A 71812-nucleotide genomic window follows, 5' to 3' on the forward strand; every position below is an offset into this window, starting at 1 on the left:
TTGTGCAGGACTTTTGCACCTTAATAAGTCTGATGCTAGTTGATATGTGACCGAGAATGGCCGAAGTTTCTGCAATTTTTGCTCTGTCAGCGGTCTGTGCTCCCTTGACTGCACGGGGGTCGTTATTGCTTTTATTGCTTTTATTACTTTAGGTCTTGTTTTACCGCAACTGTTTTGATAGGCTAGGGTTTGTACCTTTGAGTTAGGGGCTACTTTGAATTACATATGTGATTTCTATGCACACTTTGTAGAGGTAGGGGTGCCAAATAGTGGTTCTGGGAGCAGCGCCGACTGATGCCCTACATGTGGGCCTGCTTTCACATGGCCACCAGGGGCCCCTATGTTCTGTTCTGGTGTTTTCCCGCCTCAGGCGAGTCCTTCACAGGCGTTGCTCTGCACATTCTGGTCTCACTGACGATGGGACCGTGGGGGGTCTCGCCTGTCGCGGGTGGACACTGGAGCTTCCTTTGGAGTTTATCACTCTGTTATGTTAACCCTGTTTACCTATCCATGAACCGATTTCTCAATGCGTTTGTGTTTCCATGTCAATTGATGTACTGATGGCTACTGTGAATTGTACTACATTTAATGTGCGGGGTTTCAACACCCCTCAGAAACGTTCGCAAGTGATCCGGCTTCTGAAGAAACGACACACTGATATTTGTTTTTTTCAGGAATTGCATTTTAAATTAGGCCACATTCCTAAACTTTCTCAATCCTATTTTCAGCACTGGTTCATCAGCGCTCATACCAAGGCTTCCAGGGGTGCGGGGATCGCCATATCTAAAGGAACTCCCTTCTCCCTCATTGCTTCTTTAGCGGACCCAGAAGGAAGATACATGTTTGTTAAAGGTAAGCTTGGGACGGTCTTAGTGACACTAGCGAGTTTATATAGTCCTAACAGAGGTCAGGGCCCTTGGCTTACAAAGACCTTGCAGACATTGACTTCGTTTGCAGAGGGCGTGTGGCTGGTAGGGAGTGATCTTAATGTTGCCCTAAATCCCTCGGTTGATGCGTCTGACCATTCCTCACAATTAACTCATGCAGCCCTAAGTAGAATAAATAAGCGCATAGCAGGAGCTCAGTTACTAGACACGTGGAGACTGATTCATCCCACGGACCTGGATTACACATTTTTCTCAGCCCCACATAAGGTCTATAATAGACTAGACTATGTCTTTATCTCCACATCTTATGCAGGGCTAGTGAGTAACTCCACCATTGATCCCATTACTGTGTCTGACCATGCCCCAGTAACGACCTCCGTGGTGTTCTCAGAGCTACCTCAGCGCTCTAGGCAATGGAGACTTAATGAGACTCTACTAGACGACAACGAGGAGGTGAGGATCATTGAGAACAAACTGCAACAGTTTTTTCGAGAGAACATCACGGATGACGTTTCCATTGCAACTGTCTGGGAAACACACAAGGCTGTCATCAGAGGCGAATTGATAGCGCTTGGTAGCAGGAAAAAGAAGGAGAGGTTGGCAACCTTCAATTCTTTGCTTGAAAAAATTTCAACCCTGGAGTCACTGCATAAAAAGTCCAAATCTATTGAGGCCCAAAAGGAACTCAGGCTGACGAGAATAAAGCTGAAAGATCACCTCAATTATCACCACGCTAAGTCCTATCAACGTGCCCAATACCGCTTTTACGCTCACGGAGATAAAGGCACCAGGCTCATGGCCTCGCTTCTTAAGCAGAAGAAAGACGCATCCTTTATTCATGGTATTAGGGATAGTTCGGGTCAGTTGAAACATAAAACCTCAGGACATTGCGATAGAATTTCAGCAATTTTACAGCAGACTATATGGGCTAAAGTGTGCGGATGATGATTCGGAGGGAGAGGTTGCTCAGGCAACAGATGCGTTTCTGGCCGGCCTTACATTACCTACACTTAGGTCTGAGGAGAGAGAACGGCTTCTTACACCGGTGACCAGGGAGGAACTAGATAGCATTTTGGGTTCTATGCCCTTAGGGAAGAGCCCAGGACCAGACGGGTTTTCAGCGGGATATTATAAAAAATTAGCAGCCACTTTACTGCCACATATGACCACTTGGTGTAACGCTTTGCTGGATGGAGCCACCCTACACAAACAATCCCTAGAAGCGACGGTCACAATTCTGCCAAAAGCAGGGAAAGATCCCAATCAATGCGGTAGCTATAGACCGATTTCGCTCCTTAATGTGGATATCAAAATTTGGGCCAAAGTCTTGGCGACACGCCTCGCCACATTGCTGCCAAGGTTGATCCATCCTGACCAGTCTGGGTTTGTGCCTGGGCGTGAAGGCTGTCAAAATTCATGTAGAGTGATCTCAGCAATGCAACTGGCCAAAAGTAGAGGTGTCCCATTGGTGCTACTGGGTGTGGATGCGGAAAAGGCCTTTGACAGGGTGAGCTGGAGCTATATGAGGAAAACATTACATAAATTTGGCATCCCTGAGAAGTTCCAAGATGCCATTATGTCCCTTTATAGCGACCCCAGTGCCTGTATTCGGGTGAATGGAATCTTGTCTCAACCATTCCCAATCACAAACGGAACTCGTCAGGGTTGTCCGTTATCTCCCACTTTATACATCATGGTGATGGAGACGTTATTGCAAGCAATTAGGGAACACCCCGGCATAAAAGGTATTAAGGCTCACGATAATTCATCAGAATTCGTCACAGCCGCATATGCGGACGACCTATTAGTAATGATCACCAACCCTGTCGAGGCCTTTCCGCATCTTCTATCCCTTTTTAAACAATATGGGAGAATCTCTAATTTCAAAGCCAACTACACGAAGTCGGAGGCTATGAATGTCTCGGCTCCGAGAAATGTGGTCTCCAAATTGAAGGAAACAACGCCGTTCATATGGCAGACCTCTCACCTTTCTTACCTGGGGGTCAAACTTCCTGCTGGTCTGGATCAGATTTTTCCTCTAAACTATAGCCCCTTATTGAAAGATATGCAAACACAACTACACTCACTCAAAATCCCCTACGTGTCCTGGATGGGCAGGAAGAATCTTTTAAAAGCTTTCATCATGCCCAGACTCCTGTATGTTCTTCAAATGCTGCCCATTTTTCTCCCCATGTCCTTTTTTGGTAAGGTCAGGAAACTGTTTAGAACATTTTTGTGGGGTGGGAAGGCTGCTAGGATAGCCCACAGCAGGCTGATACAGAGGAGGAACACTGGGGGATTTGGACTGCCAGATGCTCATCTTTACTACCAAGCAATACACTTGAAAAGGTGGATTCAACTACATGCCACTAAATGCCAAGTTTGGGGTAGTGAAATGAAGCTGGCCCAGCTATCACCAGTACAGAGAGCAGGTCTCTGGGGTCTTAATGCTTCCAACTTAAGGACACAGGTGTTACTAGGGGGTACGACTTTGGTGATTCAACAATTAAATAAACTGCACAATCTTCTGAATAACCCCTCCCCTTCCATGCCAGCAGATCTTCTCCCCTTTGCCACACGCCCGAAAGCAAAACAAGTCGCTCCAATTTGGCTTAAATTGCGTAAATTTAAGACAGAGGAATTCCTTAATTTGTCCTCAGGGACTCTGGCTGGGGAACATCCCCTGCATTCTCTAACGCAATCATGCAATTTCCTAGAGCAGATTGAGCTCAACTCTGTCTCCAAACCAATCATAGGGAATAATAGACATAGACCATTGCAGTCATGGTTTGAGAAACTGCTGGTGTCCGAGACTGTTCCTCGCAAGCTGATCTCCTTGTGTTACCTGGCCTTGGTTAGTCCCCGCTCTCCTGGAACGCCGCAATATGCGAGGATCTGGGCCACTGAATTGAATTTAGAATTGAGCGAGACGGATGTGATGCGTATGCACGCACACTCACACGGGTTCTCCAGATGTTCGAGAATTCAGGAACATTCATACAAGGTCCTTACCCAATGGTATCAGACTCCGAAGCAATTATATATTAGAGGTATGAGACAAGATGATAAATGCTGGAGGTGTCTGGAGGGTACTGGTACATTATCTCACATTTTCTGGTTTTGCCCGAAGATTCGCCCTTTCTGGGAGGGGGTTCTGGCCACCATCCAGAGCATAACACGAGTTACAGTTGAGGTACCTCCTTCGCTTATGCTCCTGTGGCTCCCAACTCCCTCTTTCTCGCCCTCCAGAAAATGTCTGACTACACATCTGCTTCAGGCAGCCAGGCTACTCATCCCACAACAGTGGTTATGCACCGAACCCCCTACTGTAGAGGCTTGGCTGAATAAAGTGGATCACATATGCCGTATGGAGGAGCTTGCGAGTTGGGACGACAGGAATCACAATAAATACATGAAAATGTGGACCCCTTGGTTCATATTCAGGGGAGTCGAGTAGCTCATATCTTGTGCACATAGTAGGTTCCGATGCGCTTTCATAGTTCCTTTCTGGCGCCGGCAACATGCTATCTATGTTCTTTTTGTACATTTTCCTTTAGGTGGCGATCAGTCTTACTTTGACATGTATTGCGATAGATAACTCGGTCGAGAAACACTTGATATACTGCATATGTCTAGGTACCATGGATGGGTTTTAGTTCTTGTTTTCCTCCCTATGTTTTCCTCCCTCCCTTTTACCTTTTTTTTCCTCCCCCCTACGCCCTGGACCTAACTTCCCTTTACTTCCCACCCCCCTCTTTCCCTTCACTCTACTGTTCTTAGAGCTAAATATCATTCCGCAACACTATAGGCGTACTGAGCTGTATTTGCCTATTCTTGATGGGCGTAGTTCGTACCTATGAATATGTTGATTTCAATTATTCAATGTCAGGTTAACTTTGGGATACACGCCTTCATGCGGCGTTGCTACTGTCTTATTCTGCTTGTACTGAACATGCTGTACTTTGTTGTATGTAACATTTGTCCAGTTGTGGTATGCCTTGTGGACGCTATTTTCAATAAAAAGAAAATTGTCAAAGAATATAACTACTATAATACTGCTCCTATGTACAAGAATATAACTACTATAATACTGCTCCTATGTACAAGAATATAACTACTATAATACTGCTCCTATGTACAAGAATATAACTACTATAATACTGCTCCTATGTACAAGAATATAACTACTATAATACTGCCTCCTATGTACAAGAATATAACTACTATAATACTGCCTCCTATGTACTAGAATATAACTACTATAATACTGCCTCCTATGTACAAGAATATAACTACTATAATACTGCTCCTATGTACAAGAATATAACTACTATAATACCGCTCCTATGTACAAGAATATATCTACTATAATACCGCTCCTATGTACAAGAATATAACTACTATAATACCGCTCCTATGTACAAGAATATAACTACTATAATACTGCCTCCTATGTACAAGATTATAACTACTATAATACTGCCTCCTATGTACAAGAATATAACTACTATAATACTGCCTCCTATGTACAAGAATATAACTACTATAATACTGCCTCCTATGTACTAGAATATAACTACTATAATACTGCCTCCTATGTACTAGAATATAACTACTATAATACTGCCTCCTATGTACTAGAATATAACTACTATAATACTGCCTCCTATGTACTAGAATATAACTACTATAATACTGCCTCCTATGTACTAGAATATAACTACTATAATACTGCCTCCTATGTACTAGAATATAACTACTATAATACTGCCTCCTATGTACTAGAATATAACTACTATAATACTGCCTCCTATGTACTAGAATATAGCTACTATATAAGACCTCCCAATTAATCAGAGGACTCGACCTACTGGCGGATCAGCCGCTGTCGATGTGCGCCCAACTAGAAGCCACTCTACTTACCTATAGGGAAAAGCTCACCTTATGGAGTGTCCGCACTTGTCTGCCCAACTCTGCTCATATCGCCTATATGTGGAAGGCGGTGATGGTGGAATGGTCTAAACTATTTACTAGCAAAGAACTGAGGTTCCCTCACGCTAACCTTCCATTACCACTTCTACAAGCTTACCTCCACAAAGACTTGCTAGCCCCCTCAGGTATTTGGACCACCCTCCAAGGCCACTCTCTGGGGAGCATTAGAGGCCCGAATGGGGATCTAGACTGGGCTTCTATACTAGACCTGCCTTAAGCAAGGAAGGCCTCGTTTCTTCAGCTTTTAAGTTTCCGCAATGATATCAAGAAATTGAAGCTGCCCCCCCCCTCTCCCAATGACCCTCCGACGTGGCTTGAAGGACGCATAGGTTCTAAATTCCCGGTTCACAAAGCTCTATCCACCATGTATAAGTTGTTGCTCTCTTCCGCACCTCCGACCATGTCACACCTAGCTGCCTGGGAGACAGAACTCTCGGCTGTATTAGCCAACTCCCATGGCTTCTCGCGCTGCATTACAATTCCAAAAAATTCTCACAAGCTTACAACTAGGTGGTAGAAGACACCAGTGTTTCTGCTAAACCCAGGTGTGTCAGAGCTGTGTTGGAGGTGCGGTACAGAGTCAGGTACGTTATCACATATATGGTGGAGCTGTCATAAAATACATCCCTTCTGGTCCCAAATCGAATCCACTATAAACCGGGTTTGTGCTCCAAGGACGCACATTAAGCTGGATCCTAAGCTGCTTTTGCTGTGGTGTCCTAACCAATCTTTTACCCCCTCAAAAGCGAACCTCCCCACGATGCTCATTAAAGCGGCTAGGCTGTTAATTCCCCTGTTGCGGGAATCTGATACCCCGCCATCTCTAGATGCTTGGATAGAGAAGTCTGACCAGTTGTATAGATTGGAAGAATTAGCGGCTTGGGTATCTGGCAGCGGCTTGGGAGATTTGGCAGCCTTGGCAGTTTCGTAACTTTCTCTTATCTCTAAGCGACCTCTAGATACTCCCTTCTGTCTCTCGTCTTCCCTTGTCTGTGTCTGAATGTGTTTTCTATAACATTGTTATATCAGTATGGGCGCATGTTAGTTGATTTGCCCTATTTCACATGGATACAGTGCTGCCCATAATTATTCATACCCCTGGCAAATTTAGACTTAAAGTTACTTTTATTTAACCAGAGGGACGGGGCTTCATTTAGGCAGAGGCCCACCAAGGATTTCCCCGGTGGGCCAGTCCGAGCCTAGTTGTGTTACTTCAGGAAGTAGCATTTATCATGTAGATACTCATGTTTTGTAATGCTCCATATTGCTTCCTTTACTGGCTGGATTAATTTTTCCATCACATTATACACTGCTTGTTACCATGGTTACGACCACCCTGCAAATCCATCAGCGGTGGTCAAGCTTGCACACTATAGGGAAAAAGTGCCAGCTTCTCTGGTGGCCGGGACCATGGGAGCTTTTTCCTATAGTGTGCAAGCACGGCCATCGCTGATGGATTGCAGGGTTGTCATAATTAGAGATGAGCGAATTTCATATTTTGAAATTCATTCACGCTTCGTTTGGTGGTAAAAGCAGAATTGCGTTACGTATTCCGTTACCACGGACCATAACGCAATTCTATGACGGAATGCATAACGGAATGTCTTTAGAGGCATTCCGTTATTCATTCCGTCATAATAGAAGTCTATGGGCTGCAAAAAGGATCCGTCCAGTTTCCGTTATGCAGGGGCGTCCCCTCCTGCCTCTAAACATTCCGTAGTCAGAGCTTTCACTGTGGCAGTAAGAGTTGACCCAAAATTTGGTGAGGATAGACAAAGTACATCTCTTATGTGCAGAAGAGTCAGGTAATGTGGTACTAGAGTCAATAAGAAGTTTGAGTCGTTCCATATTTTTATTGTATATTTAGTTAAGATGCTTGAGGTATGCAACATTGTGTTGGCTTTCGTGTGATCTAAGAAAATCAGGGATCTTAAGGGAATACTCGACATTTCCTCTTCTAATTTCATATCTAGACGCCCTGTTGGAGAGCGGAGCCAGTGCAAGCATCTTGTGCCAATTATCGCCCTATGATAAGTGTATAGGTCAGGAAAACCCAGACCTCCTCTTCTGGAGTGTTGGATCAGATACCTTTGTGGTAGCCTAGACTTCTTCCCATCCCATAAAAAGGATGTAGATCTGCTCTGTAGATGCTTAAAAAAAATGTTTTGGGGATTGGTATCGGTAAGGCCTGCAAATAATATAGAACTTTGGGGAGCAATATGGTTTTAAGAAGAACTCTACGCCCAAACCAAGAGACAAAAGGTATCTCCCAGGAACCCAGCAACGCCTCCAATTTCTCTGGTAGACCTTGAAAGTTTTGCTGAGAATAAGGGCGAGAAATCTGGGGTGATTTCTATTCCTAAGAACACTATTGATTGAGTGGTCCACTGAAAGGGGGTGTTTTTTTGTAGTTTGTCTTGTATCTGCGATGTTAAGGAGACATTAAGAACAAAAGTCTTGGAGAAGTTAACTGAAAAGTTAGAAAGGGAACCAAATACCTGAAGAAGCAACAAGATTGCCGGGAAAGCCGGACGTGGGTTAGCAATAAATAGCAAGACATCGTCTGCGAATGCAGCTAGTTGATGGGTTTCAGAACCAACTTTGACCCCTTTCACCTCCTCTGATTGTCTAACAGCTTGTAGAAGCGTTTCTATAACTAAAACGAAGAGTAACGGGGAGAGCGGGCACGCTAAACGAAGGGGAGAGCTGGCCAGTCGCCAGGACTCGAGCCGTCGGGTTGTTGAACATGGCCATTACTCCGTCTATAAAGGATGTTGGGATGCCAAATTTAGACATGGCCTGAGACATAAATAACCAATCAACTCCATCAAAAGCCTTTTCGGCGTCCACGCTTAATAACGCCAGTGGCATTTTAGAGCTCTTAGCTAATTGAATAAGTTGGATCACTCTTGCGACATTGTCTTTTCCTTCTCCTTTTAATTGTCCCACTTGTTCTGGTAGATATACGTTCAATCGATTAGCTAGCATTTTAGCATATAATGTAGTGTCGTTGTTGAGAAGTGAAATTGATCTGTAGTTTGAACATAAAGAATGATCTTTGTTTGGTTTTGGGATGATAGAGATTTGCGCTGATAGCATGTCTCTGGTGAATGGCTGTTATAAGGGAAAATAATACAATCTATAGAACACTGATCCCAAGCCCGAATTTCTGTGAAGAAGTTCGGGTTTGGGTACCAAACATGCGCGATTTTTCTCACGTGAGTGCAAAACGCATTACAATGTTTTGCACTCGCACGGAAAAATCGTGCGTGTTCCCGCAACGCACCCGCACATTTTCCCGCAACACCCGTGTGAAAGAGGCCTAGGAAAAAAAGGGGATTGTAGTTGATGGATCTGTTCTAGGTGAGGGTAGCGGCAGTTTTTCTAGCCAATTTTGAATCTGTGGAGTTTTATTTTGACATTTGAGAAGGAGTTAAGGGCTCGTGTAGATTATATAATTGACTATAATATTCACAGAATTGCTTTGCAATTAGATCTGTTTTGCGATATTTCTGTGAATTAGAGGATCTAATAAGGGAGATAAAAGAGGCAACTTCCCTCTTTTTTTTTATTTGGGACTAGCTGAAGGACCCGGCTTCGCTCGGGTATATTTAATCAATTTCATTTAATGTTTTTGTCGTTAAAAAATATCAACACTATCTATTAGAACAGTGACATCTACAGCACCCCGCCCCCAAAATGATGACCTCCACAGCCCCCCACCCCTTAACACTGATCCCCCTTCCCCACAGTGCCCTGTCCCTTAAAATTGGACCTCCACAGCAGCCCACCCCCTTAACTTTGACCTTTACAGCAGCCTTCCCCTTTAACAGTGACTTTCACAGCATACCACGCCCTTGACAGTGACCTCCACAGGGGCCCTTCCCCTTAACAGTGGCCTTTACTGGATCGGGGGCGTGTCCTTTTGAACAGCTCACTCTAAGACAGCAGCACTGTACTGTCTGAGTGTAAGCTGCACGGAGAAAATCACCCTCCCTCCCACCTCAGCAGCTGACAGAAGGTCTTTATTGACAAAGTTAACAATACAGCATCAAGGTACTTGTACATTATCGATTACAGAATATTCATCAAAGATTCAAAACATTTATAATCCAAGTTACTTGATTCTGTGAACAAAGAAAAGAAACAAATAACAATAAAACAGTTACTGTCTGAACTATTCTTCTGACTATACTTGAATTGTAGTGACTTAGTGTATATAGGGAAATCTGTTACACCTACTGCACCATGTCCCCTCGAGCTGTTGCGAGTGCCCGTCTTAATCTCGAGGTCGAATACATTGTTTCTGTTGCGCCGCACCATATGCCCCACACTTTATCAAATTTTTGTGGCTTATTGCGGTGTTTATAAACTAATACTATGTAGGGCAGGATCTGATTTATTTGTAATTTCCACATGGTCAGGGTCGGAGTATTAGTACTATACCATCTCAGCGCTATGCACTTACGAGCCATAAACAGAGATTCCCTTAGGAATATTGTCATATATTGATCCCAATTATCATCACTCGATATACCTAACAGACAGGCCTCAGGCGAACATGACACCCGGACCGGCAGTAGTGAGGAAAGAAGATCCGTCACTTCCCTCCAGGATCCGGGCTGCAGCTCCAGATCATATGCCAGAAGTCTGCTTCCAGTTCCCCACACCTCGGGCGTGCGGTGGAGGCTGCTCTGCCCATCCTGTACATCCTAGTTGGTGTTACATATGACTGATGAATAATATAGAGTTTAATTATTTTGTTATTTATTGTGGGTGATACTTGTAAATGTGACTCCAATAAATCCGTTATAGATTCATTTGGAAGTGTGGGTATCTTTCTTTTTCATTTGACAATTACTGGTAGAGGTTTTGCACTAATCTTTGCTTGAACTAAATGTGCGTAAACTGCTGATACTAATCCTTTGGGGCCCTATGTTTTGACAACTCCTATCAGGGCCGGAGCCACGCATAAGCAAAGTACGCCACCGCGTAGAGCGCACTCTTGCTGGGGGTGCCGGCGCCGCTCTTGCCAGGTTTAGCATTAGGACCTTTTTATCCGGCCCGCAGTGCCGCCTCCTAGCTAATTTATTCAGTTCACTTGCTGCTGTGTAATTGCAGAGAAGCGCCGTAATCTCGCACATGCGCTCAGGATGTGCGGACTACTGGCAGAGGCATCGTCGAGCAAAGTGCACATGCGCCATCTTTCAGCACACCTCGCTCGACGATGCCTCTGCCAGTAGTCGACACGGGCAAAGACTACTGTATCCAGTGCGCCTGTGCGAGATTACGGCGCTTCTCTGCAATTACACAGCGGCAAGTGAAGTGAATAAATTAGCTAGGAGGCGGCGCTGGGCGGTGAGGGGATCTGTGAGGGATCTGTAGATGACACTGTTGTGGGGGATCAGTGGATGACACTGTTGTAGGGGGGGATCTGTGGATGACACTGTTGTAGGGGGGGGTCTGTGGATGACACTGTTGTAGGGGGGGTCTGTGGATGACACTGTTGTAGGGGGGGGTCTGTGGATGACACTGTTGTAGGGGGGGGTCTGTGGATGACACTGTTGTAGGGGGGGGGGGTCTGTGGATGACACTGTTGTAGGGGGGATCTGTGGATGACACTGTTGTAGGGGGGGGATCTGTGGATGACACTGTTGTAGGGGGGGATCTGTGGATGACACTGTTGTAGGGGGGGATCTGTGGATGACACTGTTGTAGGGGGGGATCTGTGGATGACACTGTTGTAGGGGGGGATCTGTGGATGACACTGTTGTAGGGGGGGATCTGTGGATGACACTGTTGTAGGGGGATCTGTGGATGACACTGTTGTAGGGGGGATCTGTGGATGAGACTGTTGTAGGGGGGGGATCAGTGGATGACACTGTTGTAGGGGGGGATCTGTGGATGACACTGTTGTAGGGGGGGATCTGTGGATGACACTGTTGTAGGGGGGGTCTGTGGATGACACTGTTGTAGGGGGGATCTGTGGATGACACTGTTGTAGGGGGGATCAGTGGATGACACTGTTGTAGGGGGGATCTGTGGATAACACTGTTGCAGGGGGGATCTGTGGATGACACTGTTGCAGGGGGGATCTGTGGATGACACTGTTGTAGGGGGGATCTGTGGATGACACTGTTGTAGGGGGGATCTGTGGATGACACTGTTGTAGGGGGGATCTGTGGATGACACTGTTGTAGGGGGGATCTGTGGATGACACTGTTGTAGGGGGGATCTGTGGATGACACTGTTGTAGGGGGGGATCAGTGGATGACACTGTTGTAGGGGGGGATCTGTGGATGACACTGTTGTAGGGGGGGATCTGTGGATGACACTGTTGTAGGGGGGATCTGTGGATGACACTGTTGTGGGGATCTGCCCTCAGCATGGTATGTAGCTGGAGGGAGAAAATGTGGCCTTACCACAATGAAGGGTACAGTCTGTATAAATAGGTGGCTGACAAAAAAGAGGCAGGTCAAAGGGCGTGGTCAATAGGCGGAGTCAAGGGGGCTAAGGATACTTGAATACTCTAGGAATTTGCTCTAGACTGCAGCCCTGACTTAAATATCATCTAAAGTTCTGACTCCCGCCGATTTCCATTTATCCGCTCCCATTACTCCCTGCACAGTTGGTATAGTCTAATGATCCCATAAAGGTATGTCAGAGACTACATCCGTAAATTTGGCTAGTGCTTTAGCTTCTCTTCAGTGACAGAAGTTGATTTTTACAATCCCTGTCAGCTGAGGAGTGGGAGGGGGCGTGGCCTAACCGAATAGGGGGCATTTCCTTTTAAACAGCTCACTCTTAGACAGCAGCACTGTACTGTCTGAGTGTAAGCTGCAGAGAGAAAGTCACCCTCCCTCCCCTGCAGCTGACAGAAGTTAGATTTTTACCTTCATTTTTTTTTTAAATCCCCGCCGGCTCAGGAGTTGGAGGGGGCGTGGCCTATCCAGATCAGGGGCGTGGATTAGCAGGACCTAAGGGTGGGCACATTGTGGCAGGGGGCGTGTCTGGGCTCCTTCCTGCAAGAGTGATGGGCACCTTACTGGCTCATTTGCATACCAAATTAACTGGATTTTCAGAGGATAAAAACATCTATTGCTGGAACAAAGGCACATCTTGAAATACGGTACTAAGTGCTATTAGGCCATGGCTTTCCTTCGATAGCGATTATCCTGGTGACAGATTTACCTTTAAAGCTCTCCTACAGCAGTGAAGATAAATAGCTGGGTTGTTATGGAAACCTGGAGTAAAACTGTGTATGTGAAGCCTGGAGGACCTGCAAGCTTCTATTGGCTGATAAGGGTCATGTGACCAAGCTTCTATTGGCTAATGCATTTTTTGAGAATATCTCAGGAACGGTACGTCCTAGAGAGCTGAGACCTGGTCTAAAACCTCCCCGATTTTCGTCATTGTAAATGCGACGGTGCGGATTCCTTTAGCGCACATACACATACACTCAGCTATATATTAGATAGTAGTATTTTTGACGCTTTATTACCGTGAGTGTAATATTTATATTGCGTGGATAAAAACAATTTCGCAGTCTGAGTGTTAAACAAGTTCCTCAGTTCTGATCTCAAGGTGTCCAAACGTGCCAGGGCTTCTGCAGCTACGTTTCTTTTATTTTGCAACTCCTAAGGTTGAGATCTGCGACAGAAGGTCTTGAATTTTTTTTCTGTCTTTGTTTTTTAACATGTGAACCTAAGGGGATAAAATGCCCTCTCATGACAGATTTGTGGGCATCCCGCAACGTTGCTTTTGAGATATCAGTGGATTCATTTAATTGGAAATATTCTTCCATAAGATCAGCTAACCTAGATGTATCAGAGCCAGCGATCAGGGTTTCAGTTAGTCTCCACCTGAACTCTATCTTCTGCATGTTTGGTATTACAATACTAACGAAAACTGGAGCATGATCAGATAGTAATATATTTCTGATTTGTGCTCAAGGGAGTGGGTTGGAAAGAAAATGTAGTCTTATCTTTGGTAGGAGCGATGAGCTACAGGAAGATAGGTGTAATCTTTCTAATTTGAATGCATTACTCTCCATGCAGTCACTAAACCTTGTGTGGCCAATGCATTTTTTATTTTACGTAGGGATGACAAAGACATTGCTGAAGACCCGGTCCAACAATTAAGGCTCGGAAACAAAGCCCCATTAAAGTCACCACCCAACATGACTATGCCTTCTGCGACACTTCCAAACTTGGCGATAACATCACTAAGCCAGTTCGCCAGCGCAGTGTTGGGAGCGTAAACATTTCCAAAAGTGGACAGTTGGGGGTCTACAGTGCCCTTGATAAAGATAAATCTACCTTCCCCGTCAACCATAGTTGAATGATGGACAACTGGGTCCTTCTGTGTATAGCAATACTAACCCCTTTTGATGCAGAGTGAGGTGATGGGCTATGACACCATTGATTGTATAGCAAATGCGACAGTTTAGGCATATGGTTGACTCGGAAGTGAGATTCCTGTATCAAAGCTACATCTACTTTCTTTTTAGGTAAAAAGTGGCAGATTTGGCTCCTTTTCGTTGGAGCGTTAACTCCTCTAACATTAAAAGTACATACCTGCAAATTGGCCATAAAGAAAATTGTGGAAGCGCGTTATTAGCTCATCTAACCCGTTTCCATTCCTGGGACGCAGTCCCTTGGGGTGGGGTAAGGGAAGACTAGGAAAGAGGTAAGGGAAAAAAACATTACAAGAGGTACAACATTCAACAAAGGATGAGAACATTGCAGACCGCCAGCAAATCAGGCTTCAGTACCACTAAAGCCTGGGAGGGCGTCTATACATGGTAGCCCAATTTCCAGAGCGAGCATTCATTTACGGGCTGAGTATATAATATTCTGGGACATAAAGTGCCGTATTTGCCAGATGTAGTAGGTGACGCCACTTGGCAAATAAAAGAAAAAAAAAGACACAAGCAGTTCCCCCTACCGCTCATATTGGCAAAGGGTGAAACAGTGACAAGGAAATTAATTCTTCTATTCAGAACCTTATAAGAGTACAGAGGGTGAAAATGTAGAAGTGGAGGGATGTAAAGAAAAAAGAGATAAGAATAGAAGAGGTACAGTATCATCTAGGGAGAATCTCGAAGGCTGACGGGTAAGGCAGTGGTACTATCCAATGTCTCTCCTATCTCGTTTGGTTGCTTGGTGGCCCGAAATCTTCTTGGATCTCTGTGGTTTGGGTGAGGCTACTTGCCAGGAGTCCAGCGTTGGTGGAGGGGGAAGCCTGGCAACATTTTGCGCAGAGCACCAATCCGGGATATCCAAATGAGAAATGTCCAAGGCCTCGTAGATCTTCTGTAAATCCACATGTGCCCGGATAACATGTTTGGGGTGTTAATCAGGAGACCGAATGGGTGAAGCCATCGATAGGTTATCTGGCGCTTCTGCAGGACATCTAGTGAAGGTTTCATCAGAGGCCTCATAGGTGACAGATCTTGGAAAATAGTGACCGCTGAGCCTTCAGTCTCTAATGCTTTGTCGGAGCGGGCTGCAGCTAGAATTTGTTCTTTTACTAAAAAAGCTAGTTAAGCGACAAATTACCTCTCTAGGAGGTTCTTGAGGTTTTGGTACTGGTCTAAGCGCTCGGTGTATTCTGTCCATCTCAAACACCTCAGGGGATTCGGTGGTAACCAGACGTGAAAAGAACTGCGCAATTGCTGATCTCAGTGCTTCGGACTAACGGTTTCCGGGATTCCTTTAAGGCCTCATGCACACGACCGGGTTTTTTTTGCGGTCCGCAAAAAACTGGTTCCGTAGTTCCGTGTCTGTTTTTTCTTCCGTGGGTCTTCCTTGATTTTTGGAGGATCCACAGACATGAAGGAAAAAGTCGTTTTGGTGTCCGCCTGGCCGTACGGAGCCAAACGGATCCGTCCTGACTTACAATGCAAGTCAATGGGGACGGATCCGTTTGACGTTGACACAGTATGGTGCAATTGCAAACGGATCTGTCCCCCATTGACTTTCAATGTAAAGTCAGGAGTCCCTATTAATATACCATAGGATCGGAGTTTTCTCCAATCCGATGGTATATTTTAACTTGAAGCGTCCCCATCACCATGGGAACGCCTCTATGTTAGAATATACCATCGGATTTGAGTTAGATCGTCAAAACTCAGATCCGACAGTATATTCTAACACAGAGGCGTTTCCATAGTGATGGGGACGTTTCAAGTTAGAATATACTAAGAACTGTGTACATGACTGCCCCCTGCTGCCTGGCAGCCCCTGATCTCTTACAGGGGGCTATGATCCGCACAATTAACCCCTCAGGTGCGGCACAGGGGTTAATTGTGCGTATCATAGCCCCCTGTAAGAGATCAGGTGCTGCCAGGCAGCAGGGGGCAGACCCCCCTCCCTCCCCTGTATTTAACTCATTGGTGGCCAGTGCGGCCCCTCCCCCCTGTATTTAACTCATTGGTGGCCAGTGCGGCCTCCCCCCTCCCTAATTAAAATCCCCCCCCCCCACCACCCATCATTGGTGGCAGCGGAGAGTTCCGATCGGAGTCCCAGTTTAATCGCTGGGGCTCCGATCGGTTACCATGGAAACCAGGACGCTACTGCAGTCCTGGCTTCCATGGTTACTTAGCAATTTTAGATGCTTTTTACTTACCTGCGATGTCTGTGACCGGCCGGGCGCACAAAAAAACAGGGGAGGGAGGGGGGCCGCACTGGCCACCAATGAGTTAAATACAGGGGAGGGAGGGGGGCCGCACTGGCCACCATTGAGTTAAATGCAGGGGGGGGGCCGCACTGGCCACCAATGAATGTAATACAGGGGAGGGAGGGGGTCTGCCCCCTGCTGCCTGGCAGCACCTGATCTCTTACAGGGGCCTATGATACGCACAATTAACCCCTGAGGTGTGGCACCTGAGGGGTTAATTGTGCGTATCATATCCCCCTGTAAGAGATCGGATGCTGCCAGGCAGCAGGGGGCAGTCACACAGTACACAGTTCGTAGTATATTCTAACTAGAAGCATCCCCATCACTATGGGAACGCCTCTGTGTTAGAATATACTGTCGGATCTGAGTTTTCACGAAGTGAAAACTCAGCTCTGAAAAAGCTTTTATGCAGACGGATCTGCGGATCCGTCTGTGTAAAAGTAGCCTACGGCCACGGATCACGGACACGGATGTCGATCTTGTGTGCATCCGTGTTTTTTTACGGTCCCATTGACTTGAATGGGTCCGTGAACCGTTGTCCTTCAAAAAAATAGGACAGGTCATATTTTTTGGACGGACAGGAAACACGGATCACGGACGCGGATGAACGGTGCATTTTCCGAGTTTTCAATGGACCCATTGAAAGTCAATGGGTCCGCAGAAAATCACGGAAAACGGAACAACGGACACGGATGCACACAACGGTCGTGTGCATGAGGCCTAAGCCTAATATTATTCCTTCTTCCTCTTTTGTCCTGGTCTTCACCAGGGTGTAAATATAGTTAAGATGAGCTTGGACGATATCTAAATTGTGGGATACATGCTCACCGAATTCGGTAGTGGTGTTTTGGGCGACTTCCAAGATCTCCACTCTGGAACCCAGTTGTCGCATGTCTTGCTTTATTTCTATGAGGTCTTGACGTATAGGTTCCAGAGCTACATTAAGCAGTTCCTTCATAAATGCTCCGGAGAGTGGTAAATCATCCGGAGAGGCTGCGTCATCTGGATCGCTGTCTCTTTCTGCACCAGAGTCTGCTTCTCCTCCCGCCATGAGGGCTGTGCGTCGAGCAAGCGCCATCTTGGTATCACCTCTCACCTCCGGTTTCTTAACAAATCTGTCCATGTAGCTTTGGCTAAATGGCATCTTTGGTCTGCCTGGAGTTTCTTTACCCTTTTCTCGTGTAAGTTTGCCCATTTTCGCCTAGATAATAGCTTTATTTCGCTCGCTCTAGCTTGGTCTGCAGCGGAGCTCCTTATGCTGCGCACATCCTGCTCGGCTGCTAGACCCACAATACATTGTAGTAAGCGGCTTGTATTATCTTTCTCTACAGGATGAATGCCACTTACTGAAGTGAGGCGACTCCTTTAATGCTAATCGCATTATGGTGCAGTTTACCATATTTTTCACTTTATAAGACGCTCCTGATGTTAAGACACACCCCAGGTTTTAGAGGAGGAAAATAAGAAAAAAAAAGTCATCAGACCTCATATCAGATCCTTGAATTAGACCCCCATAAATATCAGGACTTCACATCAGACCACCATCAGACCTCAGATCAGTTCTCAATGTAAATCAGCCTGGTAAGGAGCCCAAGGGGCTGCACTAATCGTTCTGGAGCCCAGCCATGCTCACCTGTGAAGAAGCCCAGCACCGCCTGTATCCACGAATCTCCTCCTTGCTCACGAAGTCAGATCGCCGTAATCTTGCGGTGCGCGAGCTTGCGCATGCGCAGTTCCTTCCCTGAAGCTAATACCAGCACAGAGAAGAAACACTATGCCGGCACTGCGCATGCGCAAGCTCGCGTATCACAAGATTACGGCGACCTGACTTTGTGAGCAAGGAGGAGATTTGTGGATACAGGCTGTGCTGGACTCCTTCACACGGGGGCATGGCTGGGCTCCAGAATAGTTAGTGCAGCCCCTTGGGCTACTTACCAGGCCAATTTACACATATATATATATATATATATATATATATATATATATATATATAAAATCATTTTTTACACTCAATAAAATCACTCAGATATGGAACAGGTATATTGCGGATATGCTAGCGGCGATCTAGCCGTGCATGTGCGCATCTCTATAGGGTAAAAAGAGGTAACAGAATCCCTTTAAATGGGGCTGAGCTGCGCGCCTCAGCAATGTGATCAATGATCATGACATCATATGGCCTAGGCAAAGCTGCGAGAAGGCTGCGGCGCTACTGCGAGTGCTGGTGCCTTCTCAAACAGCTGTCAGACCCCCACCAATCAGATACTGATGACCTATCCCGAGGTTAAAAATATCTTGGGAAAACCCCTTTAATGCTGCACAAGGGGGTCACATCAGATACTGAAAGCAAAGGTTCACATACTTTTACCACTCAGACATGAGATATTGTATAATTTTCCTTATTAAGTCTAATGTTTTTGACTTATTGTTTGGATATGGTTATCTTTATCTGCTTTTAAGACTTGTGTTAAAAAATCTGATGTAGTTTTAGGTCAAATTTATGCAGAAATATAAAAGAATTCTGAAGGGTTCACAAACTTTCAAGCAGCACTGTATCTGTAGGGCACTGTTATTATGTAAGTATATTATTAGGGGAGCACAGTGGGCACAATATTGGGGGTGGCAGCAGGATAACAATGTAGGGGAACCAGGAGGAGGAGGAGGATGATAGAAAAGTGAGAAACCACAGATGTCTGCGTGGCAAGCTCTACAGAGATGAAACGTGGCTGAAAGAAGTTGTCATGGCGGTCTGCTCCGAATGGAGAAGATAAGGAAAGAGAACGTCTACATCAGGAGGGGACATCAATGGATGTAAGAGGTATGTGGCGCTGTATTCTCCTGTGTGCTTGATGGTGCTAAATGTAATGTTTATCCAAATATGCGGCTGGAGGGTTAGATCAGGGTTGCCAACCAGAATTTTTCTTTTTTCTGGACAAATTATCCCAAAATCACAGACCGCCAACATTTTTTATGGACAAATTGGAAAACCATAATGAATTATAAACATTCTACGTAATACATGTCTACAGCTCAAAATATTGATAGTAACTCATTACCAGCATTTACTGTGAGCTGTAAAACGATGATAATTACCACCAAATTAATCTAATTAATAGACGCATCCAATTTTTTTTTGTGGACACAGGAAAAAAGTTGCCTATTTTTACGGACTGTTGAGAATCTTCTGGACGGTTGGCAACCCTGGGTTGGATTGAGAATACGACACATATGCATTGGAGCGTGGGCTTTTGAGACCCTAAAAACGCCCATGCCTCCTAGTGCTTTATACAGATGCACTGAAATATTTTTCTTATATATATATTTTTTTTTTATTAATTTTATTTTTTACATTGTGTCAAGCTGTAAGGATCCATATTGCATGCGGGTGGAATCACAAAGCAGACGAGTGAAAGAGGCGACAAAATTCTGCTCCTACATCACGACACGCAGAAAAAGAAGGAAAAAAAAATTGTGCTCAGCCGAGGCCGAACTGGAATGCATCGGCAGATAAGGTTAACAGAGAGCTGGCTCTTGATATAATCTTTGGAAGAATAAAGTGCAATCATCTCAAACGTTGTAAACTGGAGAGCGACCGGAGGGCGACGGCGAGAGCGCGGGCACTCACTGACACTGTGTGCTAACTGGACTTCTGTGCTGCTACGGGCCAACAATCCATTGTGTCAACCAATCTAATTACAGGAAAAGATTGTAAACTAAACATTTATAACCAAACTTGTCCAACAATTATAAAAGAAAAGTTTGTCTCGGGCCCCCTTTGGTCCCTACAGGTGAGTATCTTCTTCCATGGTGTCCGTCTCATCCTTGCTTGTCTTGTTAATTAATGTCTCCCAGCCGTCCGCCCGGTGAGAGGTGCCGCCATTAAGGCTTGTTTTCTTTTCTTGCATTTCTGATTGGCCGTCCATCGCCACGTCCAGGGTGGGATTGTCATGACAGCCGTTCTCCACGAAATGCAGCTCCTGATTGCAAAAGAGAACAGAAAATGAATCACTGAGATGAACACACTTTATATGAACTGCCCAGAGAAGTGGGGGGGAAAGGAACGTGACAACAATGACATTTTTTATTTTTTTATTTTTTTCTCCAATGTATTCACTGAAAAAAATAAACTGTCAGATGAAATGCAGAATGTAAAAGTAAATTCCCCATTAAAAGTGCCCTGTCTGACCCAGGAAGAAGTACAGCGGCGTCTTAAAAAGATTAAAATAGACAAATCGCCAGGACCAGATGGCATACACCCCCGTATCCTAAGAGAATTAAGTAATGTCATGGACTCTCTACTGACGGAGTGTTCCACAGGATTGGCGCATAGCAGATGTGGTGCCAATATTCAAAAAGGGTCCAAAAACAGAGCCCGGAAACTATAGGCCGGTAAGTTCAACATCTGTCGTGGGTAAACTGTTAGAATCTCTAAGAAAACCTTCAATCTTGGAGTACCTCAATGAAAATAAGCAAATAACGCCATATCAGCATGGCTTCATGAGGGATCGGTCATGTCAAACTAATTTATTCAGTTTCTATGAGGAGGTAAGTTCTAGACTTGACAGCGGCGAATCAATGGATGTCGTGTATCTGGACTTCTCCAAAGCATTTGACACTGTACCACATAAAAGGTTAGTATATAAGATGAGAATGGTTGGACTGGGAGAAAACGTCTGTAAGTGGGTAAGTAACTGGCTGAGTGATGGAAAACAGAGGGTGGTTATTAACGGTACACACTCAGATTGGGTCACTGTTAGGGATGAGCGAACTCGAACTGTATAGTTCGGGTTCGTACCGAATTTTGGGGTGTCCGTGACACGGACCCGAACCCGGACATTTTCGTAAAAGTCCGGGTTCGGGTTCGGTGTTCGTCGCTTTCTTGGCGCTTTTGTGACGCTTTCTTGGCGCTTTTTGAAAGGCTGCAAAGCAGCCAATCAACAAGCGTCATACTACTTGCCCCAAGAGGCCGTCACAGCCATGCCTACTATTGGCATGGCTGTGATTGGCCAGAGCACCATGTGACCCAGCCTCTATTTAAGCTGGAGTCACATAGCGCCGCCCGTCACTCTGCTCTGATTAGCGTAGGGAGAGGTTGCGGATGCGACAGTAGGGCGAGATTAGGCAGATTAACTCCTCCAAAGGACTTCACTTGATTAATCGATCGATCTGCAGCTGTGCATCATTAAGCTGCTGAAATTCAAATGCTCACTCACTGTTTTTAGGCTGCACAGACCGTTTGTCAGTCACTTTTTTCTGGGGTGATCGGCGGCCATTTTGTGTCTTGTGCGGTGCTGCGACCAAGTGCATCCAAGCTGCGACCAAGTGCATTTAACCCTCAATGGTGTGGTTGTTTTTTGGCTAAAGCCTACATCAGGGTGAAGCTGTCACACCAAGTGCATTTAACCAGCAATAGTCTGTTCATTTTTTGGCCATATACTAAATCAGGGGCAAGCTGCGCCTGTCACCAAGTGCATTTAACCCTCAATGGTGTGGTTGTTTTTTGGCTAAAGCCTACATCAGGGTGAAGCTGTCACACCAAGTGCATTTAACCAGCAATAGTCTGTTCATTTTTTGGCCATATACTAAATCAGGGGCAAGCTGCGCCTGTCACCAAGTGCATTTAACCCTCAATGGTGTGGTTGTTTTTTGGCTAAAGCCTACATCAGGGTGAAGCTGTCACACCAAGTGCATTTAACCAGCAATAGTCTGTTTATTTTTTGGCCATATACTACATCAGGGGCAAGCTGCGCCCGTCACCAAGTGCATTTAACCCTCAGTAGTGTGGTTGGTCAAGCTGTGACACCAAGTGCATTTAACCAGCAATAGTCTGTTCATTTTTTGGCCATATACTAAATCAGGGGCCAGCTGCGCCCGTCACCAAGTGCATTTAACCAGCAATAGTGTGGTTATTTTTTGGCCATATCCCAGTCTAATTCTGTCACTAAATCCATACCGGTCACCCAGCGCCTAAATACTAGGCCTCAAATTTATATCCTGCTAAATCTCTCGTTACCGCTGTACTGTTGTGGCTGGGAAAGTTATTTAGTGTCCGTCAAAGCACATTTTTTGTTCTGGGTTGAAGTACAATTCCCAATTTAGCAATTTCATAATTTAGTGGTTCCTGCTATATCAGAGCTATTTGAAATCTATCCCTAAAAGGGTATATAATATTCAAGGTGCACATTGGGTCATTCAGAATAACTTCACACACACACGCTACTGTGCATTTCCAAGTCTAATTCTGTTAGTAAATCCATACCGGTCACCCAGCGCCTAAATACTAGGCCTCAAATTTATATCCCGCTGAATTTGAATACAATACATTGGGCCAAATAATATTTTTGTTGTTGTGGTGAACCATAACAATGAGAAAAACATCTAGTAAGGGACGCGGACGTGGACATGGTCGTGGTGGTGTTAGTGGACCCTCTGGTGCTGGGAGAGGACGTGGCCGTTCTGCCACATCCACACGTCCTAGTGTACCAACTACCTCAGGTCCCAGTAGCCGCCAGAATTTACAGCGATATATGGTGGGGCCCAATGCCGTTCTAAGGATGGTAAGGCCTGACCAGGTACAGGCATTAGTCAATTGGGTGGCCGACAGTGGATCCAGCACGTTCACATTATCTCCCACCCAGTCTTCTGCAGAAAGCGCACAGATGGCGCCTGAAAACCAACCCCATCAGTCTGTCACATCACCCCCATGCATACCAGGGAAACTGTCTCAGCCTCAAGTTATGCAGCAGTCTCTTATGCTGTTTGAAGACTCCGCTGGCAGGGTTTCCCAAGGGCATCCACCTAGCCCTTCCCCAGCGGTGGAAGACATAGAATGCACTGACGCACAACCACTTATGTTTCCTGATGATGAGGACATGGGAATACCACCTCAGCATGTCTCTGATGATGACGAAACACAGGTGCCAACTGCTGCGTCTTTCTGCAGTGTGCAGACTGAACAGGAGGTCAGGGATCAAGACTGGGTGGAAGACGATGCAGGGGATGATGAGGTCTTAGACCCCACATGGAATGAAGGTCGTGCCACTGACTTTCACAGTTCGGAGGAAGAGGCAGTGGTGAGACCGAGCCAACAGCGTAGCAAAAGAGGGAGCAGTGGGCGAAAGCAGAACACCCGCCGCCAAGAGACTCCGCCTGCTACTGCCCGCCGCCATCTGGGACCGAGCACCCCAAAGGCAGCTTCAAGGAGTTCCCTGGCATGGCACTTCTTCAAACAATGTGCTGACGACAAGACCCGAGTGGTTTGCACGCTGTGCCATCAGAGCCTTAAGCGAGGCATTAACGTTCTGAACCTGAGCACAACCTGCATGACCAGGCACCTGCATGCAAAGCATGAACTGCAGTGGAGTAAACACCTTAAAACCAAGGAAGTCACTCAGGCTCCCCCTGCTACCTCTTCTGCTGCTGCCGCCTCGGCCTATTCTGCTGCTGCCGCCTCGGCCTCTTCCTCCGCCTCTGGAGGAACGTTGGCACCTGCCGCCCAGCAAACAGGGGATGTACCACCAACACCACCACCACCACCTCCGTCACCAAGCGTCTCAACCATGTCACACGCCAGCGTTCAGCTCTCCATCTCACAAACATTTGAGAGAAAGCGTAAATTCCCACCTAGCCACCCTCGATCCCTGGCCCTGAATGCCAGCATTTCTAAACTACTGGCCTATGAAATGCTGTCATTCAGGCTGGTGGACACAGACAGCTTCAAACAGCTCATGTCGCTTGCTGTCCCACAGTATGTTGTTCCCAGCCGCCACTACTTCTCCAAGAGAGCCGTGCCTTCCCTGCACAACCAAGTATCCGATAAAATCAAGTGTGCACTGCGCAACGCCATCTGTGGCAAGGTCCACCTAACCACAGATACGTGGACCAGTAAGCACGGCCAGGGACGCTATATCTCCCTAACTGCACACTGGGTAAATGTAGTGGCAGCTGGGCCCCAGGCGGAGAGCTGTTTGGCGCACGTCCTTCCGCCGCCAAGGATCGCAGGGCAACATTCTTTGCCTCCTGTTGCCGCCTCCTCCTTCTCGGCTTCCTCCTCCTCTTCTTCCACCTGCTCATCCAGTCAGCCACACACCTTCACCACCAACTTCAGCACAGCCCGGGGTAAACGTCAGCAGGCCATTCTGAAACTCATATGTTTGGGGGACAGGCCCCACACCGCACAGGAGTTGTGGCGGGGTATAGAACAACAGACCGACGAGTGGTTGCTGCCGGTGAGCCTCAAGCCCGGCCTGGTGGTGTGCGATAATGGGCGAAATCTCGTTGCAGCTCTGGGACTAGCCAATTTGACGCACATCCCTTGCTTGGCGCATGTGCTGAATTTGGTGGTGCAGAAGTTCATTCACAACTACCCCGACATGTCAGAGCTGCTGCATAAAGTGCGGGCCGTCTGTTCGCGCTTCCGGCGTTCACATCCTGCTGCTGCTCGCCTGTCTGCGCTACAGCGTAACTTCGGCCTTCCCGCTCACCGCCTCATATGCGACGTGCCCACCAGGTGGAACTCCACCTTGCACATGCTGGACAGACTGTGCGAGCAGCAGCAGGCCATAGTGGAGTTTCAGCTGCAGCACGCACGGGTCAGTCGCACTACAGAACAGCACCACTTCACCACCAATGACTGGGCCTCCATGCGAGACCTGTGTGCCCTGTTGCGCTGTTTCGAGTACTCCACCAACATGGCCAGTGGCGATGACGCCGTTATCAGCGTTACAATACCACTTCTATGTCTCCTTGAGAAAACACTTAGGGCGGTGATGCAAGAGGAGGTGGCCCAGGAGGAGGAGGAGGAGGAGGAAGAGGGGTCATTTTTAGCACTTTCAGGCCAGTCTCTTCGAAGTGACTCAGAGGGAGGTTTTTGGCAACAGCAGAGGCCAGGTACAAATGTGGCCAGACAGGGCCCACTACTGGAGGACGAGGAGGACGAGGATGAGGAGGAGGTGGAGGAGGATGAGGATGAAGCATGGTCACAGCGGGGTGGCACCCAACGCAGCTCGGGTCCATCACTGGTGCGTGGCTGGGGGGAAAGGCAGGACGATGACGATACGCCTCCCACAGAGGACAGCTTGTCCTTACCCCTGGGCAGCCTGGCACACATGAGCGACTACATGCTGCAGTGCCTGCGCAACGACAGCAGAGTTGCCCACATTTTAACCTGTGCGGACTACTGGGTTGCCACCCTGCTGGATCCACGCTACAAAGACAATGTGCCCACCTTACTTCCTGCACTGGAGCGTGATAGGAAGATGCGCGAGTACAAGCGCACGTTGGTAGACGCGCTACTGAGAGCATTCCCAAATGTCACAGGGGAACAAGTGGAAGCCCAAGGCCAAGGCAGAGGAGGAGCAAGAGGTCGCCAAGGCAGCTGTGTCAATGCCAGCTCCTTTGAGGGCAGGGTTAGCATGGCAGAGATGTGGAAAACTTTTGTCAACACGCCACAGCTAACTGCACCACCACCCCTCCACGTACTGACTGATGGTTCGGCCCCATTCAACTTCTGGGTCTCTAAATTGTCCACGTGGCCAGAGCTAGCCTTTTATGCCTTGGAGGTGCTGGCCTGCCCGGCGGCCAGCGTTTTGTCTGAACGTGTATTCAGCACGGCAGGGGGCGTCATTACAGACAAACGCAGCCGCCTGTCTACAGCCAATGTGGACAAGCTGACGTTCATAAAAATGAACCAGGCATGGATCCCACAGGACCTGTCCGTCCCTTGTCCAGATTAGACATTAACTACCTCCCCTTAACCATATATTATTGGACTCCAGGGCACTTCCTCATTCAATCCTATTTTTATTTTCATTTTACAATTATATTGCGAGGCTACCCAAAGTTGAATGAACCTCTCCTGTGTCTGGGTACCGGGGCCTAAATATATGCCAATGGACTGTTCCAATGTTGGGTGACGTGAAGCCTGATTCTCTGCTATGACATGCAGACTAATTCTCTGCTGACATGAAGCCAGATTGTCTGTTACGGGACCTCTCTCCTCTGCCTGTGTGCTGGGCCTAAATATATGCCAATGGACTGTTGCAGTGGTGGCTGACGTGAAGCCTCATTCTCTGCTATGACATGCAGACTGATTCTCTGCTGACATGAAGACAGATCCTCTGTTACGGGACCTCTCTCCTCTGCCTGGGTGCTGGGCCTAAATATATGCCAATGGACTGTTGCAGTGGTGGCTGACGTGAAGCCTCATTCTCTGCTATGACATGCAGACTGATTCTCTGCTGACATGAAGCCAGATTCTCTGTTACGGGACCTCTCTCCTCTGCCTGTGTGCTAGGCCTAAATATATGCCAATGGACTGTTGCAGTGGTGGCTGACGTGAAGCCTCATTCTCTGCTATGACATGCAGACTGATTCTCTGCTGACATGAAGCCAGATTCTCTGTTACGGGACCTCTCTCCTCTGCCTGTGTGCTAGGCCTAAATATATGCCAATGGACTGTTGCAGTGGTGGCTGACGTGAAGCCTCATTCTCTGCTATGACATGCAGACTGATTCTCTGCTGACATGAAGCCAGATTCTCTGTTACGGGACCTCTCTCCTCTGCCTGTGTGTGTGCTGGGCCTAAATATATGCCAATGGACTGTTGCAGTGGTGGCTGACGTGAAGCCTCATTCTCTGCTATGACATGCAGACTGATTCTCTGCTGACATGAAGCCAGATTCTCTGTTACGGGACCTCTCTCCTCTGCCTGTGTGTGTGCTGGGCCTAAATATATGCCAATGGACTGTTGCAGTGGTGGCTGACGTGAAGCCTGATTCTCTGCTATGACATGCAGACTGATTCTCTGCTGACATGAAGACAGATTCTCTGTTACGGGACCTCCCTCCTCTGCCTGGGTGTGCGCTGGGCCTAAATATATGCCAATGGACTGTTGCAGTGGTGGCTGACGTGAAGCCTGATTCTCTGCTATGACATGCAGACTAATTCTCTGCTGACATGAAGCCAGATTCTCTGTTACGAGACCTCCCTCCTCTGCCTGGGTGCTGGGCCTAAATATATGCCAATGGACTGTTGCACTGGTGGCTGACGTGAAGCCTGATTCTCTGCTATGACATGCAGACTAATTCTCTGCTGACATGAAGCCAGATTCTCTGTTACGAGACCTCCCTCCTCTGCCTGGGTGCTGGGCCTAAATATATGCCAATGGACTGTTGCACTGGTGGCTGACGTGAAGCCTCATTCTCTGCTATGACATGCAGACTGATTCTCTGCTGACATGAAGACAGATTCTCTGTTACGGGACCTCCCTCCTCTGCCTGGGTGCTGGGCCTAAATATATGCCAATGGACTGTTGCAGTGGTGGCTGACGTGAAGCCTCATTCTCTGCTATGACATGCAGACTAATTCTCTGCTGACATGAAGCCAGATTGTCTGTTACGGGACCTCTCTCCTCTGCCTGGGTGCTGGGCCTAAATTTATGAAAATGGACTCTTACAGTGGTGGGTGACGTGAAGCCAGATTCTCTGCTATGGGACCTCTCTCCAATTGATTTTGGTTAATTTTTATTTATTTAATTTTTATTTTAATTCATTTCCCTATCCACATTTGTTTGCAGGGGATTTACCTACATGTTGCTGCCTTTTGCAGCCCTCTAGCTCTTTCCTGGGCTGTTTTACAGCCTTTTTAGTGCCGAAAAGTTCGGGTCCCCATTGACTTCAATGGGGTTCGGGTTCGGGACGAAGTTCGGGTCGGGTTCGGATCCCGAACCCGAACATTTCCGGGATGTTCGGCCGAACTTCTCGAACCCGAACATCCAGGTGTTCGCTCAACTCTAGTCACTGTCACTAGTGGGGTACCTCAGGGGTCAGTACTGGAGGGGTCACTGTCACTAGTGGGGTACCTCAGGGGTCAGTACTGGGCCCTATTCTCTGCAATATATTTATTAATGATCTTGTAGAAGGTTTGCACAGTAAAATATACGATTTTGCAGCTGACACTAAACTTTGTAAAGTGATTGACACGGAAGAGGACAGTATACTGTGTGTGTGTGTGTGTGTGTGTGTATATATATATATATATATATATATATATATATATATACTACAGAGGACAGTATACTGTATCTATACTACAGGGGGCAGTATACTGTATATATACTACAGAGGACAGTATACTGTATATATAATACAGAGGACAGTATACTGCTACAGATGGATCTGGATAGATTGGAGGCTTGGGCAGAGAAGTGGCAGATGAGGTTTAACACTGACAAATGTAAGGTTATGCACATGGGAAGGAATAATGCAAGTCACCCGTACATACTAAATGCTAAAACACTCGGTAACACTGACATGGAGAAGGACCTAGGAATTTTAGTGAACAACAAACTAAGCTGTAGAAACCAGTGTCAGGCAGCTGCTGCCAAGGCCAATAAGATAATGGGTTGCATCAAAAGGGGCATAGATGGCGGTGATGAGAACATAGTCACTAGTCAGACCACACATAGAGGACTGTGTACAGATCTGGGCTCCTGTGCACAAGGCAGATATAGCAGAGCTGGAGAGGGGTTCAGAGGAGGACAACTAAAGCAATAACTGGAATGGGGGTTATTCAAAATTAGGGTTATTCACTTTAGAAAAAAGACGACTGAGGGGAGATCTAATTACTATGTATAAATATATCAGGGGTCAGTACAGAGATCACTCCCATCATCTATTTGTCCCCAGGACTGTGACACTGACGAGGGGACATCCTCTGCGTCTGGAGGAAAGAAGGTTTGTACACAAACATAGAAGAGGATTCTTTACGGTAAGAGCGGTGAGACTATGGACTCTTTACTGTAAGAGCGGTGAGACTATGGACTCTTTACGGTAAGAGCAGTGAGACTATGGAGCTCTCTGCCGGAGGAGGTGGTGATGGGGAGTACAATAAAGGAATTCAGGAAGTGCCTGGATGTATTTCTGGAGCGTAATAATATTACAGGCTATAGCTACTAGAGAGGGGTCGGGGATCCAGGGAGTTATTCTGATGCCTGATTGGAGTCGGGGGAGGAATTTTTTTCCCCTTAAGTGGGCAAAATTGGCTTCTATCTCAGTTTTTTTTTTTGCCTTCCTCTGGATCAACTGGCAGCACAACAGGCCGAACTGGATGGACAAATGTCTTTTTTTACGGCCTTATAAACTACCGTATGTTACTATGTTAACTTCTCGGAGAATATTTCTGGCCCGCTAACATAGTTGCCAGTTCTGCTAATAGACTCACAAACAAATCACCTGTTACTGCATCAGAATTAAAGGGAATAAGTCACAATCAAGTCAAATATGGTGATACATCCATAGAGCGCCTGCAGACTCCAGGTCAGTAATTTGTATGTCGATACCCGCCCCATCATCCCGCTGTTCACTCGCAAGCCAGCTGTGGGATGCATAGAGTGGACTTCTCCAGGAGTCCCTGCCATTATGTGCGCATGCACAGGAATCCTCTCAGTGCATTCTATGGCTGGATTGTGCTCATAAAGCAGTACAACGAGGGTAGCAAGAAATTATCGATCTGGAATCATTGCCAGGTGTTCTATACATATATTACTATACTTATTAGGGCTTAAACAAGGTAACAGATTACCTTTTAACGACTATAATACTGCTCTAGTACAAGAATATAACTACTATAATACTGCTCCTATGTACAAGAATATAACTACTATAATACTGCTCCTATGTACAAGAATATAACTACTATAATACTACTCCTATGTACAAGAATATAACTACTATAATACTGCTCCTATGTACAAGAATATAACTACTATAATACTGCCTCCTACGTACAAGAATATAACTACTATAATACTGCTCTAGTACAAGAATATAACTACTATAATACTGCTCCTATGTACAAGAATATAACTACTATAATACTGCTCCTATGTACAAGAATATAACTACTATAATACTGCCTCCTATGTACAAGAATATAACTACTATAATACTGCTCCTATGTACAAGAATATAACTACTATAATACTGCTCCTATGTACAAGAATATAACTACTATAATACTGCTCCTATGTACAAGAATATAACTACTATAATACTGCTCCTATGTACAAGAATATAACTACTATAATACTGCTCCTATGTACAAGAATATAACTACTATAATACTGCTCCTATGTACAAGAATATAACTACTATAATACTGCTCCTATGTACAGGAATATAACTACTATAATACTGCTCCTATGTACAAGAATATACCTACTATAATACTGCCCCCTATGTGCAGGAATATAATTACTGTAATACTGCTGTCATGTACAAGAATATATCTACTATTATACTGCTCATATGTACGAGAATACAAGCGCTATAATACTAACCCTTTATTACACTTGTACGAATTTTCTGATATAAGTAATCATTGTGATATAATGTTCTGTGAGTCACTCACCATATTTTTCAGTTTCGGTAGTCGCCTCTGCCAGCATATGTAAATGATTCCCGCAATGATGATCATTACACAGATGGAGCCAATAATGACCAAAACAATGAAGAGTTTTCCGTAATCGCTGCGGGGAGGGCTGGCCCGGGACTGACAGCTGACGGTGCTGGAGTAGCTCTCTATCCCAATCTGTGGGGACGTGATCAAAGGATTGATATTTTCGAAATTCCATGGATTTTCTACCATTTGTGATTTGCCTCCTTAGATCTACTCAATCTAATCTTGTTTTTAGGTGGGGGCGCTGTTGCATTATTGTTTAGGCAAAATATTTGCTTTAGGCCGAGGTTTAAACTAGTACTACACAAAACAAAATAAAGATGCCGCATATAACATATGATTCTGTTCATAATGCTACTAATAAACAATAATCTATAATACAGCATCAGTATTCATCTTTTTTTTTATCAATGGTTTTCAGACACAGGCTCATTTTTATGTGGTTTCCTTTTTTGTGGTGACTTGTGTATAAATCCATATACAGTGAGCTCCCCCTAGTGGTGGCTTCAGGCAGCCAGACTTTTAGTATATGACTAGGTATAAATCCATATACAGTGAGCACCCCCTAGTGGTGACTGCAGGCAACCAGACTTTTATCATATGACTATAAATCCATATACAGTGAGCACCCCCTAGTGGTGACTGCAGGCAACCATACTTTTATCCTAAAGCTATGTATAAATCCATATACAGTGAGCTCCCCCTAGTGGTGACTGCTGGAAGCCAGATTTTTATCATATGGCAATGTATATAGATCCATATACAGTGGTCGCCCTCCAGTGGTGACTGCAGGCAGCCTGACTTTTAACTTTTGACTCTATGTCTATGCTGTGGATCAGAAACAAGTGAACTCTGAGCACTATAAAGATTTATGATCAAATTAATCTTTAGATAAAAATAAGAAATATAATGGGTACAAACTCTGTATATAGGACTAACCTCTGCCAGACTCCTCTTTATGTCTCCAAGTGCCGTGAAGACGTCTTTTACAGGGACCACACCTTTAGAGAGCAGACAACTTTGTTAGCCGGAGGCAGTTTTTGATTCATGTAACAGTTTTCCCCCAGTCGTGTAATGACCTAATACTACTCACAGCTGATGGTTTGTTACAGTTGTATTGAGTCTCGACAAGCCCCAGGCTGGCACAGTTTACCTGCACTGATACATTGTATCAAAATAGGAGAGAGTTTTGTGCTGCTGACAAAATATGTCAAGATTTGATGCAATTGCAACAAACCCTCAGCTGTGAGAAGTATTAGGACTTTACCAGTTTGCAGCCTGGTTCAGTTCACTGCCTGCAAGCAGAGATCTTGATAGTTGTGATAGACCTATAAATTGCAAAGTTGCGGACATGGAGACATGTAGGAGGGCACCCAGCACGTGACAGGACTTTTCCTACACATGGTATTCACAGACCCTTGCTTTGGCGGCTTTATACTCACGCTCCTCGTCTGTTATTGTCATTAGCAGATGGTTATCGTTCTCGTTGGGTTTGCTCAGGAAGATCACCCAGTCCCTCTGAGGCGGGTCCGTTTTCCATGCCAACGCCCCCTCCAGCAGCGACAGCAGATGCTGCCCCCTCTGCCATCGGAACTCTTCCTACGAGGAGCAATAGTGCAGTCAGATGGCGGCATTTGTACCTCAATCCTCGGTTAATGCTTATCAAATCCTCAAGATAATACTAAGAAAACCACAATGGACATGGAGTGGGGAAAGACCGAGGCCGGATGCGTTACCCAACATCTGCCTAAAGGGCTGGGTCATGGGTAAACAAAATGGCCTCCTTAGGGTACATGCTGCATGTGATAACCCGTTCCTGGAGTATAGCGCCCATATGGCCCATATTCTAGAGAGAAGAAGCTAAAGGTGAACTCCCCCTTTAAAGCTGATCGCCTAGGTCGCACCCCTAGTAAAAAGCTGCTTTGGCTGCGGCAGCCATGGGCAGCCTGGCATTCAGATAAATGTCCATCCTTCTAAAATAAGGACGGCTTGAGTCCTCTTGAATTGGAGGCCCTCGTATGGGGCGGCTCTCCGTTTTGGCTCATAGAAGGGGACGCTCCCCGCTATGTCTATATGCCCCAGAAGGGCATATGGACAGGGGTAGTTTTCATGAGACCACCTCTATTACTGAAAGTACCACCAGCCCTTCCAGGATTGGGATTGCCATATCTAAGCACCTCAATGCCAGCAGTGTCCCGATTGGTGTAAAGCTGCCGCCATCACCTCAGAGACCAGCGTAAATGTCATCTATGGAGGGATCAATGAGACTCTGGGTTTGGCAGATGCCAGGACACCACTTTGTGCCCCCGCCCAGACCCAAAATGGCCACAGTAGAGACTGATGGAGGAGGAAGGGTGGTCTACAACTGTTCTTCATGTTTAATAGACTGGCCCTGTTCATCAACACCATATTGATAGGGATGGAGGGGGGTCACATACTTCTGTAAAACCAAGGAATGTGGACAACGTGAAAATGTCGTAGATTCATTATCACTACGTGAAGGCTCAAGTGAGGTCTGGAAGTATTCCCGTACCCAGCAACGCTTTGTGGTCATGAAAGGGTCAATGCCTTACGAAAAAGGTCACCGAGCACGTCTACATTCCTCCCTCCCGCCAGGCAGGCTGTCTAATCCCAGCTGCTGTTGCCATAGTAACGCGGAAACCCTGGAGATGGTTAATAAAGACAGTCGACGGTTGTCATGGCGACGACTAAATCTCAGGGCAGGCTCCGGCCTGCGCTTCCAACAACACAAATTGGAGGCAGAATCTGTCACAAAAATCCAGTCCCCAGCCAGCACAGCTATGGAGGCGACGGATCGCTACACGTCCGTCTGTGTCGTGCGATTATAACTCTGAGGTAAATGCAGCCTCATAGCGCCCAGCAGACAGACGGGCACCAACATGGACACTTGCCCCGACCCCTTCTTTCCATTGTAGTTGGGGTCAGAAGCCATTTTAAGCAACTATGACACTCGGTCACCCTGTCTTTGTAGAAATGCACCGCACCTGCCAGAAACAGGCAAGACCCTAGTGTCCTGTGGATGTCACAGCACGCTGAGAGTTGTAGTCCTGAAAAAGCTAGAAATCTGCAGGCTGGAGGTCCCTTCCCTAAAATGTCTGCTTCCGAAAATCATATTGGGTGGGGCATACGGTAAAAGGGGCGTGGTGGGACAGTCACATTAGTAAAGGGGTTGGGGTTTATTGTAAAAGAGGCACTGTGGGTCCAAAGGGGCGTGGCAGCTCGTGCCGCTACCCTCCAGGATCGCCATTACGAGAAGTTAGCGAGTCCTATACGTTAAAAATTTGATTAGGACACCATTTTGTGGGGATCTGCTGATTTTGGGAGCACTCTACAGAGCCCCCCATACAAGGCAGGCACTAGGACCAATTCAGCTCCATCCGACCAATCTCACGATGGCGGCCATTATACCGCCACACAGGCGGACAACCCGACGGGTACTTACGCAGTCAATATCATCGGACATGTTCAGTATAACGTAGTTTTTTCCAGCCAAACTGATCCAATCCTTGCAGATGACCTGGAAATACACAGAGTATAGGTAATACATACTGGAGATAGGATGACGTAGGGACTGGCCCTTTAACGTGGGTTGTTAGTGGTATTGCAGTTCGGTCCCATTCCTATCAGTGGAGCTGAGCTGCTGTTTCTAGTAGACCGCAGCCATGTTTTTCTAACCACCCCTATTGAAGGAGCCGATAGCCCACCCACACATTGGCTACGATGGCAATTTTATGAAATTATCACTGATTTGGGAAATAATCCTACATAGGAATTAAACCCAGCTGCAAGCCTCACTGGTGGACCTCAGACGAGCATCTGAGATCTATAGAAGACCTGAAGATGACACCAGACTATACATTCAGGTTTTACGACCATCTCAGGACATCTGCACTCACTGCATCCCCCCTCAGTGATTCCAGGGCTCAAGACACATAAGCAAAGTAGGACTGTATTTTCTAATACCTGATGTGACGCCATTGATATCTCACTGGGGACCGCTGCATTGGTCGGATATTCATCTCGTTGGGTGGAGAAGCTTATCTTTCCTTCTTCACTGGTGACAGGCAATGACTGAGTAGATAGGCTTTCATCTTCATGATATCCAGGTCCTGCTAGGGAATGTACTGCAGGAAGGCCCCATGAATCTGCTGGAGGTGCAGGCCTAGAGTCTGATTCTGGATCGTGGTTGACGTGGTGGTTCTTGGACCATGAATGCTTCCTGTTCTTTCTGGGAGTCTTGGTCGTGGTGTGAACAGGAGAAGTGGCTTCCAGTGAAAGTGTCCTCTCCTCAATATTTAGTAATGGCTCTGTCCTGTCAATCTGTGCTGTCGTCTGGATTGTTTGTTCCTCTTCTGGGACCTTGGTGTTTGGAGATGCCAGTTTGGAGGTCTCCTCGATATCTGCGGACCTTAACAGCGTAGCTGTTTCTACTACATGAGGTGAAGGGCTGCTGTCTGTAGTGACTTCTTGGTGGACACCATAGATTTTTGTGGTATTTGATTCATCTGTGAAAGAAAATATCATGTTATCTTCTCTAATGGTTTTTATTCTAACTACTCCAGATACATTCTAGAAGCATGATAAGCTGTCCGTACATATCATAGCTGTTGTGTCATTTGTCTCGCCTATACACATGCATGCTTGATTCAGCTGAGTGTTCAGTGGTTATAGGGCTATAACACATCTCTGGCAGAAGCTTATCTCTCACAGGAACAAAGGATCGGGCATGTAGAAACACCACACACTTGACCCTTCATTTTGCAACAGAGAGAGACAAACTTATTACAGGTATGATGGTGATGACCATTTGTAAACAGGGATTCTGGTATACTCCAGAGCTGCACTCACTATTTTGCTGGTGGAGTCACTGTGTACATATATTACATTACTTATCCTATACTGATCCTGAGTTACATCCTTTATTATACTCCAGAGCTGCACTTACTATTCTGCTGATGGAGTGAGTGTAGATCTGTACTTATCCTGAGTTACATCCTGTATTATACTCCAGAGCTGCACTCACTATTCTGCTGGTGTAGCCACTGTGTACATACATTACTTATCCTGTACTGATCCTGAGTTACATCCTGTATTATACTCCAGAGCTGCACTCACTATTCTGCTGGTGCAGTCACTATGTACATACATTACTTATCCTGTACTGATCCTTAGTTACATCCTGTATTATACTCCAGAGCTGCACTCACTATTCTGCTGGTGCAGTCACTGTGTAGATACATTACTTATCCTGTACTGATCCTGAGTTACATCCTGTATTATACTCCAGAGCTGCACTCACTATTCTACTGGTGGAATCACTGTGTACATACATTACTTATCCTGTACTGATCCTGAGTTACATCCTGTATTATACTCCAGAGCTGCACTCACTATTCTGCTTGTGGAGTCACTGTGTACATACATTACTTATCCTGTATTATACTCCAGAGCTGCACTCACTATTCTGCTTGTGGAGTCACTGTGTACATACATTACTTATCCTGTATTATACTCCAGAGCTGCACTCGCTATTCTGCTGGTGCAGTCAATGTGTACATACATTACATTACTTATCCTGTACTGATCCTGAGTTACATCCTGTATTATACTCCAGAGCTGCACTCACTATTCTGCTGGTGCAGTCACTGTGTACATACATTACTTATCCTGTACGGATCCTGAGTTACATCCTGTATTATACTCCAGAGCAGCACTCACTATTCTGCTGGTGCAGTCACTGTGTACATACATTACTTATCCTGTACTGATCCCGAGTTACATCCTGTATTATACTCCAGAGCTGCACTCGCTATTCTGCTGGTGCAGTCAATGTGTACATACATTACATTACTTATCCTGTACTGATCCTGAGTTACATCCTGTATTATACTCCAGAGCTGCACTCACTAGTCTGCTGGTGCAGTCACTGTGTACATACATTACTTATCCTGTACTGATCCCGAGTTACATCCTGTATTATACTCCAGAGCTGCACTCACTATTCTGCTGTAGGTATGTACACAGTGACTCTACTAGCAGAGCTCTATGTGTGACCACTTTTCCATCAGGAACAGGAATGATGGGGATCTCAGTTGTCTGACACATTACATGGGGGATCTTTATGGATATTATGAGGGGTCGCGCCCACCTGTCTGATCTCTGCTGTTATCGTCGCTGCTCCCATTTGATTTCTTTGCTTCATCGTCCCAGAAATATTTTGGTGACTGAAAGATGGTGATTTCTTCTGTCTCTTGGCTGGAAAAGCCGGACCCCTGCGGTGCATTCAGGAGGGGCTGCTGAAAGTCAGGATCGGGGAAGCCGTCAGTGCCGTGCTCGATGGAGTCCACGCTCTCCAAGTTGGACAATGTTGAGACGTCCAGTAGAGATGTGGAGGAGAGTCCTTCCGAATGTGGGTCCTCACTGTTGACTAAGAGGAAGCAGGAGAACCCTGCGGAGAAGGAGCAAGCGATAATGCACAGCAGTACAACAACCATTTATTGCTGGATTACGACCCCCAGCAAGCTGCGAAACAGACTGATCCCATTGGGAGCCCGAAATGTGTCAGTCTTGTGAAGAATTCTGATGCCATATTTATAGCAAAATGGAAAGGGGTTCCATCCGCCAGGAGCACCCCAGTCCTGAGGCTGCAGTACTGGTTAATGCTGCACACTAGCGCTACAGCTGCATTCACTTGAATGGGGCCACGCTGCAGTTTGTAGCTGGAAAGTCAGGGAAGGGGCTGCAGCACTCCAGGAGTTCTCATTTCCATAGTCATCTGTATCGCCGTCCTCAGGACAGCGATACAGATGGAAGACTGTGGCGGGGCAGGGGAGGGAGAGGCGTGTCCCTTCCCTGTTCCTCTGATAGGCTGCAGGCACTAGGCCGGCAGCCTATTAGAGGCCGGTGCAGGCGGCGCAATGACGTCATCGCGCGCCTGAGCCGTACAGCGCGGGACACAGGTCGGAAGAGGCCTGCATCACATTGCTGACACTGAGGTAAGTATAAGTGTTTATTTTTTTTATATGGGACAATACTTGTCGCACATGATTGGGGGGCATGGAGAGGCACTTCTAACTGGCACATGATTGGGGGGGCATGGAGAGGCACTTCTTACTGTCACATGATTGGGGGGGCATGGAGAGGCACTTCTTACTGTCACATGATTGGGGGGCATCTATAGGGGCACATTATTGGGGGGAATCTATGGGGGCACTTACTGGCACATTATTGGGGGCATCTATGGGGGCACTTACTGGCACATTATTGGGGGGCTTCTATGGGTGCACTTACTGGCACATTATTGGGGGGCATCTATGGTGGCACTTACTGGCACATTATTGGGGGGATCTATGGGGCACTTACTGGCACATTATTGGGGGGCATCTATGGGGGCACTTACTGGCACATTATTGGGGGGCATCTATGGGAGCACTTCCTACTGGCTGATTATTGGGGGCACTTACTGGCACATTATTGGGGGGTCACTTAATGGCACATTATTGGGGGGCATCTATGGGGGCTTCTACTGAGGCCACAAAGAAAGGGTATTTTATATGGGGGGCTCTGCATGGTACTACTATTATCAGGGGGTTTATCTGTTTCTGCAGTATAGTATTGGGGAGCACAGCGGCACAGTATTGGGGGTAGTAGGATGATTTGTCCAGAAGATGGGAGGATGATGGAAAAGTAGTAAACTAAGATTTTTTTTGTCAAACTGCAGAGACGAGAAATGGCTGAAAAATGATGGTTTGGTCTGAAAGGAGAAGATGAGGAAGAAGGAACATCTACATCAAAGGAGACGTCACTGGATGTAAGAGATATGTGTAAACAAACTGAAAAGAAAAGGAAAGTGACCAAACTGAGATCTGTGGAGACTTTAAAGAGGACCTTTCATGGGTGCCAACATTGCACGATAACCATCTGGCCATGTAGAGCGGCGCCCGGGGATCTCACTGCACTTACTATTATCCCTGTGCGCCGCTCCGTTCACCCGCTGTGGCCCCCGGTATATTCCACGCGCTGTATGGTAATTGCTGCTAACTTCGCAACAGGGAGGAGACATCAGCTTCTCTCCTGGGCGTTCCTTCTCCCAGGCTGTAGCGCTGTCCAATCGCAGTGCAGAGCTCACAGCCCGGGAGAAGGAACGCCCAGGAGAGAAGCTGATGTCTCCTCCCTGTTGCGAAGTTAGCAGCAATTACCATACAGCGCGTGGAATATACGGGGGGCCAGAGCGGATGAACGGAGCGGCGCCCAGGGATAATAGTAAGTGCAGTCAGATCCCCGGGCGCCGCTCTACACAGCCTGATAGTTATCTTGCAATATTGGGACCCATTAAATGTCCTCTTTAAACGTGAATAGGGAGGGGGGGGGGGCGCTTTTGTATTGTTCGCCCTGTTGGCAAAATTTCCTAGAAGCTGCCCTGGATATACCCCTTAATAACAGTCCACATAATACCGCCATATTGTGTTTACATAATAGTGCCATACAGTGCTAAAAAAACTGTGCAATAACACAATATGGTTCTAAATATTACAGGACAGGCGCCATAGCATGTCTCGGCCATGATAGGGGCAGAGTGACAGAGTCCCCCAGGGTTATTGCGCCTTTTGCCCTTGATGGCGAGGGTCCGCTTCGGACTGAAGTCCCTTGGGCCCACCAGAGGAAATTATTCTGAGGGGCTGTGTATATAGGACCTAAAGGGCCCTGTTTTATTATGGGTCCATTAATGTCAGAGGTTGGGCTAACCGGAGGATCCTGTAGTAGTCCGGTCCGACCCTGATGGGAGTCATTGGTTACAGACTGGCAAACACTATCGGTGCCCATGAAACGGCATCTTCTCAATTACAGGAGCGGCGTTCCACGCCCTAATGGGAGATGATGCGCGAGTGTCACGTCTGAACATGACTTAATTAATTACGTGATCCTCGGGGGCCTGTCTAGCATGATGAATGTCTAGCAGCCGAGACAGATTCTTAATCTCATTACAGCAAACAGAACTCTCGAAAACAGAAGGACGTGTGCCAAATGTCACCTCCCTAATCAGCCAGAGTGACGCCAGGTCAGCAAGTGTCTAGCCTCCAAGAGCTTGCCATCTAATTAAGGTGCACCACATGGCAGGACCAGTCGGCCCGCACACTCAACCTGTTCTGCAGAGCTCCTTCCTTCGGATACCTAGATTTCATGGGTGGCGGTGGTGGGCATGAGATGCAGCGACTGACAGGCAGGCCTCCTCTGGACGGTACCCAAGGTGCCATTGTGAGACGTGCCCTCCCTTTCGCTGCATGAATTTTTAAAATAGTGTGCATGGTGTCAGACACTGCGACACAAGACTGCAGAAGGAAGCAGAGAAATGAGCAGATCTTACCCAACCAGAGGTGCCAGGCGCGCAGCATCTTCACGTTAGTACGGTATGTACAGCCTTGCAGCAGAGGACATCCCTATCGCCCAGGACTGGATGAAGGGCACCGGAGTGCCAGCTTGCTTCTTTTTTTCCCCCTCTATGCCCGGGTCTCTGCAGGGCAAGATGAAGGAGATCTACAGGTGTCCAAGAAGGACTGCCCCCTTTAAAGTGTCACGTTGCAAATTCCTGTTGAGAGAGAGAACCCTCAAGTTGACCAGGATATTTGGCATTTGCAGGAAAGAACTACAAAATGCAACTCAGCAGTGGGTACCCCCTGCCGTCCAGCACAGAAAATGTGGGCGTCAGAGCAGGGTCAGTAGGATGATGGGGCGAGATCTCAGTATAAGGAGAGCAGGGGTCCAGGAGCAGTGTGATACCATAGGTGGTAGGGGCAAAGCCTAATCTGTACCAATGCCCATGCACAGGGGTGCATATCCTCTGCCCTGCACTGACTGATACATAACCCTCTGAATCCTTGATACATAGTATCCAGATACAGATACATTGTCACTCACCTCCTCCCTGCAGGGCTGGCGCAGTGTCTGTCTGCAGATCTCCTCTCGCCCTCATGGTCCTACTGCCCGCACTCTGCTTGCAGCTCCTCCTACGTCAACCCCTTGCTCAGCCAAGGACACCTCAAGATAATCCCTGAGGATGCCAGTACAGGATGTTACTGCTCCGTGTCCTAGGAAGGGCTGCAAGTGCAATCAGACCACGGCCCCCGCCTCTGTATAGTGTATGTACTCAGTATAGTGGGCTCTATGGGGTGTGTAGAAGGTGGATTATAGCATTGGTGGTGTGCATGGGGGTGCAGGTAGACAGGGCAGACAAAACCTCACTTGTGATGTCACGCCGCTCACCTGACTGAACCTCACTTGTGATGTCACAGCCGCTCACCTGATCACGGCCGCTCACCTGACTGAACCTCACTTGTGATGTCACGCCGCTCACCTGACTGACCCTCACTTGTGATGTCACGCCGCTCACCTGACTGACCCTCACTTGTGATGTCACGCCGCTCACCTGACTGACCCTCACTTGTGATGTCACGCCGCTCACCTGACTGACCCTCACTTGTGATGTCACGGCCGCTCACCTGACTGAACCTCACTTGTGATGTCACGGCCGCTCACCTGACTGAACCTCACTGGTGATGTCACGGCCGCTCACCTGACTGAACCTCACTTGTGATGTCACAGCAGCTCACCTGACTGAACCTCACTTGTGATGTCACGGCCGCTCACCTAACTGAACCTCACTTGTGATGTCACAGCAGCTAACCTGACTGAACCTCACTTGTGATGTCACAGCCGCTCACCTGACTGAAATCAGTTTGTGATGTCACGCCGCTCACCTGACCGAATCTCACTTGTGATGTCACGCCGCTCACCTGACTGAACCTCACTTGTGATGTCACGGCCACTCACCTGACTGAAATCAGTTTGTGATGTCACGGCCGCTCTCCTGACTGAAATCAGTTTGTGATGTCACGCCGCTCACCTGACTGACCCTCACTTGTGATGTCACGCCGCTCACCTGACTGACCCTCACTTGTGATGTCACGCCGCTCACCTGACTGACCCTCACTTGTGATGTCACAGCCGCTCACCTGACTGAACCTCACTTGTGATGTCACAGCCGCTCACCTGACTGAACCTCACTGGTGATGTCACGGCCGCTCACCTGACTGAACCTCACTTGTGATGTCACAGCAGCTCACCTGACTGAACCTCACTTGTGATGTCACGGCCGCTCACCTAACTGAACCTCACTTGTGATGTCACAGCAGCTAACCTGACTGAACCTCACTTGTGATGTCACAGCCGCTCACCTGACTGAAATCAGTTTGTGATGTCACGCCGCTCACCTGACTGAAATCAGTTTGTGATGTCACGCCGCTCACCTGACCGAATCTCACTTGTGATGTCACGCCGCTCACCTGACTGAACCTCACTTGTGATGTCACGGCCACTCACCTGACTGAAATCAGTTTGTGATGTCACGGCCGCTCTCTTGACTGAAATCAGTTTGTGATGTCACGCCGCTCACCTGACTGAAATCAGTTTGTGATGTCACGCCGCTCACCTGACTGAAATCAGTTTGTGATGTCACGCCGCTCACCTGACTGAAATCAGTTTGTGATGTCACGGCCGCTCTCCTGACTGAAATCAGTTTGTGATGTCACGCAGCTCACCTGACTGAAATCAGTTTGTGATGTCACGCCGCTCACCTGACTGAAATCAGTTTGTGATGTCACGCCACTCACCTGACTGAAATCAGTTTGTGATGTCACGGACGCTCACCTGACTAAACCTCACTTGTGATGTCACGGACGCTCACCTGACTGAAATCAGTTTGTGATGTCACAGCCACTCATCTGACTGAATCTCACTTGTGATGTCACCTCAGTGTCGGTTGAGAATGACAAGTGCATTGTGTGCCCATAGACTATATGGCGACACACTGTACTGTGGTTTAGACCTTGGGGATAATTTCTTGCAGGATAATATAGCTGATCAGGACAGTGGAATAGGTTTTTAAGGTGACAACCACTTTTGAGAAATTCAGATATGTGCTCCAATTAGTTGTCCCCCCCCCCCCCCCCAACCCCCCAACCCGCATTACTCAGAGTTTTATGAATCAGCAGTTTTTTGGAAGACCTCATCTACTTCATCGCCCATATGAAATCCTAACTGCAGCTGCGCCACCTGCTGGCTGCTTTATGGTACTACATCACTGCTCTGTGGTCTGCAGCTGGAGGCTTTCAGAAAATACAAGTCAGGGAAGATCTAGAGTAAACTAGAAGCAACAATCATTGCAGGTGGCATCACACAGGACATGCTGCTGCTACAGAATGACAGTTTATCATGCCCATGGTTTCGCAGCTGAGGGTTTGCTACACTTATCTCTAGCAATCCCTTCTCATATTCAAATCCTCACTCGCTGATGCAAAACAGGCCTACTTCTCATCTCTCATATCTTCCCTGTCACACAGCCCTAAACAACTTTTTAGCACTTTTAACTCCCTTCTCCGCCCCCCAGCGCCCCCACCCTCTCCTCTCTTCTCAGCTGAGGACTTTGCCAAATATTTCAAACAAAAGATAGTCCACATCAGAGAAAGCTTTACCACACAGTCCCCACAGACCCTCTACACATCTGCTCGGTCCTCTCCCCCTAAAACCCGCTTCTCCACCATTACAGAAGAAAAACTCTCCACTCTACTCTCCAGATCACATCTCACCACCTGTGCACTTGACCCGATCCCATCCCACCTCATCCCTAACCTCACCACAGTGTTTATCCCAGCCCTAACTCATCTCTTCAATCTATCACTAAACTCTGGTGTCTTCCCCTCTGCTTTTAAACATGCTACCATTACACCCATCCTCAAAAAGCCTTCACTTGACCCATCTTCCCTGTCCAGTTATCGCCCCATATCACTTCTTCCGTATGCCTCAAAGCTACTTGAACAACATGTCCATTCTGAACTGTCCTCCCACCTCTCCTCTTGCTCCCTCTTTGACCGCCTACAATCAGGCTTCCGAACCCACCACTCGACCGAGACTGCCCTTACCAAAGTCACCAATGACCTACTGACAGCCAAAACCAAGAAACAATACTCTGTCCTCCTTCTCCTTGACCTGTCCTCTGCCTTCGACACTGTTGACCACACCCTTCTGTTGCAAACTCTCTCATCTCTTGGCATCAGTGACCCGGCCCTCTCCTGGATCACATCATACCTCACAGACCGGACGTTTAGCGTCTCCCACTCCCGCACCACCTCCTCGTCTCATTCCCTCTCTGTTGGTGTCCCGCAAGGCTCTGTCCTAGGACCCCTGCTCTTCTCAATCTACACTTTTGGCCTGGGACAGCTCATAGAGTCCCATGGCTTTCAGTATCACTCCTATGCTGATGACACACAAATCTACCTTTCTGGTCCAGACATCACCACCTTACTATCAAGAATCCCACAATGTCTATCTTCTATATCATCCTTCTTCGCCTCTCGCTTTCTTAAACTTAACATGGATAAGACAGAATTCATAATCTTTCCCCCATCTTGTTCAACCCCCCCAACAGACCTATCTATCACGATCAATGGCTGCACATTATCCCCAGTCAAAAAAGCCCGCTGCCTTGGAGTGACCTTAGATTCTGCCCTTTCCTTCCGACCGCACATCCAAGCCCTTTCCACCACCTGCCGCCTCCAACTCAAAAACATCTCCCACATCCGTGCTTTCCTTAACTTTGAATCTGCAAAAATGCTCGTACATGCCCTCATTATCTCCCGCCTAGACTACTGCAACATTCTCCTCTGTGGCCTTCCATCTAGCACCCTCGCACCCCTCCAATCTATCCTCAACTCCGCTGCCCGACTAATCCACCTCTCACCTTATTACTCCTCTGCCTCTCCCCTCTGCCAATCCCTTCACTGGCTCCCCATTGCCCAACGAATCCACTTCAAAGTACTGACAAACACATACAAGGCTGTCCATAACCTGTCCCCTCCCTACATCTCTGAGCTACTTTCCCGATACATCCCCACGCGCACTCTCCGATCCTCACAAGACCTCCTTCTCTCCTCACCTCTTATCGCCTCTTCCCACAATCGACTCCAAGATTTCTCCCGTGCATCCCCCATACTCTGGAACTCGCTGCCCCAACATATCAGACTCTCACCTACAGTGGAATCCTACAAAAGAAACCTGAAAACCCACCTCTTCAGACAAGCCTACAACCAATGACCCTGCTGCCTCTATACCGCCATGACCAACTCAACCCGCACCTACTGTGTCCTTCTCCCATACCATGTAGATTGTAAGCCCTCACGGGCAGGGCCCTCTCTCCTTCTGTACCAGTTTGTAACTCATCTTGTTTATGATTAGTACAATTGTCTGTTACGTATGTATACCCCTTATCATATGTACAGCGCTATGGAATGAATGGCGCTTAAATAATAATAAATAATAATAATAATAATAATTTAGGCAGTGCTTTAAATGAAACCTTGTGGACGCCACACTGATACATTGTAACAGAGAGATTTGAGCTGATGTGTACTAGACTAGATACAATTGTAGCAAACCCTCTGCTGCAGAAATTAGGTGTGTATCAGCGCTCAGCAAACTAAACTATAAAGTTGTATAATTAAAGGCGTTTTCTCCTGTACAACCAGCGCAACCCCAATGATCAAGAAAATATCATGGAGGGACCACTCCATTCACTGCTAGGGGACGACCCATAGAAGTGAATGGGGCAGTGGTCACGCATGCGCTATAACACTCCATTCCCATAGGGGACTGTAGGACCTCCATCTTTGTGATCAGAGCGGTCGGACCCCCAGGGATCAGACACTGTGTATAGCAGTTGTTTGCAGAGAAACCGCTTTAAAGGGAACCTGTCACCGGGATTTTGTGTATAGAGCTGAGGACATGGGTTGCTAGATGGCCGCTAGCACGTCCGCAATACCCAATCCCCATAGCTCTGTGTGCTTTTATTGTGTAAAAAAACCTATTTGATACATATGCAAATTAACATAAAAGAGTCATATCTTACTTGTGTGACCAGAGAAGAGTCATATTTTCAAGCTTTGACACATCTCAGGTTAATTTGCATATGTATCAAATCGGTTTTTATACACAATAAAAGCACACAGAGCTATGGGGACTGGGTATTGCGGATGTGCTAGTGGCCATCTAGCAGCCCATGTCCTCAGCTCTATACCCAGAATCCCGGGGACAGGTTCCCTTTAAGCTTTCATTACGTTAAACCGCACCACCCCTTTAAGGAGGGCAGTAGTAAATCTGTATTTTTTTTATTTTTTATAATTGTATATTTATTAAATAATATAGAAATGGAAATGCACGTTTACAATAGATTCATGCACAATAGTACAAGGTAAAGGATGAAACATGAAGTACATCACATTCACATTGATTGAGCATTTGTAACACTCAATAATAATCAATGATGAAAAATGAGAAACCGAGCAGAAATATAACAATAAAGTGTAATAAGGGAGACTGTGTCTATCTTTAATCAGTCCAAAGTAGGACTACTTAGCGGAATATCCTAGAACAAGAAGACAACAGGTAGTAGTGAAGGAGTCTTAACCCCTTAAGGACTCGGCCCTATTTCACCTTCTGGACTTGGCCATTTTTTGCAAATCTGACCAGTGTCACTTTAAGTGCTGATAACTATAAAACGCTTTGACGTAAACAGGCCATTCTGATATAGTTTTCTCGTCACATATTGTACTTCATGACACTGGTAAAATGAAGTAAAAAAAAATCATTTTTATTTATAAAAAAAATACCTAATTTACCAATTTTTTTAAAAAAATTGCAAATTTCCAAGTTTCAATTTCTCTAATTCTATAATACATGGTAATACCTCCAAAAAATAGTTATTACTTTACATTCCCCATATGTCTACTTCATGTTTGGATCATTTTAAGAATGATATTTTATTTTTTGGGGATGTTACAATGCTTAGAAGTTTAGAAGCAAATCTTGAAATTTTTCAAAAACCCAATTTTTAGGGACCAGTTCAGGTCTGAAGTCACTTTGCGAGGCTTATATAATAGAAACCACCCAAAAACGACACCCCTCAAGGTATTCAAAACTTATTTTACAAACTTTGTTAACCCTTTAGGTGTTCCACAAGAATAAATGGAAAATAGAGATACAATTTCAAAATTTCCCTTTTTTGGCAGATTTTCCATTTTAATATTTTTTTTACTTTTACAAAGCAAGGGTTAACAGCCAAACAAAACTCAATATTTATGGCCCTGATTCTGTAGTTTACAGAAATACCCCATATGTGGTCGTAAACTGCTGTACGGGCACACGGCAGGGCGCAGAAGGAAAGGAATGCCATACGGTTTTTGGAAGGCAGATTTTGCTGGACAGTTTTTTTTTACACCATGTCCCATTTGAAGCCCCCCTGATGCACCCCTAGAGTAGAAACTCCATAAAAGTGACCCCATCTAAGAAACTACACCCCTCAAGGTTTTAAAAACAGATTTTACAAACGTCCTTAACCCTTTAGGTGTTCCATGAGAGTTATTGGCAAATGGAGATTAAATTTCAGAATTTAAATTTTTGGGCAAATTTTCCATTTTAATCCATTTTTCCCAGTAACAAAGCAAGGGTTGACAGCCAAACAAAACTCAATATTTATTGCCCTGATTCTGTAGTTTACAGAAACACTTCATATGTGATCGTAAACAGCTGTACGGGCACACGGCAGGGCGCAGAAGGAAAGGAATGCCATACGGTTTTTGGAAGGCAGATTTTGCTGGACTGTTTTTTTTTTTTGACACCATGTCCCATTTGAAGCCCCCCTGATCCACCCCTAGAGTAGAAACTCCAAAAAAGTGGCCCCATTTTAGAAACTACGGGATAGAGTGGCAGTTTTGTTGGTACTAGTTTAGGGTACATATGATTTTTGGTTGCTCTATATAGCGGTTACAATAGCTAGTAACAATAGCTGTTTTGGCACTGTTTTTATTTTTTTGTTATTTACAACATTCATCTGACAGGTTAGATCATGTGATATTTTTATAGACCAGGTTGTCATGGATGCGGCGATACCCAATATGTATACTTTTTTTTATTTATGTAGGTTTTACACAATGATTTCATTTTTGAAGCAAAAAAAAATCATGTTTTAGTGTTTCCATAGTCTGAGAGACATAATTTTTTCAGTTTTTGGGCGATTACCTTGGGTAGGGTATGATTTTTGTGGGATGAGATGACGGTTTTATTGGCACTATTTTGGGGTGCGTGACTTTTTGATCGCTTGCTATTACACTTTTTGTTATGTAAGGTGACAAAAAATGGTTTATTTAGCACAGTTTTTATTAAAAATTTTTTACGGTGTTCATCTGAGGGGTTAGGACATGTGATAATTTTATAGAGCCGGTCGATACGGACACGGTGATACCTAATATGTATACTTTTTATTATTTATGTAAGCTTTACACAATAATATCATTTTTGAAACAAAAAAAAATCATGTTTTAGTGTCTCCATATTCTGAGAGCCATAGTTTTTTTCCGTTTTTGGGCGATTATCTTAGGTAGAGGCTCATTTTTTGCTGGATGAGATGACGGTTTGATTGGCACTATTTTGGGGTGCATATGCCTTTTTGATCGCTTGCTGTTGTACTTTTTGTGATGTAAGGTGACAAGAAAATGGTTTATTTAGCAGTTTTTATTTTAGGGGTTAGGTCATGTGATATGTTCATAGAGCCGGTCGATACGGACGCGGCAATACCTAATATGTATACTTCCTCCCCCCCTATTTTTTACCAATTTTTTTTCACTTTATTTGGGGAAAATTACATTTTTGTTAATTTTTACTTGAAACTTTTGATTTTTGGGGGGAAAACTTAATTTTTTTGACTTTTTTTTTCACTTTATTTTTTGTCCCACTTTGAGACTTGAACTTTTGGGGGTCTAATCCTTTACAATGCATTCCAATACTTCTGTATTGTAATGCATTGGCTGTATGAGTAATACTATGTGTATTACTCATACAGCTTCCGGGGCCTGGGCGGCGGTGATCGGAACAACACATGAAGTACCGGTATGTCATGGGTCCTTAAGGACTCGGGAACCATGCAGTACTGATACGTCATGGGTCCCTAAGGGGTTAAAGACCCAAAAGCCCAGAGCTCCTCAGCTAGTAATGCTTTACCTAACAAATAACCAAAAGACAAGACAGATACCATAGACAAAGACACAAGGGGGGGGGGGGGGGGGGACACCTCTTTCTCATGAGGTCGTTAAGGTTGCCTTGTGGCCCAGTAATTATCCCACAGGTCCCATATGGCGTTGAAGAGTACTATTTTGCCCTGAAACATAGCAGTGGAATACTCCATTGTTCGAACCTCCATCACCCTAGCGTACAAATCAGAAACCCGTGGTGGTTCGGGGCTTTTCCAAGCTCGAGAGATTAGACAATGAGCTGCTGTTAGTATTAATAGTAATAACTTGAGTGTTTTTTAACTTGAATGGGGACCACATTAACCACTTTCCGTCCGCCCATAGGATATAAACGTCCTATGGGTGGACCTCTATTTCTGAAAGCACGTTTTTAAAACGTCCTTTCAGAGATCGCAGCTGCGCGCTAATCGTGCAGCTGCTGATCGGGTTGCCCGCTGTCAGTGACAGCAGGGCAACCCAGAGAGAAGGCACGGACAGTGCCCAGGTGTCCCTGCCTTCTGGATCGCTGCATACACAGCGCTCACCGAGCACTGTGTATGCAGAGCAGGAAGCGATATGCGCTTCCTGTTCCGGCCCGGCGGTCATGTGACCGCCGGGACCGGAGAGTGCAGGAGCTGTGTGAGGTCTTTCAGAGACCTCGATCAGCCCTGCACTGAGGCTGTACAGCGCTGTATTGCGCTGTACAGCCTCTCTGGGGGGTGCATTTCTTCTGTAACTGGGGCTACTATGTCAGCCCCAGTTACAGGAGAAATAAACAGTGAAAAAAAAAAATGAAAAAGTGAAGCAAATGTCCCCCAGAGGTCTTGTATGACCTTATGGGGGACAAAAAGTGTAAAAAAAAAGAATAAAGGGTTGAAAAAAAAAAAAAAAAAAAGTTTCACATGTAAAAAAAAAAAAAAAAAAAGTCCCCAAGTAAGGAATAAAAGAAAAATTTTAAAAATAGAAAAAATAAAATAGACATATTTGGTATTGCCGCGTCCGTAAAAACCAGCTCTATAAAAATATCACATGACCTAACCCCTCGGGTGAACACCGTAAAAAAAAAAAAAAATTCAAAACAAGCAATTTTTGTCACCTTGCATCACAAAAGGTGCAACACCAAGTGATCAAAAACGCGTATGTCCCACAAAATGGTACCAATAAAACCGTCACCTCATCCCGTAAAAAATGAGCCCCTACATAAGAAAATCTCTCAAAAAATAAAAAAACTATAGCTCTCAGAACATGGACACATTAAAACATAGAATATTTGAAACAAAAAAATTATTTGTGTAAAACTTTAATAAATGAGAAAAAGTATACATATTAGGTATCACCACGTCCGTAACAATCTGCTCTATAAAAATGTCACTTGACTGAACCCCTCAGGTGAACGCTGTAAAAATAAATAAATAGAAACTGTGCTAAAACAACCAATTTTTTGGTCACCTTGCCCCATAAAGTGTTATAATGAATGATCAAAAAATCACATGTATCCAAAAATAGTACTAATAAAACTGGCACCTTATCCCCTAGTTTCCAAAATGGGGTCACTTCTTGGGAGTTTCTACTGTAAGGATGCATCAGGGGGCTTCAAATGGGACATGGCATCTAAAAACCATGTGGAGTTCCTTTTCTTCTGCGCCCTGCTGTGTGCCCATACAGCAGTTTATGACCACATGTGGGGTGTTTCTGTAAACTGCAGAATCTGGGTAATAAATATTGAGTTTTGTTTGGCTGTTAACCATCGATGTGTTAAAGAAAAAAATGGATTAAAATGTAAAATCTGCCAAAAAAGTGAAATTTTAAAATTTGATCTCCATTTTCCTTTAATTCTTGTGGAACGCATAAAGGGTTAACTAAGTTAGTAAAATCGGTTTTGAATACCTTGAGGGGTGTAGTTTCTACAATGGGGTCATTTATGGGGGTATCCACTATGTAGGCCCCACAAAGTGACTTCAGACCTGAACTGGTCCTTAAAAAGTGGGTTTTGGCAATTTTCTTAAAAATTTGAAGAATTGCTTTTAAACTTCTAAGCCTTCTAACGTCCTAAAAAATAAAATTACATTTCCAAAATGATGCCAACATAAAGTAGACATATGGGGAATGTTAAGTAATAAATATTTTATGAGGTATCACTTTGTTTTAAAAGCAGAGAAATTGAAATTTAGAAAATTGCAAATTTTTCGAATTTTGGAGTAAATTTGGAATTTTTTCATAAATAAAGGTGAAATATTTTGACTCAAATTTATGACTATCATGAAGTACAATGTGTCACGAGAAAACAATCTCTGAATGACTTGGATAAATAAAGGCGTTCCAAAGTTATTACCACATAAAGTGAGATATGTCAGTTTTGCAAAATTAGGCCTGGTCAGGAAGGGGGTAAATGGCCCAGATGGGAAGTGGTTAAGCAGGAAGGACATAGGGTCAGGTCAGATTTCCACTGCAAAAATATCACTCAGGAGGGTGCCCACTCCGGTCCAGTAGGGGCCTATCTTGGGGCAGTCCCAGAAAATATGAGGCAATGTACCCCTATGTAAGCCGCATCTCCAGCAGACTCCCGGGACTACTGGGTTAATTCTATGGAGGCGGTCAGGAGCGTGGTACCAGTACATTAAGATTTTATATTGGTTCTCCTGATGAAGTACCGACAGAGGATTTCGCTGCCCTCCTCCATATAACGTGCCAGAGTGCGTCTGGTAAGGTCATCCCCAGATATTCCTCCCACCGCACCATGTAAGGCTACTTTCACACTTGCGGCAGGACGGATCCGACAGGCTGTTCACCATGTCGGATCCGTCCTGCCGCCGCTCCGTCCCCATTGACTATAATGGGGACGGGGGCAGAGCTCCAGCGCAGCACGGCGATAGCCGTCGGACATGCAGGACTTTGTAGTCCGGCGGCTTTTGCCGTGCTCCGCCCCCATCCCCATTATAGTCAATGGGGACGGAGCGGCGGCACGGCGAAAAAGCGACAGGACGGATCAGACATGGTGAACAGCCTGTCAGATCCGTCCTGCCGCAAGTGTAAAAGTAGCCTAAGAATGCCTTTGAACTCGATCGGGGAAGGGAGTCAGCAATGTGGAAAATATCTCAGAAATTTCGCATGTACCCCTTCCCTGCAAAGGGGTTCAAAGGGAGTCGGGAGGGAAACTGTGATCCCTGAAAAAATGGACTGTACGAAGTGACTAATCTGGATATAAAAGTAATTAATTGGGGGGGGGGGGAGAGATCGTATTTAGTCTGGAGAGTAGAAAACGGCAAAAGGTCCCTAGTGAAGGGGTCCACAATATCTGCAAACCGAAACCAGACTAAGGAAACAGTCGTGGCCAGCAGATGCCGGTCTGACCTGATTTAGCAAATCTCTGTAGTAGTTCACCTCTAATTACCCATCTGCTAACTAGAATCTTTCCAGCTTAAGCTGCGCATCAATCTGCTGCCGAGAGTCAGACGTCAGCTGTCACCATTATTCTCCATGCTACACCCGGCCCTCACATAGGCCTCCCCCATTACTGAGCTCAATGCACCGTCCACAACGGGTATTTATCTGGTCACGTTAAAGGTGTTAAAAATAATTTTTTCATACTTTGTGCTTCTATAATTGTTCCTTTGGTGCAGTTGGAGGTGGGCTTAGACTAGAATTAGTCTCCTTCCTCCTCTGGCAGCTGACACTATGTCCCCTTACTTCCCCTGCAGAAATTTGTATTTTGTTTATGGCTATGCTGTCATGTACTGCAGAGGCTCTGCTCCTCTCAACAGGGGAGAACACTACATCTAGTGGCTGCGCTGCAGTGACCTGACAGTGAGGAGTGACTGAGCATGCACGTCCACCAACACTCAGGGCATTATGTGGACGTGCACATTGCTATACACGGTCAACACCAGGTCACGCCATAATAAGTGAACAGCAGGTGGCAAAATACTATGCAAGTAAATAAGTTGGGCCCGTTTCACAATTGCTCCGGCAGGGGATCTCAAAACCGGAATTTAACTGATTTATGCCATTTAATACATCCGGTTGTATTAAGTCAGGCACGCTCAATCTGCGGCCCTCCAGCTGTTGTAAAACTCCAACTCCCACAAGGCCCTGCTGGAGGCTGTTCGGGCATGCTGGGAGGTGTAGTTTTGCAACATCTGGAGGGCCGAGTTGGAGCATGCCTTTATTAAGTCAAAACTGAACAATCTGGATCTGATATGAAAATCATTGTAATGGCCGACAATTTTTTTTGGGGTGAAAAAATTAATAAAAAATTATATTTACTTACATTGATTTTCATGCCGGATCCAGTTTGCTCTGTTTCACAGACCAGACACTAATCCGCAGCTTGTAGCGGTTTTGTGTCGAGTCAAAAAAACAAAACTGAAAGGAATGGATCCTGATCAGTGCTGTCACCGGGGACAAAACTGATCAGTTTTCTCTGCCGTATATCAACACCAGAAAGCCACAACGCAAGTGTGAAACAGGCCTTACTTCACTGGCTGTTTTTTTTTCCTGACATGTTAATGTAGATCTAGACAATATTTATTGTGAGAAAAGCCTGAGAATACCAGACAAGCACCACACAATGTTTTCTCTTCCCGGTAGCTATGGCATCAGATCAAAGGATCCAATATAAATCGGTGACCAGGGCACAGACCAGACACTGTACCTAAGGGCAGGGGCATGTTGTGTGGTCAGGTCTGTATCAGTGCAGACTGCAGCGCTATGGCAGCTGTTTGTGCTTTGTGGTGTCAGATCTACAACAATCCAAGTCGGGTACGGCCAAACCATAGGAAGGAGTTCCTGTGATGCGGCTGCTGGAACGTGGCCATACTTCTCACGTACACACCAAAGGTGGGTGTACAGACCCCGTATGGCAGCATATACACCCTCCACGGCACACTGCATTAAACCTAGTTCACATTTCCATTAGGCGATCTGTGCTGGACCATCCTGCTGGATCCACAGTGAATAAAAGAACGTCTGGCAGTGATCCAGCCCCTTACTGGCAAAAAAAACATGCAATGGTTTTTTTGGCCGGCGTTAGCGCTGGATCTCCTTTACGGAGATGTGAACGGAGCCTTATCCTCTGTAGATGTTTCTATGAACACTCTAAGAACACATTTTGCTAATGACGTCATATAATTAAGTTTTTGTCTCATTAGAGAATTTAATTTTTTTCCTGCTAAAATAACCATGACGCCAAATAGCAAAGAAACTTCTTATATTTTTCTACAAAATTACACAATGCATCAGTTTCAAATATACAAAAGCACTACAGAGGAAGAGTCTCAGCGCACGCAGCTTGATGTCCAGGAGGCAACGTCTGCAATGGTCAGGGCTGGGCACTAACAAGTGAAGGGAATCAGATGCTGCAGAGTATTGCTCCAGACTCCATACACAAGGTGAACCAGTGATAAGGGAATTCGTTTCTTGCTGCCATAAAGTAACAGGTCCGACCACATTTCAGTCACCTTGATAGAGGACAGCAAAGGCATCGGCTTCACCAGCCGAGTGCTGCCCTCGGTTCATTTGGTTCGACAGCAGATTTTATTACAAGATCTTTTCTCACTTTCCCTCATCGTGTGCTGACAACGGTCAAAGTGTTCATGTGTCCCGCATCACACCCCGCAGAGCATGCGGGCTCAGAACTGCTGGATGAGGAGTTTTTTCTTCAGGTCGTGCGTGAACCGGTTCAACTTGAACAATTCGCTGTCGTAAAATGCTGACAAGTTGTGGATATTAATCTGCCGAGCCTGAAAATAAGAGACTGAGGATTAAACTGGGAAAAAGTCTAATTGGTATTAGCATCGCTTTAGGACTGGTGGAGGGGACACCGTGCTGGTTTTCTGATGTGCCCCTTTCTCTGCACTGCAGCGCTCCAGGCTGCTGTACATTGTCCAGATATCCCCATTATGGGATTCAGGCAGTGACTGGCTTTTTGACGACCCCCTTTAAGCCTTGCATAAGGCCGGTTTTACACAGCAGTTCTATAGCAGTCGATGTTTGTTTCAGCTTTACCATAGGAAAGGGTTCATGCGCTGCAGTCATAATATGGGTGATAGGCCTCATGCACAAACGTGTTTTCTGTTTACATTCCGTATACGGAACCATTCATTTCAATGGGTCCCGCCCAAAAAACGGAATGTACTCCTCATGCATTCCGTTTCAAGATGGAACATGTCCTATTATTGTCCGCATAGTACTGTTCTATCAGGGGCCAGATGTTCAGTTAAAAACAGAAAGCAGACGGTTGTCATCCGTATTTTTGCAGACCGCAAAATACAGAAAAAGCCATACAGTCGTGTGCAAGAGGCCTTATGAGATTGCATACAGTGTGTACAGACCCAGTATGGCTGCGGCACAACCACCCTTCAGCTGCCCCCATTCACTCAGAGCAGTGCCGTGTCCAGTCAGCGCAGCAGCCCCTCCATTCTCAGGACCTGCTTAGCCCACCCTCTGCACAGGGGGCTGCAGCTGGTTCCAGTCAAGTCACCCCTCCTTAATTTGTACCTACAATTAAGGCTACTTAAAGGGGCCCATCTATACTGCCATCAATGGCTCTTGGAAATCACCATCGTTGCCCCATCACATTTCAATGAGCAGCATTCTCCACAAGTCTTGTGTATAACCTTGCCCACACTTGCCTTATCAACCAGGTCTTTCTCAGACACCTCTATTGTGTCCTGCTGCGCACCGTATCTGTTCCTCTGGTAGGTCACCTGTTCGGCCACCAGCTGTTTCAGTATGAAGAGCAGAAGCTCGTTGTTGTCTTTTCTGAATGCCAGGTATCGGGCAAATGTCTGCAAATGCAATGGTCCACATTAGTTACGTATAGACACAATTTTCAGGTAACCAAACCCTTTTCATACAATGGTCAAGTGAAAATACTGGAGACTGCACGATCCATTGTGGCGATGCAGCTTTGCAGTTGATGGGACGTACCTTTCTCATGCTTCTCATAACACTGAATTTCTGTGTGTCAATGAAACTCTCCAGCATCACTCTTATGGCCATATTGACATCGTCTTCAACCACGTAATCCCGCAGATGCATTCGTGCATGCGCCTCTGCCATACGAATCATCGATTCGATGTGTCGTACGGTAATGGGGATGCTGCCTGTTGCCTGCAGGAGGCAGAAAGGTTCAATGGGAGAACTACAGATGACCACATTATATTATAAAACAGCAGTAAACTACAGGAATTTAAGGGATTACAGCGCCACCTTGTGGTGCAAAATTAGGATACAGTCGTGTCACTTCAAGGAGGAGGAAGCTTACCATGGACTCTTTCCTGAGGTCACTGTACATTTTCGCCACTTTATCCTGATCCATCTGGTTCAGTTTCGGGTGGACCTTTTCCTTGGCATACATGATGTATTTCTTCAGCACTTCTTGAGGCAAAGGGTCCACACCGAATGTATTTGGCAGAACGCGTTCTGAATCAGCATTAACAACATCTTTGTTGCTTGGATGATGCTTAATATGGCTGCCAACCACAAACCTTGCCAGCATCTCATCCTAAAAAGAGATAGAAGCCAGATTCTCATTACACAATATATAGGATATACAAAAAGATTAGATTGTGCTAGAAAAGTGAAATAAAAAACTATAAAATGAGAACCAGACTACACTTCTGCTGCATGACCACTAAAGGGGAATATGGTGCCAGCGCTGCTCGCATTCTATTCATTAACTTTGGAGAAAACTATGTACAGAAAGGTGTTTTACCTGCACAGGGTCCACCGTGTCTCTCACCACACAGAGGATGTCAAATCGAGACACAATGGGCTCAGTCAGATCCACATTCTCAGAAAATGTCAATGATGGGTCGTAACGTCCTCCTATGAAAATAGAGTTGAATGAATACGCAACTTCTGAAATCGGAGTACCAAAAAAATAAAAAATAAAATCTGAAGGGTTTTACCAATGGGGTTGGCAGCAGCAATGATGGTGCAGCGAGCCTGCAGAGAGGTGACAATACCGGCCTTGGAGATGGAGATGCTCTGCTGCTCCATGGCTTCATGGATACTTGTTCTGTCTTGGTCATTCATCTGCAAATAAGAATAACATGATGGGAGCTGCCAGAAACAACTAAATTCCAAGAGGAAGGGTCTACAAAGACAAATCTTTTGCACCACAGCTCTAGACTACTTTTGTTGTAATGCCATTTAAAATCGTTTCCCTATTGTATAATGCAATAGAATATTGCTAATATGCCATCACTTTATAAGGGTGCGGGTCAGACCTCTGGAGCAACCCCCACAATCCTGAGAACAAAAGGGCTTCAGCACTGCGTCACCTGCAACGTTCTGCCATGCAAAGTGGTGCCCTGCTTTGTTAGAAACCATAGCATGGACCTACCACCTGCAGTTCTTTGCACAGACAGATGGCCAGGGTACGACAGTACAGGGAACGTTAGAAGTACAGTGCTTGACTAACATCCCCTTAATTCTCAGGATCAATGAGGGTGCCAGAAGTCACACCCCCTATTACTGTAAAATGGCATACTCTAGCAATATTCCATCACTTATCACGGAATACCCCTTTAACTGGAGATAATGCACAGAAGCTACTGACCTTATCGAACTCATCGATCAAGCACACGCCTCTGTCAGCCAAGACCAGCGCTCCTGCTTCCAGCGTCCACTCCTTAGTCACTGGATGGCGCTGGACGTAGGCAGTCAAACCCACAGCGGAAGCTCCCTGGCCAGTTGTGAACACAGCTCTGCTTGAGACTTTCTCCACGTACTTCAGAAACTGGGATTTCGCCGTCCCTGGGTCACCGCATAGCAAGGCATTGATGTCCCCACGGACTTTGTGCTTTCCACCTTAAAAATGAATAAACACTTACGTTATTAGCTGCACAAATCAGACAATTGTAATGCATGTACCACAAGATCATCCTCTCAACTGAGAACACATGGGACGCAAAGTGGCGGCATGGAGAATCTATAATAACCATTAAAAGGAGGCTGTAACTCTGCTAACTTTAGATTTGCCCTAATAAAACATTCTACAACTGGCCTATTCTGAGGGAACACTAAAAAGTAAAATGGAGTGCCAGCAACGGTTACAAATAACCAAACTGACCAAAAAAAAGAAAGTCAAAAAGCAAAACTGTATAAAGTGCTGCACATCGAGTAAAATCAATACATATTTTATTGAGAACCACAAAAGTTAAAATATTGTATGCAATAGAAACCTTGTGCAGGACCAGATATGTCCACACACAAACGTGCACATTAAGTCCTAAATATGGGCAATCAAATATGGCCAGGTATACACCACATATGGTAAACATTAATAAATACAACACGACATCAAATTGCAGTAAAATAGGCAGTAATACCCACAGTGATAAAGGGTATCCTGGCAAAAGTGAGCACATCTACCTGGGAATACCCAGCTTCCTCAGGGATCTCTGATCCCTAAGGAAGCTGGGTAATCCCAGCGATACGCATGGAGTGAGGTAGACGTACTCACTTTTGCCAGGACACCCTTCATCACTGTGGGTATTACTTCTATTTTAGTGCAATTTGATGTTATGTTGTAACTATTAATGTTTTACATATGTGATGCTACCTGGCCATATATTTGACTGTCCATATTTAGGACTTGTGCAAATGTTTGTGCATGGACATATCACATCCTGCACAAGGTTTATATTGTATACAATATTTAAAACTTTTGTGGTTCTCAATATGTATTGATCTTACTTGAGATGTGCAGCTCTTTATCCGGTTATGCTTAGTATTTTTTGATCAGTTTGTGCTGCTCATTCAGGCTTGTTTTCTGCACGCACCTGGGTTCTTCGGTTCTCCTCCAAATAAAGCAAGAGCAAGGCCTCTCTTGATGTCCTCGTGTCCGTAGATAGATGGTGCGATGCTGGCAAAAATCTGCAATAGCCGCAATACAGCTCTTACAGATCGGTTCCTAACAATCCAGTTATTAAGCACAGCTTCATTAACCACTTATTGCCCTCACCCGTTCTCCAATCCGCTCGTCTTTGGAAAGGGCCACAATGGCTTTGACGTCCTCATCTGTCAGTTCTCCCACAGCCACTTTGTCATCTTTCTTTGCGATGTGATTGGCAAGAATAACGGTAGCAAAAACCGGGAAACCATTGGCCACGTTGAGGGATCCATCATAGTTATTGTGATAAATGCCAGTGAGTTCCTATCAGAAAGAACACAAGGTATTAACGAAACTGATCTCAAATTAAGTACCAGCACTTCAAGACACTAACGTCTACAGTTTTACACCTGCAGAGCACTGCAGAACAGCCTCATTCACACGAGGCCGAATGCAGTTTTCTGCACCATGGTAGTCTCAGAGCTGTGTCCTATATTCCTGGGATTGCAGAAGTCTGATGGCATAACCTAGTCATATGCCATGAGAATCCTCCTTTAACTTTAGGCAACACTCACTATTTCATCCCCCGGTTTACAGCTGTCCACCAAATCTGCAAGAAGTATGGCATCTTTGGATCGGGGAAGCCTGCCAGCTGCCACTTTTCCCGGGCTCTCCTGGATGGTGATACGCTGGTAGTTCTGGTATACAGTCTGAAAACAAAAGCACATAAAATTATGTATGAAAGTCACAAATATAAAAGCATAAGAAAGAACCTTCCCTGCAATGCCGAATGTGCACAGCAAGAGCGGAGTATGTATCGTACCTCCTCCATGTTGATTTCAAACGGTCCCAGGGACTGACACTCAGGGCAGGATCCCGGCTTCACCTCCTGGTTCTGAGACTGGAAAAAGGGTCCCAAGATAAAGTTGCACTTATTGCAGTTGTATTTCACCATGCTGAGCTGCGGCAGGACCCCCGTACAGCAGGTCACCACTCCGCTGGTGCGGATCAGCTGATTCAGATGCAGCTGCCTGAACAGAACATAAAACAAGACCTGCAAATCAGATAACTGCACGAGACTCATCCTAAATCCACTAGTAACAGGGACCCGCCGGACTTACCTGAGGGACCGCAGCTCTTCTACCAGAGGGAGGTGGGAGATGCGGACGTGGATTTCATGGGCAATGCGGTCATACTTGGGATACATGACCAGAACGACCTCCTTTGCGGCCTCGTCAAAAACTTTTAACATTTCGGCAGGGGCTTCTGGGAGGAAGTAAGCCAAGACGTGCTCTCGGGCGGCCAGGTCCTCGTAGTTCACCACCAGGCTCTCCTTGTTGTCTAGAGGATAAAGTTAAATAGATCTATAATAGGAATTTCATCTATACCCAGCCTGCAATGTGGAAACACAATTTATTTAAAAAAATATATATTTAAATAAAAAATAAACTGGCCTATTCTCTCATTTTAGGGTGTCAGAGGCCATTATTTCTCCCAACCATGGTATAGTTCATCTAGAGATCACCCCTTACCTTTGCACATGTCGCTGATCTTCTCCTTGAAGACGTTGTGTCCGTGCTCATCGACATGGGTCCTCAAGAAGTTTTTGAACCGATGGTAGATCTCCAGGCGTGTCGCCGCCATCGACACCCACTCCCTCACTGTGTGACCCTTCATATCCTCCAAGTTCTCAATGCTTTCTATCATCTCTTCATCTTCGTCTGCTGCACCTTCCGCAGCACGTTCGGCCAGCCTACGTTTACGTGCGGGGCGATCCTCCTCTTCTTCGTCACTGTCTAGATACAGGATTTAATAAAAGGTTTAGTGACTTCTGTTACGATTGTGTGCACAATACACTGGGGTTACGTACAGAATTCAGGGCTTCCTGGTTTAAAGAGAAATTCCAGCTTGTAGATATTGATGATTACCTATCTGGACAATAGGTCAATGTCAGAGCAGTGGGACCCAACACATGGCACCCTTACCAATCAGCTGTTTTGGGAAATCAGTGACGCTGGAAATAAAAGTGGACGAAGCTGAAAGCCGAAGGGTCCACCCATCGTGCACTGGCCGTACCGGGTTACAGTGCTGCCGTAAACGGCTCCATTCACTGCACTGACAGAGATGGATAGCTCTGGTGCCATTTCTGATGCAGGATGTCAGATTGTCTGCTGATCCTCAGGACAGGCCATCAGCAGAAAAATCCTAGAGTACCCCTTTATGCTGGTTCCCTTTGCACTCACCCCAAAACAGCTGTCTGCAAATGTGGTACTGGCTTGGCTATAATCCAAAGTTATGTCTCAAGACCTGTTTAAGAGGTCAAACTTTGACTTACAGCAGGGATGCTCAACCTGTGGCCCTCCAGCTGTTGTAAAACTACAATTCCCACCATGCCCTGCTGCAGGCGGATAGCTGTAGACTGTCCGGGAAACAGCTGGAGAGCCTCAGGTTGAGCATGCCTGATTTACAGGATAACTACCCGCCTTTTGCTACAGATTGTAAGCTCCTGTGAGCAGGGCACCCATTCCTCGTTTAAATTGTTGACTTGGTTGTTGCCGTGTCATTTACGACTGTATTTGAACCTCCCGATTGTAAAGCGCCATGTTGGCAATTCTATGCCTGTTATTTAGGGACGTTGCATGGTCTATAATACTCCTTGCACATGGAAATAGCGCCATCTCCGGCAGTCCACTGCATTGAATGTGTGTCTGTTGCTCCATTCAAACAGGGGAACACAGTGCCCCGTCATTCCTGCCTATCGGACACTTCTCCTCTGGCGCTCCAGCTGTTCTGAAACTACAATTCCCAGAATCCCCCTTTCACCTCTGTAGGAATTAGAAGAACAGTCAAGTGTGCATGCTGGGAGTTGCAGTTTCACAACAGCGGGAGTGCTGAAGGTTGCTGTTCCCTACTCTATCCTATGGATAGGTGATAAGTTCTTCTAATGAGGCACTACAATAGAAGTGTAAGGCTATATGCACCTGACCGTATAAGTTTTACATTCTGCAAACCGAGGACCTGCAAAATACAGATTCCGACCGTGTGCAAGTCCCCAATATAGAAAAGCCTATTCTTGTCCACAAATCAGACCATACTAGGACAAGTTCTAGAACACGCGGAACGGCCACACGGACGCAATGGCAACTCAACATTTCTTATAGGCACTGATGGGTATGTTTAAAATGGGGGTGCAGGGTCGGCAGGCATAGGTTACAGTAAACCTCCAAGATGGGACCAGTGCCACGACTCACTGGTCTGGCTGCCAGCGTAAATTTTTGGCTAATAGATCAGATCTTCATGGAATTTATTTGGGGTGGGGTCCCTGGAAATAAACTGGAGATTCTTTAGTTGCCTATAAAAGACGAGTGGACTGACAGTCGGAAAGCCACAAGTATTTCCTGGCTGCATAAATGCAGCATTTTAAAGGGGTTGTCCAATTTTTTTTTAACCCCACGTGGGATGAAGCCACTTCAGTCATTATGGGGTTAGAAATGTCAAACTATAAAGTTCATTAAGATCCTCAGCAACGCCCTGAAGAATGATGGACCGGCAACGTCCAAGTATCACATCTAACAAGCTATGACCCTGACAAGGATGCTTCTATTCAGTGACACCAAGCAGAGATCTGAAGAGCGGAGAAATTGGTGCAATGTATAGGTTTTCATTAGTGTTGAGCGAACTTGTGTTTTAAGTTCGGCGTCTAAAGTTCGGGTTATCGAAGAATTGCGTTATGTATTCCGCTACCACGGACCATAACGGAATTTAGAATCCATAAAGCGATTCTTCGATAACCCGAACCTTAGACGCCGAACTTAAAACACAATTTCGCTCAACACTAGTTTTCATCCCATGAGGATTGCACCTACCGTACAGCAGTCCTCTGCGCATGCGCCCCAAGTCCCGGCCAGTCTCCCGGTCTCGCACCCTCATGGCCTGCTCGGCAGCGTCTCTCTGACTGGCGGTCAGCTCCTCCATGTCTTCATCGTCCAAGCCTTCAGCCTCATACGTGTCCAGCTCCGATATCGGGCGGTAATCCCTGAAAACCGCAGAAGACGGCGTTAGATGACTGAACATAACGGATGACCATCTGCCCCGACGCCAATCGGGAGGCCCGTTGTCGGTACCTTTCCATGGCATCTCCAATCAGTTCCTCTCCATCTTCTTCCTCCTCCACCTGAAGACCCTCGTCTCCCAAGAGGCCTTCAGACTCGTCCTCGAAGGGCGGAAGATCCCGGCCCGGACTGGAGGTGAGGGCATCGCCTCGCCGGGAGCCGGTCCTCGGGCTCGTGGCAATGATGAATGATTCTGAGGAATCCTGCAACACAAGGGTTAATGCAATCAGCAACTCCGGCAAACTATCAGAGCATGCTGGGAGTGATAGTCCCACAACATGGCAGACTATAGACCAAGATCTGGGAATATCAAACGCTAGAATAGCAATTCTATAGCACAGGGTGGTAAATCTGACGCACTGGGACATGACACCTTCTATAAAATACAATGGAACAGTCCTATGACAAGAATGATGGGAGTAGTAGTCAATTGCGACTTCTGTTATAAGTCCATATAAGCCTTTTAGGTATCTATATAGCAGCCACAAGGTGTTACTGTATGGAGGGAGATACATACATACTGGCAGAGTGCTCCATAGCTTGTGCCCCTGTCAGTCTCTAGGCCATGCTGGGATTTATAGTCCCACAGCCTGCAATTCACAGCCCTTCCTCCCACAGACCATCTTCACATGGCTATTAGTTACCACAGCCCGGGTATAACCCCCAACATCCCGGGTATAACCCCTCACATCCCCTCTCACCGCCATGACGATACTGCAGTCGGAGTCTCCACACACGCAGCTAGTTCTTTCTCCTTCCCGCGGTTTGGCGCGAAAATACCACGTGATAGACTCAAGCCCGCGAAATCATCTTCGTTTGCATAAACCCCGCCCTCTCCGTTGTTAATATGCAGCAAAACTGTGCGGGCTTCCAGTTGGTCACGGGAGGAGGCGGGGTCAGGCAGCTCATTAATAAGTGAGTGATATTGTAATGAGAGGCTGTAGCCGTTATTATTTTCCGATCTCCAGCCGTGCTGGCACTACAACTCCCAGCATGGCCACACTTCTTAAAAGCAGTGGCACTGGTTTCCAACATGTTCACCTCCAGCTCTGCTGACACTACAACTCCCAACATGCCCAGCATGCTCGAGCTGCCTGTGCTCTTCCTGAGCTGGGGTGACACTACAACTCCCTGCATGCCTGGACTGTGGGGACCAGGTAAGTATGTCTGACTCCCTGGCACAGAGCAGGTAAGTGAGTCTGACTCCGGCAGGGAGCAGGTAAGTGTGTCTGACTCTGGCACGGAGCAGGTAAGTGCGTCTGACTCCGGCAGGGAGCAGGTAAGTGCGTCTGACTCCGGCAGGGAGCAGGTAAGTGCGTCTGACTCCGGCACGGAGCAGGTAAGTGCGTCTGACTCCGGCACGGAGCAGGTAAGTGCGTCTGACTCCGGCAGGGAGCAGGTAAGTGCGTCTGACTCCGGCAGGGGGCAGGTAAGTGCGTCTGACTCCGGCAGGGGGCAGGTAAGTGCGTCTGACTCCGGCAGGGGGCAGGTAAGTGCGTCTGACTCCGGCAGGGGGCAGGTAAGTGCGTCTGACTCCGGCAGGGGGCAGGTAAGTGCGTCTGACTCCGGCAGGGGGCAGGTAAGTGCGTCTCACTTCGGCAGGGGGCAGGTAAGTGCGTCTGACTCCGGCAGGGGGCAGGTAAGTGCGTCTGACTCCGGCAGGGGGCAGGTAAGTGCGTCTGACTCCGGCAGGGGGCAGGTAAGTGCGTCTGACTCCGGCAGGGGGCAGGTAAGTGCGTCTGACTCCGGCAGGGGGCAGGTAAGTGCGTCTGACTCCGGCAGGGGGCAGGTAAGTGCGTCTGACTCCGGCAGGGGGCAGGTAAGTGCGTCTGACTCCGGCAGGGGGCAGGTAAGTGCGTCTGACTCCGGCAGGGGGCAGGTAAGTGCGTCTGACTCCGGCAGGGGGCAGGTAAGTGCGTCTGACTCCGGCAGGGGGCAGGTAAGTGCGTCTGACTCCGGCAGGGGGCAGGTAAGTGCGTCTGACTCCGGCAGGGGGCAGGTAAGTGCGTCTGACTCTGGCAGGGAGCAGGTAAGTGCGTTTAACTCTGGCAGGGAGCAGGTAAGTGAGTCTGACTCTGGCAGGGAGCAGGTAAGTGCGTCTGACTCTGGCAGGGAGCAGGTAAGTGAGTCTGACTCTGGCAGGGAGCAGGTAAGTGCGTCTGACTCTGGCAGGGAGCAGGTAAGTGCGTTTAACTCTGGCAGGGAGCAGGTAAGTGCGTCTGACTCTGGCAGGGAGCAGGTAAGTGCGTTTAACTCTGGCAGGGAGCAGGTAAGTGAGTCTGACTCTGGCAGGGAGCAGGTAAGTGCGTCTGACTCTGGCAGGGAGCAGGTAAGTGCGTTTAACTCTGGCAGGGAGCAGGTAAGTGAGTCTGACTCTGGCAGGGAGCAGGTAAGTGAGTCTGACTCTGGCAGGGAGCAGGTAAGTGAGTCTGACTCTGGCAGGGAGCAGGTAAGTGCGTCTGACTCTGGCAGGGAGCAGGTAAGTGCGTTTAACTCTGGCAGGGAGCAGGTAAGTGAGTCTGACTCCGGCAGGGAGCAGGTAAGTGCGTCTGACTCTGGCAGGGAGCAGGTAAGTGCGTTTAACTCTGGCAGGGAGCAGGTAAGTGCGTCTGACTCTGGCAGGGAGCAGGTAAGTGCGTCTGACATCCACGTACAATCTCTTTTATCTGGGGGCTTATTACCTCACACCCAGAGATTCGTGGACGCGGCGGCTGCTCCTTGCACCGACCACTTCATACAGAGGAGGAACATGGCGGCATGCTCCGCTGATGGATGTCCCGCCGTGGCACCCCATAGACAGGCTTGGATCTGCTGAGGACGCCTGCAGCTTATCTCCCTAAAACAGAAGGACTGGGCATGTTGAACTCCAGGAGAATCTGTGACCCCTGTAATGTCACTTCCTCTGTTGAGGAACAAAAAGGCCATTCAAAAAGGCATTCAAGTTTTTTTTCCGGAGATGATGATTTTTAAGCAAGTGCCCGCGGCCGGCCCGCTGAAACAGACGACTCGTTGCTCCAGTTCTCTGCTCCGCGCTGCCTCCATCTTCCAGTCCCCACGCTGTTTACATCGGGTGGTACATGGACATGGTCACATGCACCGCTCCAGCCAATGACGTGCTGCTTCTGACCCCGTCACCGCTGAAGCCAGTCATTGGCTGGAGCGGTGCATGTGACCATGTCCATGTACCACCCGATGTAAACAGCGTGGGGACTGGAAGATGGAGGCAGCGCGGAGCAGAGAACTGGAGCAACGAGTCGTCTGTTTCAGTGTTTAAAAATCATCATCACCGGAAAAAACTTTTTAAAGGGCATCTGTCAGCAGTTTTGTACCTATGACACTGGCTGACCTGTTACATGTGCGCTTCGCAGCTGAAGAAATCTGTGTTGGTCCCATGTTCATATGTGCCCGCATTGCTGGGAAAAAATGAGGTTTTAATGTATGCAAATGAGGCTCTAGGAGCAACGGGGGCGTTACCATTACACCTAGAGGCTCTGCTCTCTCTGCAACTACCGCACCCTCTGCACTTTGACAGGGCCAAGCAGTGTAAACGTCAAAGTGCAGAGGGTGCAGCAGTTGCAGAGAGAGCAGAGCCTCTAGGTGTAATGGTAACGCCCCCGTTGCTCCTAGAGCCTCATTTGCATACATTAAAACCTCATTTTTTTTCTCAGCAATGCGGGAACATGGGAACATGGGACCAACACAGACGCCTTCAGCTGCCACGTGCACATGTAACAGGCCAGCCGGTGTCATAGGCACAAGACTGCTGACAGATGCCCTTTAAGGGTGGGTTCACACCTAGGTTTTTTTTCTATTGGATATCTGCACTTTTGTGTTTTTTGCACCTGCATCTGTTTGCAGTAAGAGCTCCAGATGTTCGGCTTCTTTCCAGGAACACGTTGTTGTGGAGCTCTTGGTGGAAACCACCATGAAGAAAACACTAGTGGGAGGACACCGGGGGACGCTCTTCATTTATAACGAGGTGCCTGTCATTAATCAGGCTAATCTTCTGGGGGGGATTTCAGTCGTCATTCAGGGTTCGGCTACACGGTGACACAAACCTACGTGCGACTTGTCCGCAGCTCGCTGTCACATGACCATTTCAGAGCTGTCATTTGGCTGCGAAAACACAACCACGTCACGTGTCTCGAGTGACTTCCATTAAAGCCAATGGTAGAAGAGATGACTGAACATGACGGACGACACCATAGGCAAACGAATGTCGCCGAACCCGTCCGCCAGCAGACTGGCGAGGGCCAACACATGCGCCTAAATTTAGGCAGTCAAAAAGTCACAAACGGCTGGGTTTTGCATTGGTTTCTGGCCGAGGGGGTCATAACAATAGTAATTAATGACCCCCACTGTGTGCAAAAACCCCAAAAAAACTTTAAGAAAAACGCGGGTGCCAAAAAAAGCCGCACACGCTTTTTTTCTGGTGTTTTTTTACAGATAAAAAAAAAAAACGCCAGACAAAATTCGTATGAAAACCTGGTGGAGAGGAGTAAAAGAAACGCTTGTGTCGCCCCGTAACCCCACATTCACGCGGCCACGCCGGTGGCGGGCGCTGCTGTTTGTCAGGCTGAGGCTCGCGCTTGCTCAGCTTCAGCGTCACATGACCCTCCTGACAGCTCAGGGCTCCTCCCCACCACTGGCAGTCACGTGTCACGTGCCCGCGCTCAGGCTCTGTGATCCGGAAGCGTCCGAATCCATCGCTCGGCGCTCCTGCAAGATCCCGGACGGATCGCCGAGTTGTCGATCGCGGTGAGACCGGATCAGAGGATTACTGACTACAGGGGGCGGGACGGAGACCTTCCCCCCCCCGCCGTGATCAGCTGTCAGGTTAATGAGAGGTAACTATGGGTAACGCGTGTGTACGGCGGAGGGGGGGGGCGGGGATGTGTAAACAGTGGAGGTCTGTGCACTGTACAGAGGGAGATGGGACCCGAGCGGTAATGCAGGGGGCACTGCTTACACCCGAGCACAGGGGGGGCACAGAGGAGGCCGGTTTGGGGATGAGGAGGGGGCACAGAGGAGCCCGGTTTGGGGATGAGGAGGGGGCACAGAGGAGGCCGGTTTGGGGCTGAGGAGGGGGCACAGAGGAGCCCGGTTTGGGGCTGAGGAGGGGGCACAGAGGAGCCCGGTTTGGGGCTGAGGAGGGGGCACAGAGGAGGCCGGTTTGGGGCTGAGGAGGGGGCACAGAGGAGGCCGGTTTGGGGATGAGGAGGGGGCACAGAGGAGCCCGGTTTGGGGCTGAGGAGGGGGCACAGAGGAGGCCGGTTTGGGGCTGAGGAGGGGGCACAGAGGAGGCCGGTTTGGGGCTGAGGAGGGGGCACAGAGGAGGCCGGTTTGGGGCTGAGGAGGGGGCACAGAGGAGGCCGGTTTGGGGATGAGGAGGTGGCACAGAGGAGCCCGGTTTGGGGCTGAGGAGGGGGCTGAGGAGGAGCCCGGTTTGGGGCTGAGGAGGAGGCCGGTTTGGGGCTGAGGAGGGGGCACAGAGGAGGCCGGTTTGGGGCTGAGGAGGGGGCACAGAGGAGGCCGGTTTGGGGCTGAGGAGGGGGCACAGAGGAGGCCGGTTTGGGGCTGAGGAGGGGGCACAGAGGAGGCCGGTTTGGGGCTGAGGAGGGGGCACAGAGGAGGCCGGTTTGGGGCTGAGGAGGGGGCACAGAGGAGGCCGGTTTGGGGCTGAGGAGGGGGCACAGAGGAGGCCGGTTTGGGGCTGAGGAGGGGGCACAGAGGAGGCCGGTTTGGGGCTGAGGAGGGGGCACAGAGGAGCCCGGTTTGGGGCTGAGGAGGGGGCACAGAGGAGCCCGGTTTGGGGCTGAGGAGGGGGCACAGAGGAGGCCGGTTTGGGGCTGAGGATTGGACATACAAAAGACTAGAACGGTATTGTGAATGTGACTTGACATCCTGGGAGCAGAACTGGTCACCGTGGGGTTAAGTCCCTATAATACTGCGCTCCGCCCTCACTTCATACACCGCCGGTGGTTTCCTCATTCCTGCCGGATATGATTGCAGTTTCATTATTGCTTACCTCGTCCACATCGCTGCCGCAGGTGAAGGGTTCACTTTAAGGCCCGGACTCCCAGGGTCCCTGTGTCTTTAGTTCCTGGCTGGGGGTGATCTGCAGTCCCGGGCGCAGCCTGTAGGCAGGAGAGGCGCTGTTACTGGGGGTAAAAAGAGCAAAGTATTTTTACTAGTCCAGTGCAACCCTCTAATGAAAGAAAGCAGAGGCTTTGGCACACAAAGTTTGAGAATCCTTTAAACGTGGCTTCTGATGTTTTTTTTGGGTGGGGGGCTGCTTATAGTTTTGGTTAAACATACCTGCTCTCTAGAGATGGGACACGTACAAGGCGACTGTCAGTGGATCATAGACATGACTGCTCTTGGACTACATGTAGACAGACCCTCCCTGCACTTAGGGATCTCCCCTTTAAGAATTCTGCCCGTGGTTTACTAGTCATTTTTGCTATTTTTACAGTGACGGGAAAAAGGGGGGGGGGGGGGGATTGTCGCTCAGGCTCCTCTTCGGTCTCTTTTTATCTCTGCAGGAAGTGAAGATCGGCGACTCCCTCGGCTCGTGCTTGTGTCCTGATCACATGACACTCAGGATGTTCTTGGAGACTCGGAACAGCTCGGTCACCAATGTCACCTCCTTACCCTTCACTGCCTCATCATATCTGACATCAGCGCTGCCAACCACCTCTGACATCAGCGGCGCCAATGTAACTGTACCACATGTGTGTCTGGTCATCCTGTATGAAGACATTAGAAGCTCCAGGTACAGGACATATCTACTGTAGTATTGTACCACTGTCTGAATCCTGTATTGTACTCCAGAGCTGTGCTCACAATACTGCAGTCTTCAAAGATGACATCAGCTGTGGAGTATAATACAGGATGTAAATCAGGATCAGTACAGGATATGTAATATATGTACACAGTGACTGCACCAGCAGAATAGTGAGTACAGCTCTGGAGTATAATACAGGATGTAACTCAGGATCAGTACAGGATAAGTAATGTATGTACACAGTGACTGCACCAGCAGAATAGTGAGTGCAGCTCTGGAGTATAATACAGGATGTAACTCAGGATCAGTACAGGATAAGTAATGTAATGTATGTACACAGTGACTGCACCAGCAGAATAGTGAGTGCAGCTCTGGTGTATAATACAGGCTGTAACTCGGGATCAGTACAGGATAAGTAATGTATGTACACAGTGACTGCACCAGCAGAATAGTGAGTGCAGCTCTGGAGTATAATACAGGATGTAACTCAGGATCAGTACAGGATAAGTAATGTAATGTATGTACACAGTGACTGCACCAGCAGAATAGTGAGTGCAGCTCTGGTGTATAATACAGGCTGTAACTCGGGATCAGTACAGGATAAGTAATGTATGTACACAGTGACTGCACCAGCAGAATAGTGAGTGCAGCTCTGGAGTATAATACAGGATGTAACTCAGGATCAGTACAGGATAAGTAATGTAATGTATGTACACAGTGACTGCACCAGCAGAATAGTGAGTGCAGCTCTGGTGTATAATACAGGATGTAACTCAGGATCAGTACAGGATAAGTAATGTATGTACACAGTGACTGCACCAGCAGAATAGTGAGTGCAGCTCTGGAGTATAATACAGGATGTAACTCAGGATCAGTACAGGATAAGTAATGTAATGTATGTACACAGTGACTGCACCAGCAGAATAGTGAGTGCAGCTCTGGTGTATAATACAGGCTGTAACTCGGGATCAGTACAGGATAAGTAATGTATGTACACAGTGACTGCACCAGCAGAATAGTGAGTGCAGCTCTGGAGTATAATACAGGATGTAACTCAGGATCAGTACAGGATAAGTAATGTAATGTATGTACACAGTGACTGCACCAGCAGAATAGTGAGTGCAGCTCTGGATCAGTACAGGATAAGTAATGTAATGTATGTACACAGTGACTCCACCAGCACAATAGTGAGTGCAGCTCTGGAGTATAATACAGGATGTAACTCAGGATCAGTACAGGATAAGTAATGTAATGTATGTACACAGTGACTGCACCAGCAGAATAGTGAGTGCAGCTCTGGAGTATAATACAGGATGTAACTCAGGATCAGTACAGGATAAGTAAAGTAATGTATGTACACAGTGACTGCACCAGCAGAATAGTGAGTGCAGCTCTGGAGTTCAGAGAGATCTATCACCGTACTGCACCCAAAGAGAATTTTATGGAGTTGGTTGTTGTACTGTTCATCCATCTGCAGGTTATAAATCCTATTGATGTAACATAGAGAACTTGTCCTCCCTTTTAGGGTAAGATATTGGGACCTCTTGCTTTTAATTCCCAATGTTCTCTTCTTCGTGTTCCTGCTGTGGAAGTTGCCCTCTGCCAGAGCCAAAATCCACGTCACATCAAGTCCAATTTTCACCACTTTCTACATCCTTGTAAGTCTGCCTTTTCTGTTTGTATATAATTAGATTACAGAGCGTATGACCCATTTGTGCAGCTCCCTTTGAGTTGGTGGTAAATCCATCTATCGTGAGCTCCCTCTAGTGGTGGCTGCAGGCAGACAGACTGATGTTCATCTCTATGGCTGTGTAAAGGGACACAAGGGGTTTGGAGCTCTATAGCTCAGAACCATCAGAAACAGAGCACCCCCCCTCTTCCTATATAAAGATGTAGTATCACACTAATCAAATCTGATTTAATTCTTTAAAA

At 46.9% G+C, this 71812-nt stretch overlaps 3 protein-coding genes across 5 annotated transcripts in view; 1 reads left to right on the forward strand and 2 right to left on the reverse strand.

The window, feature by feature from the left end:
* Window positions 1–19981: 19981 nt before the first annotated feature.
* PODXL2 (podocalyxin like 2) lies at window positions 19982–40614 on the reverse strand. Its single transcript, XM_044301227.1, has 8 exons — window positions 40398–40614; window positions 37182–37481; window positions 34997–35538; window positions 34476–34550; window positions 32455–32611; window positions 31952–32013; window positions 30965–31144; window positions 19982–20533 (listed from the first exon to the last, which is right to left on the reverse strand). Exons 1-8 carry the CDS (start codon window positions 40423–40425, stop codon window positions 20339–20341), a joined length of 1539 nt encoding a protein of 512 aa, XP_044157162.1. The 5' UTR covers window positions 40426–40614; the 3' UTR covers window positions 19982–20338.
* Window positions 40615–54332: 13718 nt separating this feature from the next.
* Window positions 54333–63909, reverse strand: MCM2 (minichromosome maintenance complex component 2). Its single transcript, XM_044300824.1, has 16 exons — window positions 63795–63909; window positions 63106–63296; window positions 62848–63017; window positions 60514–60777; window positions 60103–60322; window positions 59805–60012; window positions 59557–59691; window positions 59114–59305; window positions 58932–59025; window positions 57707–57957; window positions 57054–57180; window positions 56858–56970; window positions 56408–56647; window positions 56071–56253; window positions 55773–55928; window positions 54333–54881 (listed from the first exon to the last, which is right to left on the reverse strand). The coding sequence occupies exons 1-16, from the start codon at window positions 63798–63800 to the stop codon at window positions 54771–54773; spliced, it is 2661 nt and encodes an 886-aa protein (XP_044156759.1). The 5' UTR covers window positions 63801–63909; the 3' UTR covers window positions 54333–54770.
* Window positions 63910–67299: 3390 nt separating this feature from the next.
* The window catches only part of TPRA1 (transmembrane protein adipocyte associated 1), a 13460-nt gene continuing 8947 nt past the window's right edge, over window positions 67300–71812 (forward strand). The window contains exons 1-3 of one of the 3 annotated variants that reach the window (XM_044301224.1): window positions 67300–67940; window positions 69639–69868; window positions 71406–71538. In XM_044301224.1, coding sequence (XP_044157159.1) covers window positions 69687–69868; window positions 71406–71538 — 315 coding nt within the window. In that variant the 5' untranslated portion in view covers window positions 67300–67940; window positions 69639–69686. Of the gene's footprint in view, window positions 67941–68937; window positions 69261–69638; window positions 69869–71405; window positions 71539–71812 lie in introns of those variants that run through there. The other 2 variants (XM_044301223.1, XM_044301225.1) reach the window with 2 other exon arrangements.

The sequence above is a fragment of the Bufo gargarizans genome, chromosome 7 (genome assembly GCF_014858855.1).
Source record: "Bufo gargarizans isolate SCDJY-AF-19 chromosome 7, ASM1485885v1, whole genome shotgun sequence".
Lineage (NCBI taxonomy): Eukaryota > Metazoa > Chordata > Amphibia > Anura > Bufonidae > Bufo > Bufo gargarizans.

What these genes read in the sequence shown, in the direction of transcription:
- PODXL2 (XM_044301227.1), bottom strand. Translation starts at nt 40,425, where the DNA reads ATGCTGCGCGCCTGGCACCTCTGGTTGG. An exon ending in CGCCTGGCACCTCTGGTTGG is followed by an intron (nt 37,482 to 40,397) that starts GTAAGATCTGCT and finishes CCTTCTCCGCAG; the next exon opens with GGTTCTCCTGCTTCCTCTTA. An exon ending in TAAAGAGGAGTCTGGCAGAG is followed by an intron (nt 31,145 to 31,951) that starts GTTAGTCCTATA and finishes ACGTCCCCACAG; the next exon opens with ATTGGGATAGAGAGCTACTC.
- MCM2 (XM_044300824.1), bottom strand. An exon ending in GATCAGCGACATGTGCAAAG is followed by an intron (nt 60,323 to 60,513) that starts GTAAGGGGTGAT and finishes TTTATCCTCTAG; the next exon opens with ACAACAAGGAGAGCCTGGTG. An exon ending in TTGAAATCAACATGGAGGAG is followed by an intron (nt 59,692 to 59,804) that starts GTACGATACATA and finishes TTTTGTTTTCAG; the next exon opens with ACTGTATACCAGAACTACCA.